The sequence below is a fragment of the Miscanthus floridulus genome, chromosome 9 (assembly GCF_019320115.1).
Source record: "Miscanthus floridulus cultivar M001 chromosome 9, ASM1932011v1, whole genome shotgun sequence".
Taxonomy (NCBI): domain Eukaryota; kingdom Viridiplantae; phylum Streptophyta; class Magnoliopsida; order Poales; family Poaceae; genus Miscanthus; species Miscanthus floridulus.
Genome location: NC_089588.1, coordinates 72,801,092 through 72,873,180, shown reverse-complemented (window position 1 = coordinate 72,873,180; position 72,089 = coordinate 72,801,092). Strand labels below are relative to the sequence as shown.

Below are 72,089 nucleotides of genomic sequence, written 5' to 3'. Positions count from 1 at the left end.
CAGAAAACATTATGGTTAATCCTAACTAATTCATTTATATTCATTTATTAATTTCCTTAGATAATAAGGTGATTTACAGAGTAAATATTTGTAGTGCTCAATAAATTCTGAGAAAATTACAGTAGGCTACACATGACCCTAATTGTCTACTATGTTAATTTCATGCCATTGGGACAAGTTTAGCTACCTCTACAAAAATGATAAGTTACATATGCTTATTTTATGAAAAATAGTTTATCATAGTGAAAAGTGTCAAGCAATAGATTTAATATTTTTTTACTTTCCTTCTAGCATGAGAATACTGTGTAAAAAATTGTATGATCATATGTTATGTATTTTTATCCCCAATTAATTTCACTAGAATATAGCAATTAATTAAGATTAAATAAGAAGACCATATTACAAGTATGCTTATAGTAGGTTTAGTATTTTTCCTAGCTATAGAATGTCAACATAAGACCAGCAAAATTAGAATCACAATTTTATCTCTTTCCTAGCTCAAGTTATGAATTTTACAAGATATAAACTACTTTAAAAGCACTTATCTTGCTCAATTTAATTCTCCTAGAAAAATACCCTAAGCAGTAGATTTAATATTTTTATCAAATAGTACACTTCATGATGAATCTAACAAAATTTGGTTCACTCCATTTGGATACTCCTAGCTCCAGATATAAAATTTTGAAGCATGTAACAAAATCTATGAAAAATAAATAAAGAAAATTAAATTTCCAACCAGGCGCTACAACTAGGTGCACCCGGTCTATACACCCATGGTGGCTGATAGCGGGGGCCCATAGGACAACCTCGCCCCATGCGCCAGTGAGACTAAGGCAGAGGCAGCGATTGACCGATGAAAAGTTCACCGATGGTGAGGTCGCTGGCGATAGCGTCACCCCCGATGTGTTTCCCAACCCATTCCACATCTACGGGTACCCTTGGTTGGCTTAGCGGCTTGGTGGAGCTAGCTCGATGGCAGCCATGGAGGGCGATGGCGCTGCACTTTGGTGGCTCATCGTCTCTCGCGACGGCAAGCCAAGGCGAGCACTGCTGTGGCTTCAGGGCTACCTAGTGAAGTCCTAGGGTTAGGTGAGGGCGACGGTGGAGCAGCGGTGAAGCTTGGCCGCATGCATGGCATGGCAGCGGCGAGAGCACGACGATGAGTAGCCATGTTCTGGCACTGGTGTGGTGGTGTTGGCTCGACAGCCTGTGGCGTGAGCTAGACATGACCCTAGGATAACCCTAATGAGAGAAAAGCATGAGCGAGATGGCTCGATGGAGCACGGCCACAACGAGCGTGAGCTCAGTGGTGCTCCAGTGAGGGCGCGGCTACAGCGAACTCACCCTTAGATGTTTACCTTGGCTCGAGTTAAGGCAATGGGTGGTCGACGAGGTAGAGGAGGTGATGGCCGAGTGGTGCACGCAAGCAATCAGACAATGGCATGATGGCGGCAGCGAGAGAGCTCGGTGGAGGTGTGGCGGTGGCGGCGGTGCTACGGTACCACTTCGGCGAGCGCAAGAGTGAGAGAGAGGAAGAGAGTGGGGGTGCAAGTGAGTGGAAATGGGAAGCCGCTGGCTCACTCTCCCTCTTGACACGACGACACATGGGTAGGCGAGCGGCGACATGTGGCGCATGGCGTATGAGCCGGTTGGCAGTGACCGGCGCACGTCCGGCCGGTTTGAAAAGGCCAACAGGGCTACTGAAATGGCCCTGTTCACTAACCTTTATCTCCTAATCCATGGCGAATCAACAAAAATAGTATTAGTGAAAGTTGTAGAGCTATGTGAGATCTCCAACTTTGCTTTAGGGAGTAACATCTAATTTGTCATGTTTTTCAAAATGCAAAGCTCCAAAGTAGGTCACATTGAAACTGAAATCAGCTTGTTACCGCAAATTTTTCTAAGTTTGAAAACAGCAATTCATTGCTACTTGTGGGCTCTATTTGACCATGTTAGGCACGGAATTAGCTCATGACCCTTAAATAAAGTTTGTTACCCATGATGTGAACTACAACTTTTATTGAGGTCACATAGCCATGCAAACACTCTAAGCTACTGTTCAACTTCGGTCAAACTAGTATCATGAAAATGGCATTTCAAATGAAACTAACACTTAGAAGCAAATTTAGTCTATGTCATGAATATAAAAGTTGTTCCATTTACCATCCTAGATGTATCTAAGGTGTTTTCATGACCTCACAACCATTTCATACATTGGTCATACATGATTACAAGCATATGCATATATATAATCCACATCACATGTGATAATGTATAAAGAATGAAATGAAATTTCATATGCTCATGCTCATGAATGAATGGATGGTGCTTGTGCTCATGAAATGCAAGTGTTAAATGCAATGCTTAACACTGGGGTGTTATAGGGGAGACTCTGCTCCTCTACACCGCCGCCACGCTACACACTTTCAGCGCAGTTCTGATGGTAGAATGCGAGGAGGAGGGCCACATCCTCAAGTTCCAACGATCGGTGTACTTCATCAGCGAGGTCCTCTCCGACTCAAAGGCCCGGTACCCGAGGATCCAAAAGCTCCTTATTGGTATAAATTAATGCACACAGAGTAATCTACAAGCACATAGATATTATACCAATGTAGCACTTCACCGGGAGTACCTAGTTTTATATCAAACTCGAGGAAATGTGTGTGAGAATAACAAAATCTAACTTATCCCAACTTCATAATCAAGGCTAGATAATAGGAGCATAGAGGAGACTGCTAAGGTCTTCTATTTCTAACTTCGGTAAGCTTTGTCTTCTATTGTTCAATTCTAGGGATATTACTACAGAAAACACAGGTAGAGTATGTTTCCTATAGTAACAATGTCTTGCTAGGCCTACTAACGGGAGATGGACTACAAAGGATTCAACAAGGCTATAAGAGTTACTGATGTGCACACGCCTATGCAACGCGTGTAGCAAGTTTTGTGGCCCGATCTTCTCGTAGGATCCATGAACTTGATAACTTGTCGCTGCGTGACCTGGTGAAGAGGCAGTGCACCACGAGGCTGTCCACGCGACAAACTACCGAGATAATCACCCTTCCACGTACCGACGAAACAGCCCACACAATCACGCCCTATAGACGTGAAGGCACAAACTGGGTGAACCGCAGTTCGGCGTTCTACAACTCCCTCAGGAATCGAAAGAACAAGTTTGCAAGCCTCTCAAGACTCACGCATAAACAAAACTCCACAAGTTTGTGTATTCTGAATTCAGCTAATCAAGGTCTGACCTTTCATTGTCTAGTACAAGATATATATAGGGATAGGGATGTTCAGCTTGGAGTAAATGGCAGCATGCGCATGCACTAGTGGATTTCGTGGCTGGTTCGCGCGTCTTTCAGCTTCTGATAGCAGTTACTAAAATGAGCATAACTCTTTATTGGGAAGTCCAAATAATGAGCCGTTTGATGGGCTGGAAAGTAGACTTGAAGACGCTTCCATCCACATATAGAACACCATCTAACTCCTTGTATTCTGTCCACGGTGATGCTTGGAATTCGTACCATGTATCAGTCATCTAGCTTCTGGTTGCATTTCCATGTAAAGGTGATGAACCACCATTTTATTCTTGCACACCATAGGCTTCTTGGTTCAAATGTCCAGAGGCTTGAATCCATCTTCATCCCATGCTGGTTCATACACTCCATCATTCCTAAGGGCATTGGAACAAGAACTCAAAAGCATAGGCTCATTCAACATAAACTGATTATTAGACATAAGGTTAGCGTTCACCTGAGAATGAATTTCCTTCTCCAATTGTTTAGCTCTACTTCTTGTAATTGGACCAGCTTTATCAAGTGGAGTTTCATTTGAAGATGAGTGAATGCTAGGAATGTCCTCATTAGCCTCCCCCTCTTGAGAAGGAGTCATCCTCGACTTAGGCTCACCAACAAATGGAAGCAAGTCTTTGACATTGAATGTTGTACTCACATTGGAATATTCAGATGGCAGCTCAATTTTGTAAGCATTATCATTTATCTTGTGTAAAACCTTGAATGGACCATCACCCCTAGGAGATAATTTACTCTTGCGCTGTTGGGGAAATCGATCCTTGCGTAGATGCAACCACACGAGGTCTCCGGGCTGGAATGTAACCTTCTTCTTACCTTTGTTCGCTTGCTTTGCATATTGTGCTGATTTCTTCTCGATATTCCTTCTTGTCTTATCATGTAGCTTCTTGAGAAAATCTAATCTCTTTGCTGCATCCAAGTTAACTTGTTCCTGTAATGGTAAAGGCAAAAGATCCATGGGAGTATGCGGTTTAAACCCATAAATAATTTCAAATGGACAAAAGTTTGTTGTGGAATGGACTGCCCTGTTATAAGCAAATTCAACATGTGGAAGGCAGTCTTCCCACTGCTTCAAATTCTTTTTCAACATAGCATGCAACATGGTGGACAAGGTATGGTTGACAACTTCAGTTTGCCCATCGGTTTGCGGATGACAAGTGGTGGAAAATAACAACTTTGTACCAAGTTTAGCCCATAACGTCTTCCAAAAATAGCTTAGAAATTTTGTATCCTGATCTAAAACAATAGTCCTTGGTACTCCATGTAAACGAACGATCTCCCTAAAAAACAAATCAGCAACGTGTGAAGCATCGTCGTTCTTATGACATGGAATAAAATGTGCCATTTTAGAGAATCGGTCAACAACAACAAAGATAGAATCCCTCCCCCTTTGAGACTGAGGTAACCCCAAAATAAAATCCATGGATATATCTTCCCAAGGTACATTCGGAACTGGTAATGGAGTATAAAGACCATGGGGATTAAGGCAGGACTTAGCTTTCAAGCAGATTATGCAGCGTGCAACATGTCGCTGGACATCACATCGCATATGTGGCCAAAAGAAATGATTGGAGAGCATGTCCAATGTCTTTTTGATGCCAAAATGACCAGCTAAGCCACCAGCATGTGCTTCCTGCAAAAGAAACGGACGAATCAAGCAGGCTGGAATGCATAGTTTGTTAGTGCAAAATAAAAAACCATCATGCACATAATACTTGTCCCAGCCTTTTCCAGCAATGCAATGAGAGAAAGGTTCTTTAAAATCAGAATCAGCTGCATAGAGTGTTTTAATGGATTCCAAACCAAGCACTTTTGTATCTAATTGTGTAACCAAACCACATCTCCGTGATAAGGCATCGGCAACAATGTTATCTTTTCCACGCTTATGTTTTACAACATAGGGAAATGTTTCAATGAACTCAATCCATTTAGCATGTCTATGGTTCAGTTTGCCTTGACTTTTTAGATATTTCAAAGCTTCATGATCAGAATGGATGACAAATTCTTTAGGTAACAAATAATGTTGCCAAACTTCCAAAACTCGAACTAAGGCATAAAGCTCTTTATCATAGACAGAATAATTCAGATGTGGACCATTCAACTTTTTAGAAAAGTAGGCAACAGGTTTACCTTCTTGAAGTAGTACACCTCCTATGCCAATACCACTTGCATCACATTCGATCTCAAATGTCTTACCAAAATCAGGAAGTTGTAGCAGTGGTGCTTCACAAAGCTTTGTTTTCAGCTCATTGAAGGCTTGGTCTTGTTCATCACCCCACTTGAATGGAACATCCTTCTTTGTCAAATTGTTGAGGGGTGCAGCGATGGTGCTGAAATCTTTAACAAAACGCCTGTAAAAACCTGCAAGACCATGAAAACTTCAAACTTGACTCACATTTGTAGGTGTAGGCCAATCCTGTATTGCTTTAACCTTCTCTTCATCAACCTGAATACCATCTGCGGAAACAACAAAGCCAAGGAAAACAACATGGTCTGTGCAAAAGGTGCACTTAGCAATGTTGCCATACAATTTCTCTTCCCTCAAAATAGCAAGTACTTGACGGATATGATCAAGATGTTCATCAAATGATTTGCTATAGATCAGAATATCATCAAAATAAACAACTACAAACTTGCCAATGAAAGCTCATAAAACATGGTTCATTAAGCGCATAAAAGTTGAAGGAGCATTTGTCAAGCCAAATGGCATCACAAGCCATTCATAGAGACCAATTTTAGTTTTAAACGCTATTTTCCATTCATCACCAAGTTTCATGCGGATTTGATGATAGCCACTACGCAAATCAATCTTTGTGAAAATGATGGAACCACTCAATTCATCTAACATGTCATCAAGTCATGGAATGGGATGGCGATATCGAACAGTTATAGCATTGATAGCACGACAATCAACACACATGCGCCAAGAGCCATCTTTCTTTGGAACTAAAAGAATGGGAACAGCACATGGTGATAAGGATTCACGAACATACCCTTTGTCCAAAAGCTCTTTTACCTGCCGCTGAATTTCCTTTGTCTCTGTGGGATTGGTGCGGTAGGCTGGACGATTTGGAAGAGAAGCACCTGGTACCAAATCAATTTGATGCTCAATTCCATGGAGTGGAGGAAGTCCAGCTAGTATCTCATCGGGGAAAACATCTTCGAAGTCCTGTAAGAGATCAAGAACAACACTAGGCAGCGATGAAGGTAAATCATTAGTTGAAAGTAGGACCTCCTTGTGCAAGAGCACAAAGAATGGGGCTGTGGTGTTTCTCACTTCTCTCATATCACTCTTGCTCACAAAGAGGCACTCAGTGTGGTGTGGCTGTTTAGGATTGGCATGAGTCTTTATGTGGCTCCCTTCGAAACGAGTCGTCCTCGACTCGTGCTCATAGCATCAAAATTGGACAAACATTATTGGAAACTTGACTCAAGAAAGAACAAAAAAAAAACAAGACTTGACGACGCAAGATAACTACAAACTCGAGCGCAAACTAAGAACAACTCCATATAGTGAGAACCAAACCATCGAATTGACCCGACGCAATGAGAGGAAACCAATGTATAAATCTCTCAAGGCACCCTATCAGCAATCTGACTTGACTCAACACTATCTAGGAATTGAATACCAATCTGCGAAGGAAGCTTGTAAGGATAATCAGCTCACACCATGACAACCAAGGCTCTGATACCAAAGAATGATGTGGACAAGGATAACTCAACCTCAACTATGATTCAACAGTTTGTTACAGCTATACCTACAAAACTGGGCTACGTTTCTGCATCCTTATTCCATATCAATAGAAAGATATTGAAGTCTAGTTTCCAACGCAACAAACGGTGCATCTTTTGGACTTTCGAGCTAAAGGTTATGATCGTTTTAGTGGAAGGTGCACATGCAGCCCAGCACCTACGCGAGAATTGAAGAGATTGCTTGAGTTCCCACTTCAGTTAGCCAAAAGTAAAGAGGACCCTTGGAATGGTGGTTAGCACCCAGATTAAGTGTCAACTTTTTGCATACTTTTCATCATTGTATAAATACCCATGTAATCCTTCTATGTAAGAGTCTCTCTTTTGGTTAAAATACAGCCACCTTGTGTGTGTTTTTCTCCTCTCATGGAGAGAATATTTGGAATCTTTGGTAAGGCATGAGTGCTTTGCAACATTTGTTCTTTCGACTCCTGAGGGGGTTGTAGAACACCAAACTTTGGTTCACCCAGTTCGTGCCTTCATGTCTATATGGCATGATTGCGTGGACTGGTTTTGTCGGCACATGGAAGGGTGGATGTCTCGGCAGTTCGCCGCGGGTGCAAGATCTTGTGGTGCGCTACCTCTCCATCAGGTCATGCAACGATAGTTATCAAGTTTACTTATGCTCTACTATGAAGATCAGGCCATACAAGTTGCAGTCGTGTGTTCTCTACACGTACTCACATTAGTTACCCTCGTGAGCTACCACCGATCCAGAAAATAGGGTACATTCATGAGTAACCGAGTCTAAGCACCATGCTTACACTATGAATACTACTTTAACCCAGGAGCTACAAGGATTAAAGTACTCAAAAGAGAGTTGTAAACCTAAAGAACAATATGAGCAAGATGCTAACTTGAATTTGAAGTCGATTACCAGAGAAATCTCAGAAGCAAGCTCAAGAAGAACTTGATTCTGCTAGGGTACAAGACGTAGAGAGAGCGCTGACAGGATGGGACTCCTCCAAACTCTTCCCTCTCACTCTATCTCACTATCTCTAGAATAAGACGACATCCTATCGAGGACTAATCTTCTCTTGATTGCTAGCTATGATCCTAGTGGACATATGAATTAGGGTTTCTAGCTTCTTTGCTCTTAGGATCAAATGAGGCATGCCCTGAAGGGGGGGTGCAGGTAGATATATATAGCTTGGAGAGTTCAACATGAGCCCTTGGATCAAACCGACTTAAAGAATGGTAGTGATGTAATCCTTAAGGCGGTGGAGAACCGATATAACAATGAGGCTAATAGGTGGGACCCACAGGGGCCGGGTGTTCCCATTTGTCAGAGACATGTGTCCCGCTTCGGTGATTCACCTTCTAGAGTCTTCCCACATTGTTTATGCGGTGGAATTCTATGATTTCCTTTGATGAATAGGTCCTCCTTGGTAGTTTTCTGATTAAATCCTGTTGAAAACATAGAGTCACCAAAACTCATGGAATTTGTAAGTTTAAACCCCTAAGTCTACATTAGTGATCCATTTTAGCCATTTATTCATGTTATATTGATGGCTTATGATGAATGTTAACTACCATCAACAAACTCCCACACACTTAGGCTTTTACTTGTCCTCAATAAAAGGATGGATTACTTAAGACATAACCTTAGGACAAGTCATCAACATAAAACAATTCCTAGTCATGCATGCACTATAGGATTCAAAGTGTCTACCATGAAACTTTGGGCGGATGAGGAATGGAACAGCTTGAAATAGATCACCATCTTTGTAGCACCCGGTTTTAAGAACAAAACCAGATACGCATCATATGTGAGCCTAGGAAGTCAAATCTCACATATAGTTACAAATAAGTTTAATATCAATAGACAATGCTCAATATATAACATACTTAGTATAAAGAATATAACCTTAGATAGCAAATAGCAGAAAGACAACTCCGATCTTTAGGTGAAGACTACAATTCCACAGGGACAACTGACTGGCTGATCACAAGCCCAATTCCTCCAAACTCTAGCCATCTGGTACCCATCTAGGATTTTTCCAAAGATTTAAAAAGTAAAGCAAGCATAAGTACATATCGTACTCAACAAATATAATATGGGGTTCATGAGGCTCAAAAGGCTAATACTGGTTTAACTGCGATTAGCTTTTAATGAGTCATCTTTTAGCAATTGGGTGGCAACAAGTTTATTCACAAGCCCATATAAACACATGATCAGGTAAATATGAATAATGAATAGCATAAACAATTAACCATTAATGAGCATCTTTATTGTCAGTATCATCAGTGTTCATCATCTATTTCGTAAGCGTCTAAGGCCGCTCGTGTCCGTGAGCAAGGCTGAATACAAGTTTTACACTCTGTAGAGGTTGTACACTTTCACTATGAGGCATGATTTACCCTTTCGCCTGAGGTAGCTAATCTCTTGACCCACTTCCAAGGAAGGTCGATAGGATTCACTATGAAGCCTGTTGAAGGTTTGTCTAATAAGTTAGGGCCATTAGATTCACTCAGCAAATAGATGTAGACCCCCCTTCTGATGGCATAATGACGCGCAGTCTATACACAAGGGGACAGAGGCCGCACTATACCTGATTCGTCAAGCCATTCTTACACCAATAAAGGTAACCACTAACAAACTAGAAAAGGTCCTCATACTGAGCTAAAGCTAGAGCCATGTAGCCCTCATAGTTGTACTATAAGTCCCGGATATTCGCTTACAGGTAAGTCCTTAGGGAGAGGAATCTAGAGCACCATAATAATAGCCCAATGCTCTAGCCCCCTGATTCCATGCTGCTAAAAATCATCTTTTAGTGTTTATTGTATATTCCATTAGTCAAGTTACAAGATCATGGCTTTAGTTGAGCACTAGCATCATACTACCCAATGCAATAACCCAAGGTGTCAAGGAATCCAGGATATCATGTAGCTAGGAAAACTACTACGGTTGCCAAGGTAGACACATGCAGCATGAATTAAATGATAAAGGTGTATAGGACAACAAGGAAAATCCCATGCTATACTTGCCTTAAAACTCAGGTCCTACTGAATTATAACCTCCAAAAGACTTCTTCTAGATCACCAACTTCTTCTATTTCATCAACGTACTTCTCATCAACTGGACATGATCATAACGCACCACAAGCTCCATGCAATCATAGATGAAGCAAACAATAGAACTAAATTAGAACAGTATACCAAACATGTGAAATAGAAAGTGAAAAAGTTTTAAAGACGTTCTACACACACAGGCGTGAAAAGCACACTAATCGGAGCTACGGTTTGATAGAAACGGCTACTGAAAGATCTACTCATAAGAGAAAATATAAAACTATAAGCTTCATTTGTTTTAACTATATAAAAGCATATATAAATTTAATTAAGTTAAATTTAGATTTGAATTATAAAACTAAAGTAAAACAAATCATATTTTATTTATAAAATCTAGTTGCATAATTATTATTCAAGTTAGAGTTCAATCCATGAAATTCTAGAAATAGTGACATGATAAACATTGTTACTAACATGTAGATCTCGTTGTAATGAATGTAACACAACTTGAACGGGTCAAATCGGAGCTAAAACGTAGAAGATATGAATTAAACAAGATTTCCTTTAATAAAATAATAGATTAAATCTAACCTCAAATTTTAAAAGTTGAAAACATATCTAATAGTAGGATGAACATGTATATTATGGAATTACGAACCTAACGCAAGTTGAATGGATCAAAACAGAGTTAAAATGAAAAAGTTATGGCCTAAAGGAAATAGTGGCAATTTTGTAATTAACTAGATCTTGATTAAAATAAATAAAAGCAAATTTTAAATCCGGATCAGGGATCACAGGTTCTAAATTGGAAAAACATAGGGGCTCTTTAGCAAAACAACAGGGACGGCAGGTTATATACTTAAAAACTTGGAGGACTCTTTAACAAATTTGCCAAGCCGAAAGGGTATCTTCTAATTGAGCCGTTGATCACGGATCGAGCGGCTGCGGTGACTTTGAGGTGGATTGCGGGTTTTAAAATGTGGAACTATAGGGGCCTTTCTACAAAAGTTGAGAGGCCGGCCGAAATAGTGCCTCTGGCACGGGTTTTGCCATCGCCGGCGGTGAAGGAGCTCACCGGCGTGAATGAAATCGGCCTTAGAGGCCATGGTTCGGCTCGGGATTGGCACAGGAAGGAAAGAGTGGGCAATGATGAACTCAGCTAGGGGGTCAAGGATGGCTGTGAAGGCACGGTGGTGATTGCAGGCTCGAGATGGCGGCTTCGGTCACCAGCATTGCTCCGGCAAGCCTGTGAAGACGAAACAGAGCGAGTGGGAGAGCAAGAGAGGTACCTATGAGTTCCTTTACCTTAGGCAAAGCTCAGGAGGGGCTCACATAGATGGCAAAATAGCAAAGCGACTAGTCAAAGGGGGGCGGTGGCTTAGGGTTGCAGTGGGATCCTGAGCGGGCGACGGTGCTGGAAGCTTGGCGAGGCGACTGCTCTTGGGTTGGATGCGGGTTGATGAGTACAGGCCCGATCTTCCGAGAGGTAGCTGGTAAGTTTGATTTGTGGAGATCTCGACGTTGGCGATCCGGCTTCAAATCAGACACAATTCGAACCCTGCAACCATTACACCACCGCTCCGTTGGTTATCAACCAAGCACAACTTGATTGACCTCGCCAAGAAGGCTTTTCCTGCAAGCAAGAAGGTAAAACACGCAATCTGAAATTGCAAATATGAATGACGCGAATATCAATAGAGGGTTCAAGAACTCGGTTCCAAAGGACTAATCGACACAGTGGAGGAGATCAAGAACGGGGGCCCTGGATCACTGTAAAAGGATTTGTCACCACAGTTACAATGAACGATTCAGTTTCTCGAGGGAAAACTAAACTCTAAACAAAACCCAATTGTGTAGCAGCGGCGGCGGCTGTGTTTATAGTCTAAGACTTGACCTAGGGTTGGGGACGGCCAGGGGTTGGGCGCCCACAACTTGGGCTTAAGGCCCGACACGATACATGGCCAAGTTGGCCCAAATAGGTGACGTAGCACCTTGCCGTGGTCACACAGAATGATCCACGGACCTTCTGGAGCTGAGACCAGATCCAAAATGACGGCATCGTCGTCCCCTTTCCAACGCATCCAAGAACGGCCCATTTCGATGTCGTATGAGGAAGTTATGACCGAAACAGTAACGACGTGTCTGCTGAATCCGAGGACGACGTGGCAGCTGAGTTGGAAACGAATTGCAACTTGGGGAAGACCATGGCGTCGGTGTGTCCAGCGTGGCGATGTCCTCATCATCCTCCCCTTCTCGAATTGGAGTCGTCCTCGACTCCATCTTGGCGATGTCCTCATTATCCCCTCCTTGTAGAATTGGAGTCGTCCTCGACTCCATCCCATCATCAGCGAACTCCTGCAAAAGGTTAGTGATAGCAGGCAATGCACCAGACATAAAAGGTTGACAAAACATAGTATAACATGGTGCATCAGGATTATCACATAACTCAGCAGTAGCAGGAGTTGTAGCAAGAAAAGCACCTCCTTTTAACTTAATCCCATTATTTTTAGCAATGTCTGTTGGAGGTTTATTTTTGATCTCATTAGCATGTTTAATAATATCCGTAGGAGACAAAGGCAGCAATGTAATTTTCTTGTCCTTATGTATGATAGTGTATGTATTAGTTCTACCATGGTGTAAAGCATCATTATCAAATTCCCATGGGCGACCTAACAAAATGGAATAAGCTTGCATAGGGACAACATCAAAATCAGCAGTATCATGATAAGAGCCTGTGAAAAAGCTAATGCGTGCTGATTTAGTTACCTTAGTCTTACCACTATTATTGAACCATTGAAGTTTATATGGATACGAATGTTGTCGTGTGGTCAAGCCAAGCTTGTCAACCAAATCTGAACTCACCAAGTTGTTGCAACTCCCGCTATCAATGATAGTGAGAACACGACAACCCTGCACAATGAGATACATGTGGAACAAATTGTGGCGTTGGATCTTCCTCTCTTCTTCATGACCCACACATGTACTGAACACACGCTGCACAAGAAGGCTAGGGTAGTCTGTGGCAGCAGCCACAGAGTCAATGGTGATGGCCTCCTTGTCATGATCGCCCTCGATGGGATCTGCATCAATGTTAGCAGCAAGGGCTAAATCATCTTCAACATCACTAGCACTTACATATCCATCCTCGGTAGCAATGAAAGCGCGATGACTGGGGCATTCCTTCATGACATGTCCCATGCCTTTGCATTGGTGGCAAATGATTTTAGAGCTGGACGAGGAGGAGCTAGTAGAAGCACCCGGAGTGCCACCTTTCTTCAGCTGTGGAAACTGCACATTAGACAATTTACTTACCCCAGAAGAAAATGGAGGTGTAGATGGCTGTGGTGCAACAGGAAGGTTGGGCGTCTCTGGCTCGGAACGCTGCTGAAAATTCCTCCCATTGTTAGACCTGAGAGGCTGGTGTTGTTTGCGTCCCTGTACTTCTCGTTCGGCCTTAATAGCAAGATGATACAATTGGGAAAAATTGCGCCATTCTTTGTAATCAAGTATGTTCTGTATATCATGGTTTAAACCACCAAAAAATCTAGCACTAGCATCATCATCATCTTCATTTATACCACAACGTGCTAAACCAATAAGCAATTCTTGATAGTATGCTTCTTCTCCTTTATCACCTTGTTTTAAAGTTTGTAGTTTCAAACGTAAATCACGTTGGTAATAAGGAGGAACAAAACGAGATTTCATACGTTGCTTTAAAACATTCCAAGTTTGAGGCACAGCAGCAGCATTATTGGCATTGCAAAGATCACTCCACCAGAACAAAGCAAAATTAGTAAACTCACTAGTAGCAAGTCTAACTCTATGCTCAGCAGGAACATTATGAGAATCAAATTTTTGTTGAACAGCAAGCTCCCAATCTAAATATGCCTCTGGATCAACATTACCAGCAAAAGGTGGTAGACTAAATTTAATTTTAGCAAAAGGATCATTATTACCATGATTATTACCTGCCATACCGCGACGATTGAAGTTGAGGCGGCGACGAGCACCACCGTCAGCATACGCATCTTCATCACCAGCATCTTCATCATCAGCACGATAAGGTGGAGGGCGTTGCTCAAGCTGTTCAATGCGGGTGACCAGATTGTTCACGTTGCGCGTTAGCTCGGTCATAAGATTGCGTTGTTCAGTCATGAACGTTGCAAGCTTGCCCTTGGACACGCACTCATTGAAGTCCGTCGGAGTTCCTGCCATGGGTAGAAGATAGAAAAAGACAACACCAAAGTATTATCCCTATCAACTAAAAGGAAACAAGTGGTGGTGGTGAAAGTGGAATGCAAAATCACAAGCGGCTTACCACCGTCTTGCCTGTATTCTTACCAACGCCAAACAGGAGCAAAACCAAAGTGGCGAAGCAATCTGTTGTTGAGCGTGGGTAACAGTTGCAAGATGAACCTGTGCTGACAGAAGAATATGTGGAGCTATGGGTAGGCACACAATATGACAGCAAGGATTAGCAATTAACGAGTGCAGAGTAGCGATTGTTCAATCTGGATCCAAAGTACAAATCACAGGTGCTGGCTAAGACGTGTCGAGACGTAGCACAATAAGGTGAAAACAAAGGACGATCGAAAGAACTCACAGAACAAGCAAATAACCCGGATTTCTCCTTTTTCCTGAATTTTTCCCGGATTTTTCCAAAAGGCACTAGTAGGAAACAAACTTTTTTTTTACTATTTTTTTTATACTTTTCTCTGAACAAGGATCACAAAAGATGCAACCACAAAAATTGGCACCTACAACTGAGGTGGGATGTGGTCTACAGAAATTCAGCACGTTCTCTGAAAAGCGTGCAAAAACTTTGACAATTTTTTTTCTATATTTTCCTGAATTTTTTTGGTAATTCTGATGAAACCAAACAGGGCGAAGCCGAGTTTGGGTCGGGTCCAAATGGTGTCAAGAAGCTGTACAAAAAATTTCAAATTTTTCTGATAAACGAGCGAAAAGTTATGCCTGTTTTACCGAAGGTATCTCAAGGTATGTTTTCCGAGAGGCACAACACGGCGGCGGCAGTTAGGGCAAAGCGTCCCTAAACTCTAACACCGATCACAGCAGTAGGTATTCGCCTGATGATGTAAGGAGGGCTGCGATGCAGGCAAAATAAGAGTGGCTGGCAACCTATCTGGGGTTTGCGCGGCGGCGAGAAGTTACACAAGGCGGCTAGCGGGGCAAGTCGAGTAATGTGGTGGCTTCAACTTGTTGTTTGGGAACGGTGGATGGGATAGCGGCGGAAAACAAAATCACAGCAACGGGCGATTGAACTACGACCACGAACACAATCCTAAACCAGCAACAAGACTCGACCACGGACACAAACTCAACAACACGAATCTGAAACGAAATTGCAAAGGCACAAAGGGCGATAGGACAACGGAAATTGAAATATTTTTGGGCTTTTTGTGGACTCTAGGTAATGAACAAATATGAATCTAAGGCAAACGAGATTATACCTCACGGTAAACCTGAAATATCTGATACCAATTGATGAGTACAGGCCCGATCTTCCGAGAGGTAGCCGGTAAGTTGGATTTGTGGAGATCTCGACGTTGGCGATCCGGCTTCAAATCAGACATGATTCGAACCCTGCAACTGTTACACCACCACTCCGTTGGTTATCAACCAAGCACAACTTGATTGACCTCGCCAAGAAGGCTTTTCCTGCAAGCGAATCGAAGAGCACAAGCAAGAAGGTAAAACACGCAATCTGAAATTGCAAATATGAATGACGCGAATATCAATAGAGGGTTTAAGAACTCGGTTCCAAAGGACTAATCGACACAGTGGAGGAGATCAAGAACGGGGGCCCTGGATCACTGTAAAAGGATTTGTCACCACAGTTACAATGAACAATTCAGTTTCTCGAGGGAAAACTAAACTCTAAACAAAACCCAATTGTGTAGCAGCGGTGGCGGCTGTGTTTATAGTCTAAGACTCGACCTAGGGTTGGGGACGGCCAGGGGTTGGGCGCCCACAACTTGGGCTTAAGGCCCGACATGATACATGGCCAAGTTGGCCCAAATAGGTGACGCAGCACCTTGCCGTGGTCACACAGAATGATCCATGGACCTTCTGGAGCTGGGACCAGATCCAAAATGACGGCATCGTCGTCCCCTTTCCAACGCATCCAAGAACGGCCCATTTTGATGTCGTATGAGGAAGTTATGACCGAAACAGTAACGACGTGTCTGCTGAATCCGAGGACGACGTGGCAGCTGAGTTGGAAACGAATTGCAACTTGGGGAAGACCATGGCGTCGGTGTGTCCAGCGTGGCGATGTCCTCATCATCCTCCCCTTCTCGAATTGGAGTCGTCCTCGACTCCATCTTGGCGATGTCCTCATTACGGGTGGCATGACACGGCACACTATTTATGGGGGGAACGGCGTGGGTAGCATGCCAAGCAAAGTAGGGTAGAGGCAGACTCGGTGGTGGTAGAGTCTAGCGTGGCGACAGGAAGAGGAAGACACGGCTAATGTGTGGGCCTAGGGTGTCAGCGGCTGGCGGTAGAGCTGGCGTGCGGGGCACGACTGCTAGCCGATGCACGCGGAGAGGAGGCGCTGCTGCACCTCGGCTATAGAGCTAGGCCGCTTGCTAGGTTGAGGCCTCATGGGCCGTGGTGGGGAGAGGGAAAGGGGAAGGCCAAGCTGGGCTCTCCAGCCTAGGCCAATAGGGAGGGGGAAGTAGGCCGGTCTAGGCCTATAGGCCGAAAAGGGGAAAGGGAAAGGGTTTCCCTTTTTATTTTTCACAGTTTTCAAAACTATTTTAAAACTCAGTATAAAACATTTTAAATTTTGAACAAAACCACTCAACTCAATAAATCAAATGCACCAGCATGTATGCGCACCCATGTTGCTACTCCTTATGATGAATTTTAATATAATGAAAATATCCTTTTCCTATATTTCATGAGCACAAAAATTCATAAATTAACCATTTTAAACCCATTTTGAAAATTGAAATTTTTAGGGTGTTACAATACTACCCCCTTAAGATCAATCTCATCCCCGAGATTCAGACGATTGTGATCAAAGAGATGTAGATTCTTCGCCTTTGGATTCTTCTTTACTTCCTCGCGCAGTTCCATCGTCTTGATAAGGATCCCACTTTACTTTGCATACCTGTTGACCTTACTCCAAGTAACTTGCCCAATCGATTCCAAGATTTTGACAGATACTCCAAACAATACTCAGGTAACTCCAATCACTAGGTCATTTTTTTCTTTTTAGTCCATACTTATTAGACCTCTTTCTTCACATGTTCACCTTCTACGGAGCCTAATGAATCTCTTGGTCAGAAAGAGAATCTACCACCAATCTTCAAAACATTAATGATTCTGGTTAAATTCCTCGAACTTGGAATACAATTCTTAGTCCTTGGTGTCACCCGAACCTTCTTAGCACAATTCTCTGTTGCTAAGGGCATTAGCCATGACTTTGCTCTATGACGTGATAGCACTTTTCCAAGTCATAATCAATTTCATTCCAACGAGGATATCACAAGCTCAAGACCAACTTAGTGAAGATGTACTGTAGATTCTTGTGATCCTCCTTGTTGTCACTTGTTATGCCCAAGTAGATAGTACCTCGTGGTCCACAATGGATAACTCCAGATCATACATTAGATGTTCCATCTCATGTTTTCTTGCATAAGCCTTTACTTTTTCTTCTTGCATAAGGACACATCCCACACCTTGATAGGGTACATCCTAGTGGATATAAAGCTCTTGTCTGGATCTGGCAAAGCTAATACTTAGGTTTTACTTCAACCTCTCTTTTTTTACTCCTTTAAAAACTTAGCTGAGGTCTCTTGATCCAAACTTAAACCTTCTCCAGTAACACTATCAATATCTAGATGGTCTTGGATAAACATCCTTAAACCTCTAACCAAACCTCATTATTAAAAACTCTGAGTTTCTCTCACATCTTTGAGTGGGTTCCAATTAACTCTCTTCAATCCAAACCTTCTTGTCATGCTTAGTATTTTGTTGGGATTTCCTGAGACTCCATAGAACCAACTTTAGTGGTTATATATCTCATTCCTATGTCATCAATGCCCACTTGTCTTGGGTATGTTGAAGATTGGACTCCCAACTGAGGATAGCTCGAACTGCAGAGCCATATTGTTGAAAGCATCCATTCCTCGTAGATGATCCAATAACTTATCAACCAAGCAAAGGATACTACTCCGGATGATGAAACCCTTAAGTGGTATACTTCCTCTGAGTATACACCTTCTAATAGGTCATTCTCATATTCCTCAGGTGCACGTTTAATACCATCATACTCAATTCTTTCTCCAAATGGTGTTGTTAGAAGCACCGAACGTTGGGCATCCTTAATCACTCCTTTGCACGCAGACAACCACCAGTCTTGTGCTACGCCTTGGAGTTGACCAGACGCAACAAGCACCTTCTCATGGTAGGAACCATCACAAAGATAATCGATGCTTTCAAATGAATAACTAGGACGTATGAAACTTCATCTTGCAACTTCTTCAACTTGGCTACCCCCTTAAGAAAAATAAAACTAGGGGACACAAAAATGGTAGCTTGCACCTTCTTTCAGATGAGCTAACTAGTATCAAAACATTCTTACATCCCAATGAGACTCTTGTGTATGGGCAAGGACAAGAAATCTGAAATTCCTCGCATGATGAAAAACAGCAGCCCAGTAAAACAGCCGTAACTCTCATTCTGTTAATCCAATAAAGTTGTAACTTATACTGTTGGAAAGGTTATCGAATCCTCCACAACTTTCTTATAGAACACTTTTCCAAATTCTGAAGTTCATGTAGTCGAAAACAGTGCACAACACAAACTGCTCCAGCTTTTAAACAGCATATGTGTATCGTCTTGTGATTTTCATATCTCCATACGAAAAATAGTTATCAGGGTGATTCTTGTGGTCGGAGAAAGATATTAAAGTCTACTATTGTCCGGAATTTTTTTATGACTTTTGGTCCTAAAAACAGAGATATAAGCCAAAGACTGCAGGCTGCTCCAAAAAGATAGGATAGAGGAAACAGAAGAAAACCATAACCCAACTATTTATTGCATTAATCCTTATACCTTAGGCCTATAAACTAAATGAAATTGTGGGAACACCCAACAAGATCATTGCAATCATTACAAAGATTCAAAACAAGCATAAGCATAATGACAAATCAACAAAGCAATAAAGGTGCACAACTCAATCATTAACTCAACTTGCGATACTATGGTTTCTATTATATAAAGTGGCACAAACTCCTATTCCGTAACCAAGGTGTGGCTGCGAGGGCATCTAGGGTAGCATCCCTTGCATGACAGTGAGGGCATCACATCTTCCACTTTGTTGATCTTAGATAATCCGTCATGACTCCTTCATTCGTCATCCTCATCAAATGCTTCTTTCGGGTTGGGCATCACTAACACTTACTGGTGGCAACCCTGTACTGATCTGACTCTAGCCACTTCCATGGTGTATTTGTTGATTCTTCTATGGGCAAAATTTAGCATAATGTCCTTCTTGTTGGCAACGATAACACATGATCTTAGCTGGATCTTTTGTGATGTCATACTCTATAGAATTATTGCTTAGTGTGTGTCAGCTTGCTGACTCTGAAGGTTCATCTTTGTTTGACTAGACTGCTTTCTAGCTTGCTTAATCTTTTAGGGTTGAAACTCCTTATAGGTGATTGTCCACCCATCTATGCATACCTCATGTGAAATAGTCTTAGCTTGAGAAGCCTCTAACTCTTTAAAGTCTGAATTTATCTGACCAGGGATTAGAGCTCGATGTGACAATGCAGTAGAACTCAGATGTTGGTCACTTCCCAATACTAGCTCCAGTGAGTTTGCCTTCCTCTTCTTATCCACATTGGCCTCACAACTCGAGTTCACCTTGACTTCCTTCTTAGTTGGCTTGTTTCGAAGACAAGGAAAACCATAATGTTCACAACAATGACATTGATACTGACTTCCGAGCGTATTACTACTAGCACCTTCATTGGACTTCATTTTCTTCCAAGCTTCTACCACTTGTCTCTTCACTAGTCCCTTTGGTATGTTGATTTGACCCTATGGCAAGCACTATTGAGAACTCCCATGTTGAGTCATTCCTTCTAATACTTGTTGTTGTATAGCTAAAACCTTCTCCTTGTCGAATGCAATCAAGGACAACATAGCCTGGTCCTCCTGACCTTTGATGCCGGTGGTCTCCTCATTACGACCCATCTATTTAGACAAAGAGAGAGGATTCATAATAGAGACAAGGTTTTCATATAGAACATAGGCCAAAGTGAGCATAACTTTTAGCAAATAACAAGGTTAGGGGGAAAAACAGGAAGTAAGCCTAGATGAAAGCATAATAGAATGTCCTGTTTTAACTAGGCTTGTGTCCTACAGTTAGCATTGCTCTGATACAACTTTGTAGCACCAGTTTTAAGAACAAAACCAGATACGCACCATATGTGAGCCCAGAAAGTCAAATCTCACATATAGCTATAAATAAGGGTAATATCAATAGACAATGCTCAATATATAACCTACTTAGTATAAAGAATATAACCTTACATAGCAAATAGCGGAAAGACAACTCCGATCTTCGGGTGAAGACTCTAATTCCACAGGGACAATTGACTGGTTGATCACAAGCCTAATTCCTGCAAACTCTAGCCATCTGGTACCCATCCAGGATTTTTCCAAAGATTTAAAAAGTAAAGCAAGCATAAGTACATGTCGTACTCAACAAATATAACATGGGGTTCATGAGGCTCAAAAGGCTAACACTGGTTTAACTGCGATTAGCTTTTAATGAGTCATCTTTTAGCAATTGAGTGGCAACAAGTTTATTCACAAGCCCATATAAACACATGATCAGGTAAATATGAATAATGAATAGCATAAATAATTAACCATTAATGAGCATATTTATCATTAGTATCATCAGTGTTCATCATCTATTCATAAGGGTCCAAGGCCGCTCATGTCCGTGAGCACGACTGATATACCAGGTTTACACTCTGCAGAGGTTGTACACTTTCGCTGTGAGTCATGATTTACCCTTTCGCCTAAGGTAGCTAATCTCTTGACCCAATTCCAAGGAAGGTCAGCAGGGTTCACTATGAAGCCTTTCAAAGGTTCATCTAACAAGTTAGGGCCATTAGATTCACTCAGCAAACAGATGTAGAGCCCCCCTTCCCGATGGCAAAATGACGCGCAACCTATACACAAGGGGACAGAGGCCGCACTATACCCGATTCGTCAAGCCATTCTTACGGCAATAAAGGTAACCACTAACAAGCTAGAAAAGGTCCTCATACTAAGCTAAAGCCAGAGCCATGTAGCCCTCACAGTTGTACTATAAGTCCCAGATGTTCGCTTATAGATAAGTTCTTAGGGAGAGGAATCTAGAGCACCATAAAAATAGCCCAATGCTCTAGCCCCCTGATTCCATGTTGCTAAAAAGCAACTTTTAGTGTTTATTGTATATTCCATTAGTCAAGTTATGAGATCATGGCGTTAGTTGAGCACTAGCATCATACTACCCAATGCAATAACCCGAAGGTGTCAAGGAATCCAGGATATCAATTAGCTAGGAAAACTACTATGTTTGCCAAGGTAGACACATGCAGCATGAATTAAATGATAAAGGTGTATAGGACAACAAGGAAGATCCCATGCTATACTTGCCTTAAAACTCAAGTCCTTGTTCTACTGAATTATAACCTCCAAAAGACTTCTTCTGGATCACCAACTTCTTCTATTTCATCAACATACTTCTCACCGACTGGACATGATCATAACACACCACACAAGCATCCATGCAATCATAGATGACACAAACAATAGAACTAAATTTGAACAATACACCAAACATGTGAAATAGCAAGTGAAAAGGTTTTAAAGATGTTCTACACACACAGGCATGAAAAGCACACTAATCGGAGCTACAGTTTGAAAGAAACGGCTACCGAAAGATCTACTCATAAGAGAAAATATAAAACTATAAGCTTCATGTGTTTTAACTATATAAAAGCATATATAAATTGAATTAAGTCAAAAGGGTATCTTCTAATCTGAGCCGTTGATCACAGATCGGGCGGCTACGGTGACTTTGAGGCAGACTGTGGGTTTTAAAACATGGAACTACAGGGGCCTTTCTACAAAAGTTGAGAGGCCGGCCGGAACAGTGCCTCTAGCACGGGGTTTGCCATCCCCGGTGGTGAAGGAGGTCGCCAGCATGAACAAAATCGGCCTTAGAGGCCATGGTTCGGCTTAGGATTGGCACAGGAAGGAAAGAGTGGGCGACGGTGAACTCAGCTAGGGGGTTAAGGACGGTCGTGAAGGCATGGTGGTGAGTGCTTGCTTGAGATGGTGGCTTGAGTCGCCGGCATTGCTCCGATGAACCTGTGAAGACGAAATAGAGTGAGAGGGAGAGCAAGAGAGGTACCTATGGGTTCCTTGACCTCAGGCAAAGCTCAGGAGGGGCTCACATAGACGGCGAAACAACGGAGTGACCGGTCGAAGCGTGGCGGTGGCTTAGGGTTGTGGTGGGATCCTGAGCGGGCGGTAGTGCTAGAAGCTCGACGAGGCGGATGCTCTTGGGTTGGATGCGGGTGGCGTGACACATCACACTATTTATTGGGTGGACGATGTGGGCAACATGCCAAGCGTGGCATGGCGGAGGTAGACTCGGCGATGGCAGAGTCTGGTGCAGCGATGGGAGGAGGAAGACACGGCTAACGCGTAGGTCCATGGTGTTAGCGACTGGCGGTAGAGCTGATGTGCGGGGCCTGGCTGCTAGCCGCTATGCGCGGAGAGGAGGCGCTGTTGCGCCTTGGCCGTAGAGCTGGGCCGCTTGCTGGGCTGAGGCCTCATGGGCTACTGCAGGGAGAGGGAAAGGGGAAGGCCGAGCTAGGCTCGCCAGCCTAGGCCAGAAGGGAGGGGGGAAGCAGGCGGTCTAGGCCTATAGGCCAAAAAGAGGAAAGGGAAAGGGTTTCCCTTATCTTTTTATTTTTCACCGTTTTCAAAACCATTTTCAAACTCAGTTTGAAACATTTTGAATTTTGAACAAAACCACTCAACTCAATAAATCAGATGCACCAGCATGTATGCGCACCCATGTTGCTACTCCTTATGATGAATTTTAATATAATGAAAAATATCCTTTTTCCTATATTTCATGAGCACAAAAATTCATAAATTAATCATTTTAAACCCATTTTGAAAATTAAAATTTTTAGGGTGTTACAATCTTCCTTTGGTCAAGTCAATTAGAGAAACATTTTAAGATTTTTGAAAACAAAACATAGCTTACCTTCTCCTTTTGTAGTACTCTCAAATCACTCTATATATGTGGTATTTTTTAATCCTCACCAAGGCATTGATGACTTTGCCTTCTTTTTGTCTACTTCTAAAAGCTTATATGGAGCTTAGGTATGGATAAATATGAAAACATACTTGCATTGCATATATTGTAAAGTTAAAACAAGGATCCAAGGAGAAAGAAGTCATACTCTTAGATCAAGATGTGCATGTGTGTGGATATGTATATGGTGTCTAACCTAATTCTACTATGCTTCTTGAAACATATCTCTCTTGATTGAAACTTGAAAAACTTTTGCAAGAAAACATGGGCTATCTTATTCATCTCTCTCTTTTTTTAGGTGGGCATTTGAGTACCCATTGTTTTCAATATCTTGGACACTTGTCCATTTTTTCAATATTTTTCTTTTTTTACTTGAATTACTTTTGCATAGCCCATGCCTCTCTTTCCACAACTGAAACTTTTCAAGAGAGACATTTACAAGAACTTGGAGCATTTATCCTATCAAACATATTTTTGTGTCTATTGCCAATATAGGAATAGAACATTTTTAGATGGATGGAAAACATGTTGTTGCATACTCCCAGTGCAAGAGCAGCTGATATATGTGGAGTGTACGTGGTCTTGATCTTGAGAGCATGATAAGTTTCTCAACAATGGTCATAAGGTTTCACCAAACTCAATACCATGATAAGTAGTATATGTAGAAGGTTTTCCTAGTCTATATTTGGCTCTGGTAGGACATTGCTTACCACAAAGGGGAGGTGTAGCTATTCTTTTTACTTTTTGAAATAAAATTTTCCAATAACAAGACATCAAGAATCTAGTTCTCATTATTCTACTATATCTCATTCCACAACAACTTAAGTAACATGGGGACCCTAATAATAAGTTCCTAACAGTAGCAAGACTTTAGGACAAGTATTATGCGAGTCTATCCTTCAGTCATGACTGAAATAATCTTTCCTTAGGTTTTAAAGTTGTTTATCAATGGATTCTTAATTTGGTTTGAAACAGAAAGCGAAACATATAAAAATAGAGTGTATTGGGCTCAAACCTAACCGTGGACGAAGCGCGAGGCGAGGCGGAGAAGGGATGGGCCGGCCGACCCATAGAGCAGGTCAGGTGGCCCACTCTTGAGCCTGTTTTGGTCCAACTTTGGTGAGCGTGGTTCTTGGTCCATTGCTTTCTGAATTTTGTGATTTTCATGATCGAATCTCGTCTTGTTGTTGCGGTGTGCTTCCCCTGCACTTGTTTCCCTGTATAGCTTTATGCACAACATGTGGAGACAAAACACATATCCAAAAGAAATAGAGAGCAGATAGTAATAAGACTCTATTAATATATAAAAGGCACTTTATTACACAAGTACATACTAAACATAGACTTTTGATGACCTAACACAACTTCAATATTCTAATGATCTGAGCTAGGCGAGTAACCTAAATGTACTATCTTTAAACACATGACCTAACCACTCATGCCTTATTATTGACTATCTAATTCTCACTTCTTCATCTTAACAACAAAGTGATTTAAAGCGTTAAGATCGCGTTGTAGGCTCTTATGATAAACGTGTTCCTCATCGATCCTTTGCTCTAGGGTATAGATTAGATCAGAGAGGTCTTCAACCTTCTTCTCTAGGAGGGCCATAGTCATCCTTGGATGCTTCTTAGCCTCTTGGATAGGTGTTAATGGCGCCTTGCTCTTCTTCTCCTTCGACGGAACAACCTTGATCTGATCTGGCATAGCGCGAACTCCATCAATGGTGGTATGAGGGGTGATCGACTTGTATTTTGCACATGTAACGTCTCCAAATTTGTTGGTCTTGACTCTAGTTAGCACCTCATATCCCTTTGGAGGAAGGAGGTTGATCTCCTTCGTCACCTTGATCAGCTTCTAGAGGTCTAGATAAGGCTCTTGTTGATGTGGCTTGTCTTCAAGAAGTGGACGCGGCGGTGGCAAAACAAGGACCGAACGATGGATGGCTTGGGCAAAGAAAGATTGGCTTGAGCAAATGGGGGTAACTTCAGGAGGAACGACGATCAGCGCAAGCGCGTTGGGCTTCTTGCTAGGATCAAAACCATAGGGGACGATCTCTTTGTTGGCCATGGGAACTAGAAAGGTGGAGAGCTTTGCTGCTATTGGAGAGAGAAGGCTTTGATGGGATGGCTATGGAGGAGGCAGAGGCTCGCTTATATAGGGGGACAAAACTTGCAGTAGGGGTCAAGATCTATCCACATGGGGTCTCATAACTAGGAAAAACTGTAGGATTACGGAGAGGAAGAATCTAGAAGACACGAAAAAGTTGACCGGGCATGAGGAGACTGACAAGTGGGTCGGTCAGCCTCTAGGTGGGGCCGGCTGGCTCCACATTTCAGGGTCTCGGGGTCATCTTCTACACTATGACTTCTATTGCTTATCTAATTCTAAAAAGTATATTTTCACATTACGAAACGTAAGTGGGATGGCAGAGGTGTAAATCTATGGCAAAATCAAGAAATCTACCTCATCCAAATCCTCAGGTGTTTTTTAGGTTATAGAAAGATCTTAAGAGGGTGGCCATTTCCCCTGAATAATGTACCTTCATCATTTTAAAGTGTTATCGCTCCATGCGACGAAGTGCTTATCACCTTGAATGGTCCTTCCCACTTGCTCCAAAGTTTTCCATGTCCGAAAATTTTAACCCAGAAATTAAAAAGTAATACCTTATTTCCTGGGGCCAACTCCTTCTTCTTGATCCTCTTGTCATGCCATCTTTTCATTCTCTCCTTGTAAATCTTGGAGTTGTGATATGCTATTTCACACCATTCATCAAGCTCAGAGAGTTGCATCTTCCACTTAGTTCCTGCGGCTTCAAAGTCCGTGTTCCATCGCTTGATGGCCTAGTGAGCTTTAAATTCTAGCTCAACAAGTAGATGACATGTCTTCCCATAGACCAATTGATATGGTGACATTCCAGGTGGTGTTTTATAGGATGTTTTATAAGCCTATAGTGCATCAGGTAGTCGATCTTTCCATGTAGTCCCTATCTCATTGACCATCTTTTGTAGAATGTTCTTGATTTGTTTATTTGATGTTTCTGCTTGGCCACATGTTTGAGGGTGGTATGGAGTAGTGACATTGTGATGGATCCCATGCTTTGACAAGTAATTATGAAATTACTTGTCAGTGAAGTGAGTGCCTCCATCACTAATCACCATCCTTGGAACTCCAAATCTTGGAAATATTGTTTCTTCAAACATTTTCTTAGAGTTCTTAGCATTAGCTGCTTTGCATGGCATGACTTCAACCCACTTGAAGACATTATCAACTGCCACCAAGATGTATTCATAGTTCTTTGATTTTGAAAACGGTCCCATGTTGTCGATTCCCCAGACATCGAAGAGCTCAATCTAGAGGTTGGTGGTGAGTGGCATGGCATCTCTTGAACTGATATTCCCGTGCCTCTGACACGCTCCACACCTCCTGATGAAGTCTTTCGTGTCTTCATACATGGTTGGCCAAAAGAATCCACTTTACCAGATTTTTGAATGAGTGCGGAATGCACCATAATGTCCTCCATATGGTGATGAGTGGCATCACTTGATGATCTTAATGCCTTCTTCCACTGGTCACATCTTCTGAGCAGGCCATCAGAGTAGACTCTGAAGAGGTACAGTTCATTCCATATGTGGAGACAACTTTCGTAGATAAGCTTCCTTTTGTTCTCCCCTGGTGGTACATAACTTGCAACCATAAAATTAATAATATTTGCATACCAGGGTCAGATTTTGTGACGTTGAAGAGCATGTCGTCCCGCAACGAATCATTGATGGGTAGTTCCTATGAATTTTCAAACTGCATCATAGACAAATGATTGGCAATAGAATTTTGTACTCCCTTTTTATCTTTTATTTCTAAGTCAAATTCTTGAGTAACAAAATTCATCTTATTAATCTAGGTTTAGCATCTTTCTTAGTGAGTAGGTATTTTAAAGCAGCATGATCAGTAAAAACAACCACCTTTGCTCCTACTAAGTAAGATCCAAACTTATCAATAGCAAAAACAACAACTAGGAGTTCTTTTTTAGTTGTTGCATAATTAAGTTGAGGTCCTATCAGAGTTTTGCTAGCATAAGTAATTGCATGATGCTTTTTATCTTTAGTTTATCCCAAAACTGCCCCACAACATAATCACTAGCATCACACATAATTTTAAAAGGTAGCATCCAATTAGGGGGTTGAATGATTGGTGTGGAGATGAGTGCTTTCTTAAGAATGTTAAAATATTTCAAACATGCATCATGAAATTTAAAGGGAACATCCTTAGCCAAAACATTTGTAAGTGGTTTAGCAATATGTGAAAAATCTTTTATAAAGCGGCGATAAAAACTAGCATGACCAAGGAAACTACGGATCCCTCTGATATTTATAGGAGGAGGTAATTGTTCAATTACTTCAATTTTATCTCTATCTACCTCAATCCCTCTTTTGGACACCAAATGTCCAAGCACTATGCCTTCTCTAACCATGAAATGACATTTTCCCAATTAAGGACTAGGTGCTTTTCTTCATATCTTTGCAAAACCTTGTCTAAATTTTTAAGGCAATCATCAAAAGTTTTTCCATAAACAGAAAAGTCATCCATGAAAACTTCCAAGATTTCTTCAATCATATCAGAAAATATAGACATCATGCATCTTTAAAAAGAAGCTGAAGCATTACATAGCCCAAAAGACATTCTATGGTAAGCATAAGTTCCATATAGACATGTAAAGGTGGTTTTGCGTTGGTCATCTAGATGGATCAATATCTAGAGATAACCTAAACACCCATCAAGGAAACAGAAGAAAGAGTGATTCACAAGTCGCTCAAACATTTCATCAACAAAGAGCAATGAAAAGTGATCTTTCTTTGTTGCGTTGTTAAGTTTTCGGTAATCAATACACATCCACCATCTAGTGACGGTTCTTTGGGAGATTATTCCATTCTTTTCATTTTTAACAACAGTCATGCCTCCCTTTTAGGCACAACTTGAACAGGGCTAACTCACTCACTATGTGGCACAGGATAGATAATCCCAGCGTGCAAGAGTTTCAAAACCTCTTTCTTAACAACCTCTCTCATCACATTATTAAGCCTACGTTGGGGCTCCCTAAAAGGTATAGAGTTAGGATTTATAGGGATGTGATTGGTGCAAAGAGCAGGGCTAATAACCTTGAGGTCATGGAGTGAATAGCCAAAGGCAGAACGATGCTTTTCTAAGACAGTTAGCAAGCATAGGGATTCTTCTTGAGAGAGTTTATTACTTATGATCATAGGAGAATCCTAATCATTATTGAGAACAACATATCTAAGACCAGAAGGCAGGGGTTTAAGCTCAATGGTGGGCTTAGGTGGATCTAGCAATTCATCTAGAGGTTCAGGCTCTATGGGATTTTCATCTTCCTCCTCGATGAAGAACTGGCCATCATCTTCAAGGTTAGGTTTGATCAAATAGTCAAGAGATGCAACCTTAACCTCTTCCAATGAGTCTTCCTTGGGAATTGGCTCACTCTCAGCATTTAGAAAATGAGTAATGGGTATAGAAAGCTTAAAGTTTTTCCTGAGTCTTATATTCAACTTCCCCGTTTGTACTTCTTGGATAAGTCTTTCAATTGGTTGTCCTGTCAACAGGTCGAAATCCATAATATCAAAGATATAGAAGCTCAAATGAACTTTGGTTCCTTTTACCTGGATAGGGAGGACATACAAAATTCTCAAACTTGGGAGAATGTGTCCTAAAATACTTTTCAATAACTTTGTTGTTGGGGTCAATGGCATGTGTTTCAATAAATCAAGAGCAAAAGATGCAGACATGATATTAAAACCAACAACTAGATTGTAAAGAGCATCGAAAAGAGCTTTGTCAATTTAGCAACGAATGGATATAGAACGTGAATCTAAATGAATCACATCAGAGGAAAGCTCTGATTCTTCTAACCATTCATTGCTTATAATAGACACTAGCTCTTTAGTAGTCCTTTTAAGGAAATCTTCATCAGAAGGATCTAGAGGTTCTTCATGAAATGATTTTCAAGACTTTTGGGATCTCCTCATGGTATGGTAATTCGAGGTATTTCTATATTCATCGAAAAGTTTATCATCGAATTTAAGTATAAAATCCAAAATTGGAGTTTCCTGCTTTTCTGGTGGTTCATGATTTGGGATAGCTGAAGTTAGTGATAGGTTTGGTAAAGATTTGGGTTCAGCTATCGAGGATTCTTCTCTAATGGTTTCTCTTCTACTTCCTCAGGGATGTTCTCTAAGATTTTCATAAGAATGCTTCTCCCTGCATTGGCGGAGACATGCAAGAATGAGCCTCCTAAGGACGTATTGAGAAGCTTCAAGTTTTTTCTATCATGACCCTTTAGAAGTGTTAAAGAAAAATAGGGTCTTGAATGGCAAGGTCAGGGCCAGTATTAATAAGAGTATTAAAGCGTTCCCATGTCGTGCCTAGAGATTCTTTTTTCTTTTGTTTAAAAGATAGAACATCTAAATGAAGTTTGACTACCCTAGAGACGGGAAATAATTGTAAGCAAAAGCCAGAGCACAGGGCTTCCCAATCTCCTTGTCTACTCCCTATGGTGAGATTGTACCAACGTTTAGCTTTTCCCGTTAAAGAGAAGGGAAAAAGCTTCCATTATAAGGTTTCGTCTAACATGGCCGCAATGCACAAGCATGCATAGGTTTGCTCAAACTCATTTAGGTGGGAATAGGGGGTTTTCATCATCTTTGCCTAAAAAGGGTTTATCCTGAACCATATTAATTAAACATGGGCGCAACTCATAGCCAGGTGCTAGGATAGGCTTTGAAGACTCTTTTGGTTGTAGGCTTGCGATCATAGGTGTACCATATTGGTAGATAGGGGTGGATTCTAGATCCATGATAAAAAGGAATAGATAAAATATATAAAAAAAATAAAAGAATAATGATACAAGGATAACCTAGGTTCAAAGTTAACTCAGCAACTGTTTCCCCAGCAACGGCGCTAGAAATGCTTGTTGGTATAAATTAATGCACACAGAGTAATCTGCAAGTGCACAGATATTATACTAATGTAGCACTTCACCAAGAGTACCTAGGTTTATATCGAACTCAAGGAAACGTGTGTGAGAATAGCCAAATCTTACTTATCCCAACTTCACAATCAAGGCTAGATAATAGGAGCGTAGAGGAGACGGCTCATGTCTTCTAGTTCTAACTTCGGTAAGCTTTGTCTTCTATTGTTCAATTCTAGGGATATTACTAGAGAAAACATAGGCAGAGTATATTTCCTATAGTAACAATATCCTACTAGGTCTACTAACAGGAGGTGGACTAAAGGATTCAACGAGGTTATAAGAGTCACCCTCGCGAGCTACCACCGATCCAAAAAATAAGGTACATTCATGAGTAACCGAGTCTAAGCACCATGCTTATACTACGAATACTACTTTAACCTAGGAGCTATAAGGATTAAAGTACTCAAAAGAGAGTCGCAAACCTGATGAACAATATGAACAAGATGCTTACTTTAATTAGAAGTCTATTATGAGAGAAATCTCAGAAGTAAGCTCAAGAAGAACTTGATTCCACCAGGGTACAAGCCATAGAGAGAGCACCGATAGCCTGAGATTCCTCCAAACTATTCCCTCTCACTCTATCTCACTATCTTTAGAACAAGACTATATCCTATCGAGCACTAATCTTCTCTTGATTGCTAGCTATAATCCTGGTGGATATAAATTAGGGTTTCTGGCTTCTTGGCTCTCAAGATCAAATGAGGCATATCCTAGAGGGGGGGTGTAGGTAGATATATAACCCGAAGCATCCAATGTGAGCCCTTGGATCAAACCAACTTAAAGAATGGCGGAGATGCAATCCTTAAGGCGGTAGAGAACTAACATAACAATGAGGCTGACAGGTGGGACCTATAGGGGCCAGGTGGCCCATAGGAGGGGCCAGGCGGCCCCACATGTTAGTGACATGTGTCCCACTTTGGTGATTCACCTTTTGGAGTCTTCTAGAGTCTTCCCACGCTGTTTACACGGCGGAATTCCATGATTTCCTTCGACGAATAGGTCCTCCTTGGCGGTTTTCTTATTAAATCCTATTGAAAACACAGATTCACCAAAACTTATGGAATTTATCAGTTTAAAACCCTAAGTCTACATTGGTGATCCATTTTAGCCATTTATTCAAGTTATATTGATGGGTTAGGATGAATGTATACCGTCAACACTCCTCTACGCCGTGCTCATCGCCAAGCGCAAGCTCCGACACTACTTCGACGCCCACCCTATGGTGGTCGTGTCTTCTAGCGACTTGGGGGACATCATCAAGTGGGGCTGAGCTCATAGGCTTCGACATCACCTACGCCCCTTGCACCGCGATCAAGTCCTAAGCCCTCATTGACTTCATCATGGAGTGGACCGAAGAGCAAGCCTCGATCGCCCCATCAAGATAGAGTACTAGACCATGTACTTCGACGGCTCCCTCACCCTTGAGGGGGCAACTGTGGGGTTCTCCTCGTATCCCCCAGCAGTGACAAACTAAGGTACACCCTTCAACTCATCTTTTGGGCCACTGACAATGTTGTAGAGTATGAAGCACTCCTCCATGACATCTGGGTGGCCATCGAGCTCAGTCCTCGGTGCCTCTTCGTATGAGGAGAATTCAAGCTAGTTATCAACCAAGTCATGAAGGAGTCGACTTGCCACGACATGAAGATGGAGGCCTACTATGCGGAGGTCCAAAAGGTGGAGGACAAGTTCGATGGCATTGAGCTCCATCACGTCCTTCGATGGGACAACGAGGAGGCTGACTCCTTAGTGAGGCTGGCATCCTTCCAGAAGCCCCCACCATCAAGAGTCTTCCTTGACATCCTAGACACCCCTTGATCCACCTCAGGGGGGGGGGCAAGGCACCAGCCCTGGCCAGGCGCCACCTCAACCTCGACCTACGCCATCGAAGGAGCACCAGTCTCCCACGAGTGCATGCTCGTGATCACCACGCGCAGCTGGTGTGGCACCGAGCCACTAACTAATGCCCTTACTGACCCACTGGTGCACCCCATGAAACACAAAAGATAAGGGCTAGCTACCCCCCTTAGGGTAGATGATAGCTTGCCTGCTGAGGCCCACGAGGCAACCCTAGGGCAGGTCACCGATGCCCCTCCTGCGGACTCAGAGTCGGTCCACCGAGACATCATGAGCCTCTCGAACGAAGCTTGCAACCAGCCCCCAAGACACCAGAATACTGGAGGGCACCATTCCTCGAGTGGGAGGTCCTCCCCGATGATGTCGCAGATGCCCATAGGCTGGTCCAGCAAGCCAAGAGCAACCGGGTCCTCCATGGACAGCTCTATCGCTAGAGAACCTTTGAGGCGCTCCTGTAGTGTGTCACACCAGAGGAGGGGAGGGAATTACTCCTCGACATTCGTGGCAGCACCTACACCCACCACGTGAGGCCATGCACCCTTGTGGGGAAGGCTTTTAGACATGGCTTCTACTAGCTGACTGCCCTCGTCGACGCTTGAGACCACATCAAGACGTGCAAGGGGTGCCAGTACTATGCCAAGAAAAGTCAATTGCTAGCCAGGCGCTCTAGACTATTCCCATCACCTAGGTCATTCACGATCTGGTGCCTCGACATGGTCGGGGAGTTCAAGAAGGCGCCCAGGGGCTTCGATCACCTCCTAGTCGCCATCAACAGATTCACCAAGTGGATCGAAGTTTGGCCCATTACCAACCTCAAGTCGAAGTGGGCGGCCGAATTCATCTAAGACATCATCCACAGGTTTAGAGTCCCTAATCGCATTATTACAAATAATGGCACTCAGTTCACAAGTCGAAAGTTCCTAGACTTCTGCGACTCCTAGAGAATCTGAATGGATTAGGCTTCGGTCTATCACCCCAAGTCCAATGGCCAAGTTGAGCGCGCCAATGGGTTGATCCTCTAGGGGATCAAAACCTGCATCTACAACATGCTCAAGGTCCACGTCGGATGATGGGTGGATGAACTCCCCTCCCTACTTTGGAGCCTGTGGACGAGCATGAACTGCTCGACGGGTGCACCCCCTTCTTCCTCATCTATGGGGCTAAGGCAGTCATCTTCCTCTTCCACTGCGTCCACTTCTACGACAAGCAGCGAGCAAAGGAACAACGCTAGGCAGACATCAACATGCTTGAAGAAGAGCAGAACACCATCGTGGTGTGGTTTGTCGGCTACCAGCAAGGATTTCATCGCTATCACGCCAAACGGGTACGCGAGTGTTCCTTTGTTGTAGGTGATCTTGTCCTTCGGAGAGCCACCCCATCCGAAAAGGGCCACAAGCTGTCTTCACCCTAGGAAGGACCCTTCCACATCTCACAGGTGATCTGATCGGGTGCCTACAAGATCAGCACCATAACAGGGCACGAGTACAACAACACCTAGAACATCAAACAACTACGTCGATTCTATCCATAGCTCGTTCCTTCTTGTCTTTCATTTATTGTACCTCTAACCCATGGTAGAAGCTCCCCCTTAGTGAGGTGGAAGTGACATCCCCCCAGAATGGGGTGCTACGCGGGGTTCAAGGTCACCCTAGGAAGGATTCTGATGTGCGAGAGACGCTCGGGAGATGAGCCCACGCGGCTGTAGCCGAGACGCTCAGAAGCGTCCCGACCGTCAAACGAGTGATGTTCAAGTATTGGCCTCAAGCCGCTCGTGGTCACCCAACGAGGGAGGCAGCAAGCCCCCAAGTGTCGATAAACAGGCTCACAAACTATACAAGTGGCTCAGTCGAGAAGTCAAGAATCTCCCCCTAGGGGACATGACCAAGGCATGGAATGACCATAAACTTAGGATTCTCATGGGCTTACCCGCTAGTAGCATAGGTGCGGCAATCTTGTCCAACAAGGCTATTGTCATGGTAGCCCAACGCATCGAAGGAACATCAGCCCTGAGCTAAACTCTCGATAGAGCCCATGAAGGCTTCGAGGTCACCATGGCATTGGGGGTTGCACCGGCTCCATAGATGGAGTAGCCCGACCCTCCATTCAATGGGCGCTTGGGTGGCACATCCCCCCAAAACCAACCAACTCCCCGGAGTTGGGTTGGGAGCCGCCGAGTAGTGGGCTTAACAAGGGCTTCCATTCGAGCCTCGGTGCGCTCCCACTTCCCCAATCTATGGTTGTAGAGGGTCAGCCCTAGAAGGTAGGCTTGAGAGGATTGGGACTTGTTATCGTAGCCCTCAGAAGGGCATGGAGCTCTGGATGATCAGATGGCCCTGAGTAAGAGCCTAGCGCTCTTGATCACCTAACCCACAGCAGGCTCTAGTCAGAAAGGAGGGCGCACCTGGAACCTATAGTCGGCGACTCCTAGATGAGTTTGTTGAACTCTCACTTAAGTCGAAGACCCATGTGACATGGACTCATGAAGGGATCAACATCATCTTCGCTCAGCCTCGATAGCCGAGCACCATCCATCACATTGGAGAAGAAGGCCTCAAGCAGGGCACAACACTCTCACCAGTGGAAGCCATCCCTGCCAAGGAGGGTTCGGTCACCAGAGATCAAATTTAGCCCTTTATTACCATCATGCTAGGTGGGGCCACAAAGGGCTCGGGGCTCCTGACAAGATCCTAATATACAGGTATGTTAAGCCTTAGGTCCTAATGGTTCCCGAACGAAGAAGACCCCCAACCGACCCCTTCAGGATCGCCCGGGGGCTCGGGGCTACGCCCATCGGGCACGCTCATGTGCACCCTCTCGGCAAAGAGACCCGGCTAAGCCTGACTCGACCATAGCTTTAGCCTAGGGCTTGGGGCTTCCCTGAGCCTCGGGCTCCCAATCTATGGCACCTCCGGGCCTAGCCCTTGGCTCTTGCCTAGGTAACGATGCCAGCCAAGGCCTGATCACAAGAAGACGAGCCCTTGGCTACCGATGCTCAAGGGCTCCCTAGCACTGCTCCCTAGGCGTGCCCCTACCAAATGCTCCTCCGATAGGGTCACATCCGGGGCATGACACAAGAAGACAAAGCTTCTCGTGGCCTTTGGGGGATCGAGGGCTTCTAAGCCCGTGCGTCAGCCCCCTAAGCCAACCTCCTTCGCCACCAAGAAGACTCTAGAAGGTCTCACCCGTGGGAGGCTGGTCCAAGACAACACCGTCTAGCATGCAGAGTGTTAGAACAGAGCAGCCGGACGACGCCTAGGTTTCTTCGTCTCCAAGACAACTCAACGGTCCATAGTGCACCACTACAAGCCCCTCCTAGATTCCGACGCATGTAGACCATAGACTAGAACCCCCAAACCGCCTTGTACCTAACCTATCTCATTATATAAGGGATAAGGTCCGACCTAGAGGTGAGAGGATCCCGATTCGATCACCAAACACTCCATTCCATTCCATCCGCCTCCACTTTGCTTCGAGAGCAAGGCAACCCTAGAGAAGGGCACTGAGAGCCCCTCCTCCACCGTATCCTGCCATCTCCTTCCTCTCCAACAAGGGGGAGATTCCACCAGTGGCGAGGCAACCTTAGGATTAGCACCGAGCTAACCCCCCTACCAAAATCTCTTCCTTTACACTCTGTTGTAACCCCCATATTTTAGGTGCCTTTGAGTATAAGGATCATTAGCTCTTCGATGCAGGGACCAAATTGGCTCGAACCAGGATAAACCATTGAGTCTTCTCTGCGTGATTCTTGTGTTCCTGAGTCCACCCGAACCACCAGAGACCCCGTACTCTAACACTGACTCAAACAACATGCTTGTCATGGTTTTGACCCCACGACACCACACATAGTCCTTGAGGTGCTCTAGGACTTACTTCCAATGGTTGTATGTGATATCCACCTTCTCCTTGACTACCACACCACATGTGTTGCTGAATGTGTTCGAGGTTTCTAGTTGGCTCCAAGGGCTCTCCCTCTCCACCTGGTGTATCGCATGCACCTCTTTTTGCACCACATACCTGCTATGCTGGCCCCGTCTCTTCTTCTCTCGACAAGATGTCCTTGTGGTCAAAGAAGTCCCCATGGAGGCAACTGGGTTGTTCTTTCCTTATTTCATCCTCATGGAACTCCAAAAGAAGTGGCACCACAACCTATCAAGGACAAGAACTCACATTATATACTAGCAGGATGTCCTCGAATGTTCTCTTAATTAACGTGCACTATTGTACCTCGAGCCAGTGTTGTTCAGTATCATCATTCAGATCCTCTCGTAGCTCTCCATGTATAGTCCTTGTACTTCAAGCTCTACCCTCGGATTGTAGTCTGGATCATCATCTTCCTCTCCATGAGGTCTCTTCTGCGGCCTTGGTGTTAGCTCCTTACTCTCGTACGAGATGCTTTCACCTGAGCCATGGTCACTAGGACCAGGGCTTGGTGTGCACCATTATTTGATAGACAAGTTGTTCTGCGGTTCGCTCGTCATTGGAAGCTATGATTAAGAGAGTTAGGGAGATATACAGTTTGGTTATATGGACATGAGCTCCAATTAGCAAACATGAATTAGAAACTCAATGTAATCCTTATATTCATCTCCAATCTCCAATTACATATGCTTTTCAATTACATTGGGACTTGGGATAAAAAATAGAAGAAAAGTACAAGGTTATGGTATAGGGTACAAACTGGTTGCTTGTATAGGATACAAGCCATCCTAGTTTAGCAGCTTATTACAAGTACAAGGGCATTTGATCATCATAGCCAATGCCTCCAAGGAGATGCACGCCGCCATCAGCGTCGTCGTTGCCTGACCAGAAGGTCACCGTTTTTACACCTAGGAAGAATGCACCTTGCAAGAAGAGGAGGCCAATCGATGGATGCTTCCAAGGAAAAAATGGCATCCGAAGGCGTCGCCGTCATCAGCCCAAAAAGGGCATGGCTTTCACCAGGGCCGCAACCCCCCTTCACGTGGCACCTCGCGGCCATTACTAGGTGTTGCCTTATCACTTATCATTGCCGTCGTGTCACGCTGCTCCTCCCTAGAGCGTAGAGGGTGCACCTCACCGCCTGCGGCGCCGCCGTCACGTAGCCATCCACGTTGCCTTTGCGTGGCCGGCAACCGCCGACAGCTCCTCCGAGCCACGCCGCCCTGCTGCACCATTGTCATACTACCCGCCGTGCAGCCATCTACGCTTCCTTCGCGCACCCTTGGAGACATGCCTGTGTGGCCCCGGCGATGCGCCTGCTGTACCCAACCGCGCAGATCTGGGTGGGAGAGCAGAGAGCACCCGTTCCGCGCAGATCGGGTGGTAGAGCGCCTGATCTGCCCACATCAGGGGCAGATTCATGCTGCAACCCTTTGCAGATCACACCACGAGCTTGGGAGCCACCACTAGGAGAGAGAGAGAGAGAGAGAGTAAGCACCTGATGTGCCCACATCGAGGGCCAGATTCGTGCCGTAGCCCTGTGCAGATCACACCACGAGCTTGGGAGCCACCACTAAGAGAGAGAGAGAGAGAGAGAGAGAGAGAGAGGGAAGATCTCTGCCATCACCGTCACCATCCTTGTCCTCTGTCAGATCTCCGACATCGAGCTCCGGCGGTGGCAGTGCTGAGGATGCTCGATGAGGCCCCGACGGTGGGGTAAGTTGGGAGGCCACCCTGTCCGCTCCGAAGGAGAGCGACACAGGGGCTGAGTAGGAGAGAGCGGACTTCTGCCAGTGTTTACTATGCTGTCATCACGCTTCTTTTCATGCTAGCTACAACTGTTAGTCTCGCCCGCACCTGCCTCTCTCGCACGGACAGAGAATATTTTCTTGGGTCTTGGGGAAAGATCCAAATATCCCCTATAAGTCAAGTGTGTTTTCACTTTCTTCACTACAACTTAAGTTCAAAACTCACGCAAGTCAATTTCTCTTCTAACTTTCCTCCTATCCTATTTTTGTTGATTTCTTCTCATTGTTTAAGTTTCTTATTTTAATTTGTCATTACCTCATATTCCTTCGTGGTTGGTCTTTGGAAACCCCCTTTCCTCGCTAGCTACATACTAACTTTCCCAAATCCCACACGAGCGAGGTAATGATGGCAAAACAGGATAGCTCAACTTGCTAAGTTGTTCACCAGCTATAATTTCTACGATACCAACCTTTCGAGGTGACATGAATTCCTATTGTCCCACGATGCTGGAGGCCCATGGGTCACTACAAATTGAAATAACTAGGTAAACTAGATCAAAATAGGGTATTGGGGGCAACTTAAAACATAAATTGACTTAAAGGGGGGTTTATGTATTAAATTGAGTTGTAGGCAGGGGGGCGGGGGGGTTAAAAACACTGGTGCGTTGTAGGGGTATTTAGATGTTCTCCTATTTTCTTCGTTTTGAAAGTCAATGTTTTCAATGAAACATGCTATCGACTCTCAGAGTGTGTTCGGTTTTAGCATCGCATTGGAACTCCTCTTAAACGGAGGAACAGGCAGAAATAAATATAGCTTTCAATTAATGAGAATGGACATAACAGGAATGGACATAACATTTCTTATATTTGATGGAACCAGCTTTGGGTTAATGACAAAGGTAAATTAAATATGTAAAGGCTACTTTGGTCAAGTAGCTGGATCAATAGGCCAGATATGATGTAAATATAATTCATAATTAGCATTACTATATATACGGAAAATTTTATTTTCATTCATACCCCTGCATAGTTCAGTTAGCTCACTGCTGCACCGATATATGTCCATTTCCTGTAGCGAAGATGGCATGCCTTCCTCCGGTAGGTTATACGTGGACAATGCCGGATCTTCAATGTTTTCAACAATGGAAAAGTGACGAATCTCTGAGGGCAATGACTCCAGATGCTCAAAGCCAGACAAGATCAGCTCCTCCAAAGATGCAAGCATTAGCAGTGCGGCCTTGTGATTGTCGGTCAAGATGTCTATTCTATCGGACGGTGTATGAAGAACTCCACAAATGGTTAGGTCCTGCAGAGATGTTAGCTGCCTGCATATTGGCATTGAGAGAAACTCGTTGTCATCGATGTCCAGATGTTTCAATGGCATTGTGAATTCATGACCCTCTTCCTCGATTTGTTGTGCTGCTGATTGCCAAGATGGTACAAATCCTGGGGAATTGAGAACTTCCAAGGACAAGATACCAGTGAGGGATCTGAAACCCTTCCAAGATGCCAGTGCAGGGCAGTCTCTGATGCTGAGCTTCTCCAATGCATGGCAAGAATGCAGTTCAACGGATGCTAAAACTGGATTTTTGTATATACTCACTTCTTTCACGGATGCAAGGGAATGTGAACCATCCAGTGTACACAATGAATCACAACCCTCGACAAGTCAAAGTCTTCAATGATGTGCACGCGTCCAGTTGTAGTGATGCTAGTCTTGGGCAAGTTACTATCTTCAATTTAGCAAAGGAGGTGGGGATCTGTAAACCTCTGATTGTTTGCAACATGTAGCAATCTTCAATGTTGAGCTGTTGTACTGCTGTGCAAGAACGCACATCTAGATATTCCAGAAGTGGACTTCGGAAAATATGTAATTCAGCTAGGGAAGAGAGCTTTGACCATGGCAAAAGCCTATCAACCATGTCACTGATGTTAAGCTTTAAAATGGATGGTGGTAGGAGGCTACAACAATTTGATACCACAGATTCTGCTTCTGAGACCATGGAAGATAGAAGCATAGGGCATTTCCTCGTATCAATTTCCTTAAGGGAGCTGAAACCTCCAAGGCCATTCTTGGTACGAAAAATGATGTCTGAAAAAGATATCTGTAACTTCTCCAGAGTCACCAAACCACTTGGAGGGATGTGCCACAAACTTTCCTCCGTTGAGCAGTACTGTTCACCAGCAAACATTCCGACGGCTAACGATGTTATGTTTTTGCAGTAATGTACCTTCAGAATTTCAAGCAACGGCAGGTTTAACATCAGTTCGGAGAGCTGTTTCCCCGTAATATCGCATCGATCAAACTCCATCTCTTGAACTGAAGATGGCAGACAGAGTTTCGGGCAGTTTGAAAATAGAATAGTGCAATCTTCCACTTTAAATCTTTTCAATGATGTCATTTTCCGGAGTTCCTCCCATGCCAGGTATTTCACACATGGATAGCATCTAATTTCTAGTTCTTGCAAGTCCTTCAGTTTGCTGAATCTCAATATTTTTTCATCTATGGCTTGCAAACTGTTAGATTTCTCTCCCTCCATCTCCAAGCATAGCCTACTTCCATCTGTGAGGCTAAGTCGAAATAATATATAGTAGTCTGAATATGCATTCCATATATCTATATCAGTTAAAGTATCCGCTAGGGGAAAAGGAGGCAAATTATAGTAGCTATGACAGTCACGTATCTGAACCCTTTGAAGGCGAGGGAATAGGTGCTCAGTCAGTGTGCCAGGAGTGCTCAGCTGAAACAGCAAATCCATTAGATGATAGCATTCTTGCAATTCAACGACTTCTAGGTTCTTGTACGGCTGGTCTCTTTCCGTCTCGACAAATCGTCGCAGTCTCGGCATGTTACGCAGTTCTAGAATCTTCAAACGACCAATTGGTATGCTGGTGATGTGAGGCATGTTAATCAGGTGCAGTTCTTGGAGTTCCTGCAACTGCTGGAGAGGTGGAAGTTCAGACCAGTACTTGCATTTTTCAAGATGTAAAGACTGCAAGGAAGTAAGATAGAAGCTGTTACTCAGCCATGATAGAGGCCCACCAGGACGTGCTCAGCACTCCGGGGCCGGGTGCTTGGGACCTGAGGATTGAACGCCCGGTTGCGCTAGTAGGTGACTCGGCAGGAGGAGGGACTCTCCATCCTTGAGAACACCCGCCTCGGTACGTACCCTTTCTGTTTTTGGTGTCTTGGTTTTTTCCTTTAGCCTGCTTCTGAGCTTGTCATCCTTCTTCCAGAGTTGGGCGGAAAGGTTGGGTCGCTAGGAGCAGGACCTGGAGACAGCCAGGGCGACGATTGGCCGGAATGCGGAGGCACTGGCCATGTCCCTTGAAGAGCGACGTGCTCTTGAGGGGGAGCTCGACCAGCATCGCAACATCGCCCAGGTCGTCGTCTCGGAGGTCTTCGGGTTAGCGCCAAGCACCAGCACTCCCGCCGTCCGACTGTTGGAGGGTGCCTGCGGTGACACGGGGACCGGTGCACGCTAGGTTGGGCCCACCCATTCGCCCACAAAGCGCCTCGATTTCTGGCGGGGGCATTGATGGCGCGTCGGCCCGCATAGCTCTCGTGCCGGCGGCCTCGCCAGTTTCCAAGGAGGACCGTTTATCTCCCTGCGGTGGCAGTGGTGACGGAGGGGCCATCTCGCCTCCTGTGCTGGAGGCCACGGTGGGTTCCGAGGAGGACCCATCCTCTCCCTGTAGCGGATGGGATGACGGACATACCTCCTCGTCTCGGGACTCACTTCCTGGTGACATTATGACTGGTCGCGGGAATATACTTGGAAGCCCCCTCGCCTCCTGTGCTGGTGGTCACTGCGGGTTCCGAGGAGGTTCGTGCCTCTCCCTGCGGCGGTAGGGATGACGGACGGAACTCCTCCCCTCCTATGCTGGCAGATGCGGCGAACGAGACCAAAGGGCAGCCCGAGGTCACCATGAGCCCCGAGGAGCTGTCAATGGAAAACTCATCTCGTGACCCGCCCCCTGAAGTCAATGTGGCAGCTGCGGATGTAAGCTGGGAGGCCAGACTAGTCCCACCCGGGGCTGATGGATTGGAGGCCCAAACATGTGACGCCTGGTTGAGGAACAGGAGGCCCAATTTTGTGCAGCCAGGGCCAGCCCTCTGCTGGAGTCTGTCAAGTTTCCAGAGGCGCAATTTCCAAGTTCAGCAACTGCCCTATCCTATGAAGCTACAACAAGCCCTAGCAATTGTACCAGGCGAGCCATGCGCTCGAAGGCCCAACCTCGAGGGAAGGCCTACTGCTGTTCCGCGGCCATCGGGGCGACACGATACCCGAGATCCACATCTACTCCCTGTCGACGGCCATGCCCTGATTCCCCGGCGACCATGGCACAGAAAGCTTTTATTGACAAGCTCTCCAAGAACACAGAGGGCCTAATTCCCCAGCCACCCGCAGTACCGAAGAGACGTTCGAGGGCTTCTCCCCCACCTCTGTTCCTCATAGAAGCAGGAGGACAGCGGGGTTGGAAGCGGAGATCCCTGGTATTTTGGATGCCGGCTCTCGCAAGACTGTCATGCGTTCCCTTGTCTTTGAGTTGGAACATGAGCATGTCAATCAGAAGACAACTGGTCGACTACGTCAAACTTTTCAGCTGGTCCCCTCTCGGCGTCTCATGTTCAGGCCCTCGCTGCAGCTCTTTGGCTGGTCACCTCCTGAAAGGTATAAGTGCCCTGGAGTGCTGATGTCTACCTCCTAAGCAGCATCCTGGTCATCCTGTCTTTCACTGGTTACATGGATCCTTCAAAGATTCTTGTTTGGAACATACGGGGTTTGAATTCCTTAGCTCGTGAAGACTCTGTTCAAATGTTGGTCCAGTCCATTAGAGCTGACATAGTCTGCCTTCAAGAAACTAAGATGGAAGGCATATCTCAGTGGTTTGTTCTGTCTACTCTAGGTCCGGGTTTCTGTCATTTTGTATTCGTACCATCAGTGGGTGCTAGTGGAGGGATACTTGTTGCATGGAAGCAAGCTCTTGGCACCGCTGGGAATTTTCGGGTGGACAATCATTGTGCTTCTGTCCAATTTCTACCCACTGACAGCGAACCATGGTGGCTCACCTGTGTGTATGGGCCACAAGGGAATGAGGAGAAGATCAATTTCTTACAGGAACTCCGCTTGATCCGCACTCACTGTCATGGCCCATGGATGGTAGCCAGGGATTTCAACCTCATCTATAGGGAGGAAGATAAGAACAATGCCAATCTCAACCGTGATATGATGGGGCGTTTCCGTCGGGCCCTGGATGACTTGGCTCTCAAGGAACTTCCCCTAATTGGGCGCAAATTCACATGGAGTGGTTGCGGTAATTCGCCCAATCTCAGCAGGCTGGACCGGGTTTTCTCTACCATGGAATGGGAAAATTTATTTCCAAGTTGTCTGTTGCAAAGTACAGCCTCCATGGACTAAGATCATTGACCTCTAATTATAGGGCTGAATGACATGCTGCCTGGAAAGAGCAGATTCCACTTTGCATCTTTTTGGCCTAAACTGGAGGGATACCATGAAGTGGTTGGTCAGGCCTGGGGTTCAGTAGAAGCAAGGGCTTGTCCTCGGAGACTCTGTCACTGAAGTTTAAATAGTCTCACCCGAGCTTTACAAAGCTGGAGTCAGAAATGCATAGAAAACATTGGTGCTCAACTTGGTATTGCCAGAGAAATTATCTATCAACTTGAAATTGCTCAGGACAGTAGACAACTATCAGAAGGAGAGCTTTGGTTGCTGCACTCTTTGAAAAAACATTCTCTAGCTTTGAGTCTATGCAAAGAACAATTGCTCGGGTCAGGTCAAGGATTAACTGATGGGGATGCTAATGCAACGTTGTTTCATGCTCATGTTCGTCATAGGAAGCGCAAAAATTTTATCTCACAAATAATAGTAGATGATCAGGTGCTGACTAGCCATGAGGATAAGGCTGCAGCAATTTTTGATTTCTATGATCAGTTGTTGGGCACAAGTAGCCAGCGGGATCTGGCCATCAACCTTGAAGAGCTGAACTTAAGCCAAATTGATTTGGTCGACCTAGGAACTGCCTTTTTCGGAGGATGAGGTGTGGAACACCACCAAGCATTTGCCTCCAGATAAGGCCCCAGGCCCGGATGGATACATAGGGCGTTTCTACAAGATATGCTGGCCAGTTATCAAATCTGATTTAATGGCTGCTATATCAAGCGTTGCAAGCGTGGGAATTTTAGGAACATGCAGCTTCTTAACTCAACACTGCTAACTCTCTTGCCCAAAAAAGATGATGCTTCCTCAGTTAAAGACTTTTGGCAAACCGCTTGGCAGGAAGACTTAGTGAGTTGGTGTCATCCAATAAAAGTGCTTTTGTGAAAGGGCATTGTATTCATGATAATTTCATACTTGTCCAGCAGACGGCCTAGGTTCTTACATCAACAAAAGCAACCACGCATTCTATTGAAGCTGGACATCTCTAAAGCCTTCGACTCGGTTGCCTGGCCATTTCTTTTGGAGGTTCTTCAGAGAAGGGGTTTTGGGCAGTAAATGGCAGGATATGATCAGTGGCTTGCTTGGCTCGTCATCAACTAGGGTGCTACTCAATGGGGTCCCCGGTGAGGTTTTATATCACCGGCGTGGACTTCGGCAAGGTGACCCACTCTCTCCTATGCTTTTTATCCTTGTCATGGATGTCCTGAATAGATTGATTGAAAAGGCGAGCATTGAAGGGCTGCTGCAGCCAATTTCCACTAGGAATATTCATCATCGTGTATCCCTTTATGTCGATGATGTGGTACTATTTCTTCGCCCAGTCGCCACAGATTTGCATGTGGTGGATGCACTGTTACGACTATTTGGCACATCTTCAGGACTAGGAACAAATATTCAGAAAATGCAGTGTCTCTCCTATTCAATGTTCAAATGAAGACTTGGATGTGGTTCAGACTCATTTTCCATGTGTAGTTTAGGAGTTTCCCTGCAAATATCTTGGCCTTCCTCTTTCCATCAAGAAGCTTGTCTAAGACACACTTACAACCTTTGATTGAGAAGGTGGCTGACTATCTGCCAGGTTGGAAATCTAAGTTGATGAATCGAGTTGGTCGTGCTACATATGTGCAATCAGTTCTCACCTCAGTTCTAATCTATTTCGTCACTGCCTTGGAGCTTCCTCCATGGTGCCTAAAGGCGGTGGATATGATCCATCGTAATTTCTTGTGGCGCGACAGGAAGGAGGCAAAAGGAGGTCACTGTTTATTAGCTTGGCCCAAGGTGAGCCGTCCAAAGGAGCTTGGTGGCTTGGGCATATTAGACGTTCAAAGATTTGGTTGGGCACTCAGGGTCCATTGGTTGTGGTTGAGTAAAACTGAACCTGATAAGCCATGGGCTGCCTTCCCGGTCACAGTTCATGGGAATGCACAGGCCCTATTTGATGCTGCTGTAACTACGGAAGTCGGCAATGGGGCGAACACCAAGTTCTGGACTGATCGGTGGTTACAATGGTCCTCTATTCAGCTATTAGCTCCCAATTTATTTGCAACCATACCCAAGAGGCGGGTTAAGAAACGTACAGTTTAGGAAGCACTAATGGACAATCAGTGGGTACATGATATCCAGGGGCACCACTCAGTGGAGGTCCTATCAGAATTCTTGGACATTTGGGACTTGGTTCAGGAAACATTACTCCTGCCAGAGGTTGAGGATGTTCATAAGTGGAAATTGGACATTTCAGGTCAATTCTCAACTAAGACAGCATATGAGGCTTTGTTCCTTGGAGCAGTCCAGTTTGCAGCCAAGCACTCTAATTTGGAAGAATTGGGGTCCCTGGAAGTGCAAATTCTTCCTTTGGTTAGTTGCACATAATCGATGTTGGACAACTGATAGACTTGCTGGAAGACGTCTTCCTCATCCTGAGCACTGCCCCTTCTACGACCAAGAGGATGAAACCATTCAGCACCTCCTCTGTTCCTGTGTCTTCTCTCGGCAATTCTGGTTTCAATTACTTCGCACCTTTGCACTCCCGGATATTGCACCTCAACCATCTACCACTGGGTTCTTTGACTGGTGGCAACAAGCCGGTAGCACTCTTGACAAAAGAACCAAGAGAGGATTCAATTCATTGGTCATGCTAGGAGCCTGGATGCTTTGGAAGGAGAGAAATGATATTGTGTTCAATGGTGCCTCGCCTAGGATGGAGCAGGTGCTTCTCCTTGCACAAGAAGAAGCCGCTCTCTGGAGGTTGGCAGGCGCTAAAGGCATTAGTGAACTGGTCGCTGCTCGACCTAGGGTCTAGCAGCGCCTGTTGAGGGAGGTCGACTTTTTACTTTTTTAACAGGCAGCGTATGTAACCTAGAGATGGTGTGTAAAGTTGGTGTGTGTGCTGTTGTATGGCTATATAAGCCTTTTATCCCCTTTCTTAATGCAATGATACACAGCTCTCCTGTGTATTCCAGAATTAATGCATGTGGGAGGTTCAAGGCCCTCTATTATGTTAAGACTGCTCAAGGATTTCGGCATATCAAACCATGACAACCGCAAGCTATTTAGCTGTAGTTTGGAACGTAGCCTAGCCTTGCTGTCCTCTTCTTGGCTTTCCAAACTCTGAAGATTGTAGATGCTAATTGATCCTCTAATTCCATTCAAATTTTCCAGTTGCGCGATGCTAAAATCACTCTCTTTCCTGACATCAAATGCCATAAGCTCTTGAAGGAAAATCAATCTTCCTACTCTGGCTATCTGTGCATGCAGCTCCTCTCTGGCCATAAAATGTCGCAGGTTGACAAGTTTGTTCAGGCCTTTTGGTAGAATTGTGGTGGCATTGAAGCTACTTATATCTAGGACATGTAACTGGTAAAGTTTACATATAGCCTCCGGCAGTTGCAGTTTAAGGCCTCTGTAGAAGGAGCTAAGCTCGAGATAGCGAAGATTGATAAATCCTGAGATATTGGGTATCAAGATATTCAGATCAGGATACACCACTTCCATCTTCACCACTCGGACCACTCTCATCTCAATGAGTTGGTGATGGAATGTATTAGCAAAGCTCAAATCATGTGCACCAAATAGCATCAACGTACTTATGTTCTTTTGTGGTAATGTGCAGAAGGTCTTGGCAAACTCTTGCATGAAGTTCTCGTTAGGTTCGACGGTGCCATCAAACTGCCCATAGTATGCCGACTTGGTGATTACTGATTATACTGACATGACGAATAAGCTGGAAATCACCTGCAGGCTTGAAGTCCTCTATGGTGAAGGATTCATGAGATGAAACTATCTGTGCTAAATCATGAACAAGATCATGCATGAGTAACGATGATCTTGGAGGTTCACTAAGGAAAAATCCCACTAGTAAAAAAAGGGCTTCTATTCCCGGCTGCCAACCACCTTTATTCCCGGTTACGCAGCCGGGAATAGGAGTTCGGGAATAAAGGGTTAGTAGCCGGGAATAGAAGTGGACCTTTAGTCCCGGTTGGTGATACCAACCGAGACTAAAAAGGTAGCCACGCTAGCGCCTGGGCTGGCCCCTTTATTCCCGGTTCGGTATTACCAACCAGGGACTAAAGGGTCTTTTTTTTTTCTTTTCCTGCTTATTTCAATTGATGATTCTTTTTTGTTTTAATTTGGTTTTCGAATACGCATTATTCACTGCAAAGTAATATACGTATACGCGCGTGTACTGTAAAGTTTTCGCTCGATCAATGCACGCAAGCAACACAAGTAAAAGTAAACTAAAACATAATATTACATTTCATCGTCACATGTAAAGTTTGCATTAATTGTACATTTCATCATCACATGTTCTTTGGATCAATATGAAATTTGGCTTTCATCATCACATATTTGGGTCATAGTAAAACTCGCCGCCGGGAGTTAAGACCTTATCATTAAGAAATCCACCTATTGTCTCTTGGATTGCTTTGAGATGGTGTGTATCCAGGGTTTTTCCCTCAACCAACGAGTCTTCAATTTGAGATATGAGATAAAGAAAAAGTATATTAGTATATATATATATATATATGTATCAAGAATAATGATAAATAAATTGTATCTATCACGAATATATATATATATAATATATATGTATGAAGAATATATATATATATATATATATATATATATATATATATATATGTGTGTGTGTGTGTGTGTACACTTACCCTTTTTTGCTCTAGACTAGTTCTTTTTTAGCACACTCTCATGAACTCGCAAACATAGTATCCACAGAGATTGGTCCCCTGGGGCTGCAGCAAAACCCACTTTACGAGAAAAAGATTCGTCATCATCCGAGCATAGGGAAATTGAACTAAGGTAGGTATATAGTACTTACTTTGTATAGCACTACTTTCAGTGGCACTTTGCGTTTCATATGGTGTTCCTGACAGACCTTTTCCCAACAACTACCAAATAACATAAAAAATATTTGGACCATTAATTTGCATACAGAGAGACTGGAATAGTTTTGCTAGTGAGACTGCAATTACCTCTGAATAATATCTATCAGGTACAGTGAACATATATATATGGATACACGATCGTCGACATTATGAACACTTACCTGAAGTTGTAGGGGAACAGTATACATTTCTTGTCACGTTGCTTCTCTAAGAACATCTTGATATTGGCCTCTATTTCTGCTTTCCATATTGGTTGGGGTTTAGGTTTTTTGAATACGATATATGGATCAATGAAACCAATATCAGTACACCCTCTCTTTTTGCACTCTCCCATCTCAAACCTGCATCATATATATAGAGTGAGGATAATAAACACAGACATGTACGTACGTAGCGACTTATTATTAATTAGTAGAAAGAATCACTTACAGACAATAGCAGCTGATGAGAGTCTTGTCGAGAGAGTTCCGGTGGACTAGTTGGTGTAATTCAGCAAACTCAATGTACATAACGTCATCGCCACGGAACCAATGGTTGTCTTTGATTCTGACAGAAATGTAGAACTCTTTCCGGTGACACGCGTCGAGGTACAAGGTGTTTAGCTTGAACAATTGTGTACCCAGTTCATTGATGGTCTTAGGATTCCATAGACTCCTACCATGCTCATATTTCTGCCATTCATCCGCTACCTGGCGCACTTTCGAAGACGGAAATCACCAAGGTCGATACCTCTCATAGCAAAAAAGTTAGCAAGTTCCGCCATATCCACTTCTTTATCAGCAGGTATTTCCATCATATCCAGCATATCTATGTTTGAACCATATTCATTAGCAATAACTAGAGGAGGGACTGATTGCAATTCTTGTTCTCCGAGTTGTGCAACAGTTTCCCCTGCTTTAGCAGCTTTCTTGATTATCTTGCTAAGAGTGCGGTCAAAGTCTGATGGTGGCGAGGGCGGTTTAGAATTAATGGAGTGTTGGCGACGGGCAGTGGTGGACAGCGGCGCTGGATCGAGGCACGGGGGCTCCTGGCCGGGCGCGGCGTCATCGGGGCTACTCCGGCGAGGTGTGGGTGGGCGTCGGGATGCCCTCCGGTGAGGAAGAAGGCGCGGCGTCGGGCCAGGGTGGCCCAGGAAAGCGAAATCGGCGGTGGCATGGCGTGCGCGCAGCGTCGGGGGCAGCCAGGGGCTCCTCATTGAGGGGCGCGGCGTCGGGGCTACTCCGACGAGGTGGGCGGGCGTTGGGGTGCCCTCCTATGAGGAAGGCGGCGTTGGGGGTGGCCGAGAAGGCGAAATCGGTGGTGGCGTGGCGCGCGCGCGGCATCGGGGGCGGCCGAGGGCTCATCGGTGAGGGGCGCGGCGTCGGGGCTACTTCGGCGAGGTGGGCGAGCCTCGGGGTGCCCTCCGGTGAGGAAGGCGGCGTCGGGGGTGGCCGGGGAGGCGAATCGGCGACGGCGGAGCTCTGGGGACGCGCTGAAGATGAAGACGATCGATGAGGAGGAAGAGAGAAGGGAGGCGGCAGTATATAGGAGAGGGACCTTTAGTCCTGGCTCTATCCACCGCCCGGGACTAAAGCACATTTAGTCCCCGCTCCTGCCACCGGCCGGGACTAAAGGGGGGACCTTTAGTCCGGGCTATTGGAAGGAGCCGGGACTAAAGGATTTTTTGGCGTGCCACCAAATGCAGCCCACCTTTAGTCTCAGCTGGTGGCAGGAGCTGGAACTAAAGGTGGGCTACATTTTCATTTCCCGCCAACTTTTAAGCAGACCAGTTTATTTTATATATGTTTTGTATTTAAATGTTTAAGTCTTATTATTTGCGCAGTAAATTCAATACTAGGCATAATTTTTTTTAGAAAAAGTAATAAACTTTATTTTCATTTACTGCACACAAAAAAATATGTGACCTAAACTATTGTGTTTTTTATTATAAATGTTGAACATAATGCAACTAATACTCACTATTTTCGTTAATGCAAAAATGTAGACTTTAATTGAAATTATTAAATTTATTGGTTTTCGACAGGAAATTAGTTTTCACGTAATTGTAACGTAAATCTTTAGGTTCTTCATTAATCATTGTATAATTAATCGGTGAGTTCGGGCGGAAATTCAATTAAAGTTAAAAAAGTACCAAACCACCTCAGAAAAATCTCAAACTTGGTGGTGGCTACACACAGGGCATTTGTAGTCTTGAGAAAAAGTTTGAGACCAATCCAGCACTAGAAAGCAAATGGACTTCAGAGTCCCAGAGAACCTAGGTGTATAGATAGGGTTCGATGAAAGGTTCTATATATTTCTGTGAAGCACGTCGACTCCGCCTATGTCGAAATGGCTTGAAAATTTTTTGGCAGTCATTTACACCCAAAATATGGCCCCACACAAGATCTTAGATTTTTCTGATAATTATTTTTATTATTACATTTTTCTTTGTGCCGCGTGAGACGAAATACGGTGAATTACATATTGAAAACAATATAATTTTGCATCAACCTCCACAAATATTTGTCTCCTAGGGCACAATAGACCATTTGGCAAAGTTTGGCATCATTCCGGATCATTTAGGGGGTGGACCCAGTTCAATGTATAATTAATCGGTGAATTCGCGAGAAAATTCAATTAAAGTGAAAAAAATACCAAACCACCTCAGAAAAATCTCAAACTTGGTGGTGGCTACACATAAGGCATTTGAAGTCTCGAGAAAAAGTTTCAGCCCAATCCGGCACTAGAAAGCACATGGACCTCAGAATCCCAGAGAACCTAGGTGTATAGATAGGGTTCGACGAAAGGTTCTATATACCTCTGTGAAGCACGTCGACTCCGCCTATGTCGAAATGGCTTAAAATTTTTTTGGCAGTCATTTACACCCAAAATACGTCCCCACACAAGATCTTAGGTTTTTCTGATAATTATTTTTATTATTACATTTTTCTTTGTGCCGCGTGAGACGAAATACGGCGAATTACATATTCAAAACAATATAATTTTGCATCAACCTCCACAAATATTTGTCTCCTAGGGCACAAGAGACCATTTGGCAAAGTTTGGCACCATTCCAGATCTTTTCGGGGGTGGACTCAGTTCAACGTATAATTAATGGGTGAAGTCGCGTAGAAATTCAATTAAAGTGAAAAAATTACCAAACCAATTCAGAAAAATCTCAAACTTGGTGGTGGCTTCACACTGGGCATTTGAAACCCTGAAAAAAATAATGAGATCAATCAGACACTAGAAAGCACATGGACCAGAAAATTCAAAGTATAGTTAACAAAAGAATATAATCAATTAAAGGGTCTTTTCTCTTATTAAATAAATGTTTGGGTGCTTTCTTGTCGAGAAAGTGACTTAGTTCAGATGGCTATCTAGTGCGCTGCGGTTTGGACCTTGGCTATAAGGTCGTGGGTTCAATGCCTGGCTGCCCCATTTTTTTGTCCAGCGCGACTATATTATTTTATCAAGAAAGATTTTATCCCAGTTATAGCCCAGAGCCAGGACTAAAGGTCATCCTTTAGTCCCGGCTGGAGCCTCAAGCCGGGAGATCCCGGTTATAGCCCAGAGCCGGGACTAAAGGTCATCCTTTAGTCCCAGCTGGAGCCTCAAGCCGGGAGTAAAGATTTATTCCCGGTTGGAAGGTCCAGCCGGGACTAAAGGATAACCTTTAGTCCTGGCTCTGGGCTATAACCGGGACTAATTGTTGCCTGCCGTCGCCACACACTTGGGGCAGGAACTTTGTATCCTTGTTTGAGGATACAACCAGGACTAATAGTCCATTTAGTCCCGAACACAAAAATACCGGGACTAAAGGCAAAAATAGAGGCGAGATGAAATGTTCTAGCAATCAATCAAGTCTGCTAGATACTTGCTTCCAATTTCCTCTGCTCGTGTGCACTGGTCAGTGAAAGGTACAAAACCTTGGGCAATCCAGATATGAACTAACCGCTTTTCATCATAACGATGGTTCTTTGGAAATACAGAACAGTAAGAAAGCATCGCTGGAGATGTTTTGGTATATAATTGTAACTGATCTTCAGTGCTGGTATGATATCATTATCATCTTTTTGGTTCTTCCATTCAGTGTTATCCAAAACTCTATTCCAGTGTTCATCATCAAGTTTCCTCTTTAGTAGTTTTCCCACACTTTTTGCTGCCAAAGGATAACCCTTCAGCTTCACAGTTATCTTTCGCCCAATTTTCTGCAATTTCCGGTGCCCTATATGGTTTTCATCCCCAAAGGCGCATTCCTTGAACAGACACCAAAAATCTTCAGGCTCTAAACCGTCAAGATTAATGTCATGAGTTGCTCCTGTCATTCTGGCTACAGACGATTTTCGTGTTGTTACTATAATCATGTTTCCATTTACACCATTGGTGATTAGAGGAGTTAGGAACTCATCCCATTTCTCCTTCTTGTTGTCCTCCCACATATCATCCATAACAAGAAGCACCCGCTTCGGCTTCATCTCATATCCAAGGATGTTTAGGAGCTCATTAAAATCAGTGACATTTTCATATCTATCACCATGCAATAGCTCCAACAGCTCACATGCAATTTTGACTTCATCCTGGAACGTTGTTTGACGTGTTCACTTATCTCACATGATATATTATCCTTCTCTGTTATTTCAAGGTGAGGTACCAAACGAGTATTAGTAGCTTGGATCATTGTGCCGGCAATGTGTGGAAGAGTCTGCAGAACAAAACCAAAAGAAGAATGTTAATTTGGTGCTAAAAAAGGAAGTATCCATTGCATATTGTGTGGAAAATAAAGAAACAAGTTTTGGACAGCATTGTTATTGGCAAAATGCACAAATTAAACACACCTTGTTGTGTTTAGACAAAAATGATAATGGATATATGCAAAGCTGACTCTCTGCAGTTTAATCTTAAAAAAAATGCAAAGCTGTTATGCAATAGAATAAACATCGAATTAATCAAACTAAAATCAGAATATTATAAAAAGAAGCAACGAAACTACCTAGAGCTATATGTATTTAAGGCCTCCATATATGATAAATGGACTATATTGCAATCTGGATTCATAAAAGTAAAAAAAAAACTATAATATAATAAAAGAGATCTTTTGCCATCTTTAACAGTAACTTTGGATTTCCATCAGGCAGGAAGAAATTTACTTCAATTAACCTAGTGCCATCTCAAATTCTCAATCATATAAAACGAGCTAGAATAGTTTAGAATTAACAGCAATAATTGTGTCTGAGTTGATGTACCACTAAAATCAGCTATAACACTATTTTTTACAAACTAAAATGCAATTTCTATTTTACGGGATTGTATTTCAATTTTGAAAATTTGAAAAATCATCTAAGAAAGAATTGAACATAGGTGTATTTAAAACATACGTAAGGGGGTGTTTGGTAAGGCTCCTCCAGAGGAGCAAGCCGTCTTGGACTCCAAAACAATTTCAGGTCATCTGTTTTTCAGTGAAAAACGGCTCCTACAAAACGTTGGTAAGGCTCCTTTGGAGGAGCAGGAGCGGGAGCCGGAGCCGATGAGGAGCCCTAACAAACATGCCCTAAATTTAGGCAAAGGAGGAATATATATTCCATTTATCTTATGAAATATATATTATTTGTATTTTATAAATATTTTTGTTGTCTAACTGTATTTTATTTTACTCTAAGCAATATTAAGATAAAATTTAAGGGACTATTGCGATCTTACTCATGTTTCTGGGTGCAATGGTGATTTTACACCTACATTTTAGACTTTGCAATTTTGCCTCACTATTTCAAACCGAATAATCCGTTTACCCTTGTTTGGATGCCCGTTTGATGATCCCACGTTAAGTGAGTTAAAAAAAATAAAAAATTGAGGAATTAAAAAAAATAAAAAATTGAATAAGAAAATATGAAAAATACTCTTCTACCCCCACCTATTCATCCAAATACACCGACGACTGTCCATCCCCTCAACCATCGACTTCCTGACGCCCTCCCGAACCCAGCGGTGGTGCGTGGCGGAGCGAGCGGCTCTGTGGCGGAAGCCATGCGCGGGCGCGGGCGGAGCAGGCCAGAGAGGGGCACTTCACCTCTGCTAATCCATTCCGCTACGCTGGCCTGGGGCGGCAGGCCCTGCAGTAGGGGGAGGGGTGGCACGGACGGACGTGGAGGCCAGTTGGGTGCTGCTTGCTGCCGCTCAATCTCAGGAACAAGTGGATGCACTGTCTACTCCAGGATGGATCAGGAACAAGTGGAGATTTGTAGCCACCGGTGATATTGTTTTCACTTTTTTTTCTCCCCTTAATCTGGATGGATCTGGATAGAGTTTGTGGCCAGCGATTAATTAGTAGGCTAACGAATTCTGATGGTTAGTTCCTGGAACTGATTTGGTTACTGTTGGGAATGTATATATGGAGCATAGAATGATCCTTACCAGGGGGCACTAGGGGTAAATATTGGGCATTCATGTTTTTTTACCAGAGTTAAGACCGTTAAGATGATTTAACATAACAGGGGCAGACCTGAGCTTCATTTTAAAAAAGTGAGGGTAAAATTACAAAATCTGAAAAAAAGCTGTAAAATCACAATTGCAATTTGTTTTGCGCATAACAATTGCAATTTTGAGAATAGACGAAAAAACATGAATGCCCCAAAATTTAAAGTAAATTTAGGAATTAGCGGGTTTGAGTTTGTGGTTCGGTACCGGTACGGTGCTAGCTCTTTTCCAGCCAAGTATATATGTTGATACCTTTTAATGGCGAGTTATTTTTATACAAGAAATGAAGAGGAATGATTTTATATTGTAACTGAGAACAGTGACAGGCCTTCATCTAGAAGAAAAAACCATGACACACTATTTTGGTAAAGCGGCAAAAGAAAAAAACAACCCAAGTCTTGCAGTCATCCAAAATTTGATCATAAATACAAAAAATGGCTATAAGGCACATCTGATGCTATGTCCTGGCGGGGCGGAGCCAGCGTGTACTACGTGGAGATGTCAGGGAGGAGAGGAGGAAAATAGGAAGAGGAAGAAAGAACAGGGGACCGAAGAAGAAAGAAGAAGATTGACCACACTGTCTCCGTGTAAGTGCGAGTGTATGTCACTGCCCCGTAAACTCTGCTCTATAAATTGTACCATAGAGCAGCTCCAAAAAAAACCTAGAATTTGTAGAGCACCTCTTTAGGTGCTCCCACAACTCTACCATTTTTTCTCGAACAGAGTGCGTAGAGCTAAAACTGTTTAGAGTAAGGCTAATAATATAGCCGGCTACTGGTTGTATAAAAACTTACAACCAATCTATCAATGTACTCATATAATAGTTAGTCAGCTTACAGTCCACTCGTCTGTCTCACAGAAATTCTTTGTTTTTGTGCATAAGCTGGCTGTAAGGTTACAGTTTGCTTCTCTTCTCTCTCATTTCCTCTCTTCTCCACGTCAACATACAGTCTACTTAGAGCCCATTGTTATATTTGCTCTTAGCTAAAAAATGTGGGGTGGAACTAAAAAATATGGAACGGATTAGTCCAAACACTGAAGCAACTTGACCAAGAAATAGGCAGCATCCAAATGCAAGTTGAAGAGGGCATCCAACTAGGCATAGGCATCAAACCAAATGCAAGTTGAAGAGGGCATCCAACTAGGCATAGGCATCAAAGCTAGGTGGCCAACAGGTATAAATGTTCATGCAGCCCAAGGCCCCGCGGCCTGACATGAAGCCCACAAATTTGGCCCGGCCCAATCACGGCCCGGCCCGGTGGTGTGTGGGCCCGGGCTGGCACGACCCAGTAGAGCAGGCCGTGCGGCGTGCCAGCCCAGCACGGCCTAGCCTTTAGTCTTTGGCCCGGGAGCGGCCCGGCCTCCCCACCTCTCAACGGACCACTGGCCCAGTAGGCTCCTTGCCTCCGGCCTCCCCCCACATATATAATCGAGCGGATGTGGCGCCCTCCCCCTCACCCTAGTCCATTTCGGTCCACTCCACCTGCCGCGCCGCTCTCTCGTCTCGCCTCTCCGACTCCTCTGCTAGCGACTAACGTCTGTCCTCCCTGACTCCGGTGACCTCGATCCGCCTATCGCCGGCGAGCCGCTCCCTTCTTCTCCTCCATCTCTGCCTCTCCAGTCTCCCTCTCCCTCTCCCCTATAGATCTCTATGATTATGTGAGGTCATGTCACTGTTTGAACATCCTCCGCTGCTCGCCGTCCTTGCTAACCGGTGTGTCGTCTTCTCTGGGTGGCCCTTGTCTTCTCCGGCACCGGGCTCTGGTTGCGTAGGTGTAACACCCTAAAATTTGCATGATTTTGAAATAGGTGAATTTGATTTAATTATGCATTTTGTGAGCATTTAAATTTAGAAAAATGATAACTTATTTAAAATTTAAAATCAAATATAAGGTTTAGCAACATTTTGGTGCATTCATGCCATTGCATTTTGTTTATTGTGATGAGTGGTTTGATCCAAAATTCAAATTTATTTAAAATGTTTTTGAAAATGGATTTAAAAATAGAATTCAGAAAAAAAAGGAAATTACCTCTCTCTTCCTGCATCTCTCACTTCTGGTCCGCTCAGCCTCACTCGCACAATTGGGCCGCTTCCATTCTTTCCCCGTGGCCCGCTTCTCTTTTCCTCCCCGCAATGGAGCGCCTTGGGCCGGCTCAGCAAGGCCAGTAGAGCCGCAGCGCCCCTTTTTCTTCGTGGCCCACCAAGCTCAACCGCTCCCCTTGTTTCCTCGCACGGCCCAGGAAAAGCAAGCTGCAGCCCAGCCTAGCCACTCTTCTTCCTCTGTCTCTGGCAGCCGGGCCTGCGTCTCCTATCCCGCCGATAGCCCGGGCCCGCATGTCAGGTCCTCCCCCTTCCTCTGGCTCGTGTCCGAACTGGACACTTCCCTGCCGCTGGAGTCCGCAGCTGCCCCGTTCTCTCCCCAATTGGCGTGCCACGCAAGCTGCTCCTCCCCTTAAATAGTTACGAACGCTGCTAGCACAGAAAAATCGTAGTAATCTTCTTTGTATGCCACACGGACGGTACCTAGGACACCAGGTTTATCGTGCCGTACGTGTCTCCAACTCTCCATCTATACATAGCAAGCTGCTGCCCTAGTTCCTTTCTTTTTCCACGAGCAAACTATCGCCCGTGCCCTAGTCAGATGGCGTTAGCACCGTCTCTCGTCTCATCCTGAGCGGAGCCATGGCACCGCCGCCAGCGATCTGCGGTGTGCCACACCCCTGATGCCATTGGAGGCAGCGGCGGATCCAGGAAATATTTTAGGGGGGACTAAACAACACTGCTGCTCAATCTTAAGTCTCAGCCCCCCCTATACTATAGAACTTTGCCTAAAAATTCATAGGGGCTCTACAGTAATCTGCACTGATTCGGTTTGGGTAGGGGGGGCTTGAGCCCCCCCGCCCCACCGCTAGATCCGCCCCTGATTGGAGGGAATCATCACCATCTCAAACCTCTGTGCGCCGTCGGCGTGGTTGTCGTCTGCGTATCATTGGAGCGCCACGTATTCGGAAGTCCAAGTCGGCTGTCGTCTGTAGTCTCCGTCACGGTTCTATGTTCACTGCACCGGCCATCTTCTATCATGTGTGGATGCGAGAAGATGGCGTGCCTGGATAGTAGGCAGCAAACGTCTATGAGCCGGAGTAGAAGCCGTCCTGGGAATTCAAAGATGTCTTTCAGGATCGTGCAAACTACCTGCATGCTCTCCAAGGATTTACATACAGGTCTTTGTTTCCTCTCTCTGAATGCTAATTCATGTATCGTTGCATCTTCCATGTTTCCCATTAAATCTCTGCAGTTATGGGCCCCGTTCAGCTTACCTTATAATCCGCACTATCCAGCTTATTTTTTCAGCCGGAACAATATTTTTCTCTCACAACAATTCAGCCAGAACAGTGTTTTTCAGCTAATTCAGCCAAGTTTCAGCAAGCCGAACGGGGCCATGGTCATACCTTTTATCATTTTTCTCTTATTTGAATCAGCTTTAGTTTATTGTTTTTGCTCGAGTATATATGTGACGATGTAATCTAGCAATGGCGGTTATCATATCAAATATCACTAAATCTTATAATTAAAATACTAGTTTGATTAATATGCATGTAATTAGTTTTCCAATTTTGAAGCAATGTAAGTGTTAAACTTCAACATTTTATACATAAATATTAATATTAATTAATATAAATGTATTTCCAAATTATGATTTACTTTGTTTAAACACGTGTCCTAAATAATTAGAGTAGATGCTGTCACACGTTTATTTATTTTTGCCAAATAAAGTTTAAATGAATTAAATAATATGAGACATGTTTATTTATAAATAAATATGACTAGTTCTAACTCGATTTTGAATTAAAATATGATGTGACTAATCTGAATTAATGATGGTTTGTATTAATTAAAACCCACTAAGCACGTAGTTCTTTCTTTTGTAATATTAATCTTTCGGTAATCGTTTCCTTTTTAACAGTAGTTCTGTTATTGTGTTTCTTGTGATCTCATGACCGTAGTACCAGCTTTCTTTTAGTACGTCGTTTTATCTTGTGTGGTGTACTGTTCTTAGTTGGTTTTATCTATTGCTTGTATGTTTGCCTATGCATAGTGTTTGCTATGAGTAGAATGAGAACCGCTTGTGAGCGCTGAAGATCAGAAGGTGATGACCAGAAGCAAAGCATGAGGAAAATATGAGCAAGAGTAAAAGGCAAGTATAGCATGGGATCTTTCTTTTGTCCTATACACATTTAATCATTTAATTCATACTGCATGTGTCTACCTTGATTACCACTAAGAATTTTCTAGTACTTTATACCTTGTGCTTTGATACATTTGGGTTATTGCATTGGGTAGTATGATGCTAGTGCTCAACTACAACCATGATCTTATAACTTGACTAATGGTATATGCAATAAACACTAAAAGATGCTTTCTTGCAACATGGAATCAGGGGGTTAGAGCATTGGGTTATTTTTATGGTGCTCTAGATTCCTCTCCCTAAGGACTTATCTGTAAGTGATCATTCGATACTTATAGTACAACTGTGAGGGTTATATGGCTCTGGCTTTAGCTTAGTATGAGGACCTTTTTCTAGCTTGTTAGTGGTTACCTTTATTTATGTAAGAATGGCTTGATGAATCGGGTATAGTGCGGCCTCTGTCCCCTTGTGTATAGGCTGCGCGTTATTATGCCATCGGAAAAGGGGGCTCTACATCTATTTACTGAGTGAATCTAATAGCCCTAATTTTATAGACGAACCTTTGAAAGGCTTCATAGTGAATCCTGCCAACCTTCCTTGTAAGTGGGTCAAGAGATTAGCTACCTCAGGCGAAAGGGTAAATCACGACTCACAGTGAAAGTGTACAACCTCTGCAGAGTGTAAAACTGGTATATCAGCCGTGCTCACGGTCATGAGCAGCCTTGGAACCCTTACAAAATAGATGATGAACACTGATGATACTGATGATGAAGATGCTCACTAATGATTACTGTTTATGCTATTCATTATTATTGTTTACCTGATCATGTGTTTGTATGGGTTTGTGAATAAACTTGTTGCCACCTTATTGCTAAAATCATGACTCATTAAAAGCTAATCGTAGTTAAACCAATGTCAGCCTTTTGAGCCTCATGAACCTCATGTTGTATTTATTGAGTACGACATGTACTTATGCTTGCTTTACTTTTTAAATCTTTGGAAAAATCCTGGATGGGTACCAGATTGCTAGAGTTTGGAGGAAATAGGCTTGTGCAACCAGTCAATTGTCTCTATGGATTTGGAGTCTTTGCCTGAAGATCGGAGTTGTCTTTCTGCTGTCTATACTCTAAGGTTATATTATTTAGACTAATACACTATGTATTTAAGCATTGTCTATTGATATTACCCTTATTGATAGCTATATATGAGATTTGACTTCCTAGGCTCATATATGGTGTGTATCTGGTTTTGTTCTTAAAATCGTGAGCTACAAAGTGGTATCAGAGCAATGCTGACCGTTAGATGCAAGCCTAGTAGAAACTGGTAGTTCTTAGGTTTAGAAGTTGCTACAAAAACCCTTGCTCTATGAACCTTGATATTTTCTTCTCTACTATACCTCTACCCTTGCTATTCATCTCTACCTTGATGCTTATTTTAAAGTCTTTGTTCTCATCTTCATTCCTTGATTTGATATACTTTTAGAACTATTCCTCACCACCTTCTTGCATAATCTAAAGATGAGTCTTAGGATTATTACCCCTAGTACAATGAGGATGATAGTATCGCAAGTTGAGTCAATGATTGAATTGTGCACCTTTAGTGCTTTATTGAATTGTCATTATGCTTCTGCATGTTTTGAATCTTTGTAATGATTGCAATGATCTTGTAGGGTGTTCCCATAATTTCATTTAGTTCATAGGCCTAAGGTATAAGGATTAATGAAATAAATAGTCGGGTTTTGGTTGTCTTCTGTTTTCTCTATTCTGTTTTTTCGAAGCAGCCTGCCCTCTTCGGCTTATATCATTGATTTTGGATGATCTGAAATCATGAGAAAATTATGGACAATAGTAGACTTCGATATATTTTTGTGACCACAAGAATCACCTTGATAGCTATTATGGTTATTGATTTATGAAAATCACAAGATGATGCATCTATGCTGTTTGAAACTGGGAGCAGTTTCTGTTGTGTGCTAGTTTCGACTACCTAAACTGCAGAATCTGGAAACGTGTTCTATAAGGAAGTTGTGGAGGATTTGATAAGCTTTCCAATGGTATAATCTATAACTTCATTGGATTAATGTAATTAGAGTTACAACTGTTTTACTGTGCTATTGTTCTTCTACTCGTAAGGAATTTCAGATTTCTTGTTCTTATCCATATACAAGAGTATCATTGTGATGTCAGAATGTATTGATACTAATTAGTTCATCTGGAAGGAGATGCAAGTGATACTTTGGTGTCCCCTACTTATCTTTTCTTAAGGGGGTAGCCTAGTTGAAGAATTTGCAAGATGAAGTATCATATGTTCTAGTTTGCGCAGCGGAAGCATGGTGGGCCCATAACCCATAGGTCCTAGGATTGAAACCTTTAGAGGAACAAACACATTTGGAGGAGATCAATAAGATAGACAATCATGCCTATGCAAACTATCCAAATAAGAAGGGTTCGAATGCTCAAGGTGCCATATGAAGTTCAGTTATGCTCTCTAGCTCTCACTTGGAAGAATTGGTTAATCTGATGAGAAAGGTGGTACTCAAGGATGTGAGAGAGAAACTCAGAGTTTTCAATAATGAGGTTTGGTTAGAGGTTAAAGGGAAGTTTATTCAAGATCATCAAGATATTGATAGTGCTACTTGAGAAGGTTTTAAGTTTGGATCAAGAGACCTCAGCTAATTTTTTGAAGGAGTAAAAAAAGAGAGGTTGAAGTAAAACCTAAGTATTAGCTTTGTCAGATCTGGACAAGAGCTTGATATCCACTAGGATGCACCTTGTCAAGGTGTGGGATGTGTTCTTATACAAGAAGAAATGTAGTGGCTTGTTCATTAAGTCAACTAAGGAAGCGTGAGATGAACTACCTAACTTGTTATCTGGAGTTATCCATTGTGAAGCATGGAAGTACTATCTTTTTAGGAGTAAAAGTGACATCTAGGAGGATCACAAGAATCTACAGGACATCTTTACTAAGATGGTATTGAGCTTGTGATATCCTTGTTGGAATGAAATTGATTATGACTTGGAAAAGTGCTATCACTTCGAGGAGCAAAGTCATGGCCGATGATGCCCTTAGCAACGGAGAATTATGCTAAGAAGGTTCGGATGACACCAAGGACTATGAATTGTATTCAAGGTTCGAGCAACTTAACCAGAATCTTTGATGTTTTGAAGATTGAAAGTAGAATCTTCTTCTGACCAAGAGATTTGTTAGGCTCCGTTGGAAGGTGAATATTTTAAGAAAGAGAATTGATATTCTGGACTAAAAAGAAAAAGTGGCCTAGTGATTGGAGTTACCTGAGTATTGTTTGGATTATCTGTCAGAATCTTGGAATCAGTTCGACAAGTTACTTGGAGTAAGATTAAGAGGTATGCAAAGTAAAGTGGAATCCTTATCAAGACGATGGAGCTACATGAGGAAGTAAAGAGGAATCCAAAGACGAAGTATCCCTATCTCCTAGTCGACGTGTTCTGAATCTCGAGGACGAGATTCATCTTAAGGGGATTGAATTGTAACACCCTAAAATTTGCATGATTTTGAAATAGGTGAATTTGATTTAATTATGTATTTTGTGAGCATTTAAATTTAGAAAAATGATAACTTATTTAAAATTTAAAATCAAATATAAGGTTTAGCAACATTTTTATGCATTCATGCCATTGCATTTTGTTTATTGTGATGAGTGGTTTGATCCAAAATTCAAATTTATTTAAAATGTTTTTGAAAATGGATTTGAAAATAGAATTCAGAAAAAAAAAGAAAAGGAAATTACCTCTCTCTTCCTCCCTCTCTCAGTTCTGGCCCGCTTGGTCTCACTCGCACCACTGGGCCGCTTCCATTCTTTCCCCACAGCACGCCTCTCTTTTCCTCCTCGCATGGAGCGCCTTGGGCCGGCTCAGCAAGGCCAGCAGAGCCGCAGTGCCCCTTTTTCTTGGCGGCCCACCAAGCTCAACCACTCCCCTTGTTTCCTCGCGCGGCCCAGCAAAGCAAGGCGCAGCCCAGCTGAGCCGCTCCTCTTCCTCTGTCTCTGGTAGCCAGCCCCACGTCTCCTATCCCACCGACAGCCTAGTCCCGCATGTCAGGACCTCCCCCTTCCTCCGGCTCGTGTCCGAGCCGGACACTTCCCCGCCACTGGAGTCCATAGCCGCCCAGTTCTCTCCCCAATTGGCGTGCCACGCAAGCTGCTCCTCCCCTTAAATAGCTACCAACGCTGCTAGCACAGAAAAATCATATTAATCTTCTTTGTATGCCACACGGATAGTACCCAGGACACTAGTTTTATCATGCCGTACGTGTCTCCAACTCTCCATCTATACATAGCGAGCTGTTGCCCTAGTTCCTTTCTTTTTCCATGAGCAAACTATCGCCCGTGCCCTAGTCAGTTGGCGTTAGCACCGTCTCTCGTCTCATCCTGAGCGGAGCCATGGCACTGCCGCCGGCGATCTATGCACTACTGGAATCTCAATTTTTTCTGACGGTGCGAAAACCCACGGAAAAATTCGAATACCGTCAGAAAAATATTTTTCTGACGGTGTACCCTCAGAAAAATACCCACAGAAATATAATGACAGAAAAATCCAATTTTTCTGTGGGTTCACCGTCAGAAACAATTTTTCTGTGGGTCTTGCACGCACAGAAAAATTATGTTCGCCCAGATTAAAACTAATTTTTCTGTGTGTTAATACACACAGAAAAAAGAAATAAACGCACAGAAAAACACATGTTTTTTTTCTGTCGGTCTAGGTGAACTCACAGAAAAATTCATTTCGCCCAGATTAAAAAAATATAATAGATAGCATACATATAAAGATCCAAATGTTCAACACATTCATTAATGACATCCGGGCTACATATAGATGATGTTCAAATGATCTGGCATCAATACATTCAAAAGCATTACCATCTCATCTCAAAGTTCAAGTCTCAGTCAAGATGAGTAAAGTACCAGCATGCATCATTGAGTCATATTATACCTAAAACTAAAGCTAACAGATTAGAGCCTATCAAGGGCCTCGAGGTACTTCTGCTTGCGGATGTCAAAGAAGATCTTCATGGAGTAGCGGTTGTCCTCCAGCATGGTGAAGCCGCTGAGGTACCTCTCCACCTCGTCCCACTCGCCGCCCTGCACGAGGTCCTCGAAGTGCTTCATGTTGAAGTAGAAGCCCGACTCCTGCTCCAGCCTGCACGGGCAACCGCAAAAAGCATCAGAAATCCCAGCTCACCCAGCAAAGAAAGGCTCCAAAAACCCCATTCATGATCATGGCGAGTACTGTCTTGTGCACCATCTCCTTGAACTTCTCCTCATCGAGGAACTGCAGGATGAGGAAAACCAGCTCCCTGCTAAGAGACGACATGGCTCCCCTGATCACAGTCGGAGCCTCCAGCTCTCAAAAACCCGCCTAAACCTCGGGCCGCCACCCATGCAGACATTGAAGGTTGCTACTGCTACCTCACTTATAGTGCCACAATACTTTTCTAAAAGTACCACAAACTAATAAACTAGTGAATTCTACATTTTCACAACCACAATTGAACATAGTTTTGCAATTCAGTTAGCCAAATCAACATGGATCATGATTCCTGGCTGACCAAACCATGCTTTAAAATGTCCCATGGGGAGAAGAAGTCCAGCACTCCTGAGGCATCAAATAAAAATGACCCATGGGGCAAATCAAAAAATACATGGGACAAAAGAAAAGGAAATGGAGGTGATGGTGCCTGGGAGAAGAAGTCTGATGATGGCCATGGCAATTGGGAGCATCCCAGCAACTGGAAATGCCAGGGGCAAAAAGAAGGCAGATGGTAACTGGAAATGCTGGAGATGGAATTAGAAGACCAAATGCCAAGTCTAATGTAGGATCCAGTTGGGGTGAGAAAGATAAGATGGAGTCTGATGAGTATCTGAAAGTCCCAAAAGAATTAGACACATGGAATACAGGGAAATCAAATGAAAGTCCATAGGATAACACTGATGCACTACAGGATTCCTGGGTTAACAGTATTTCACCTGGAGCAAAAGAACAAGAGCAAAAGAACTCGAGAAATGGCTCAGATTTACCCATTATCAGCATGACAATTGCAACTTAATTTCACCTGGAGCTTAATTTAATTCTCTCTCTCTAATGGGAATTGAACTGGCCACAGAACTGGTTGCTTGTACTGGTACAAGCCATCCTAGTTAAGCAGCAAACAGAACAAAATATCCCAAGTACCAGCTCATAAGGTGCTAAAGTGCAGAAGTTCTCTAATGGAAACTTGATTCATCATAGCCACTCGAGAGTAGTACAAAACAAAAAAAGTCACAAGGTACGCGAATGGTGGAGGCAGGCAAGCGCTGCTCCAACATGCAGGGGTGTGACCTCAAGGACGCATCCCTCCCAGACCCTACGGCCTGAACCCAACATCCATGCGCTGGAAAAATAGCAAAGTGCAGATAAACAGTGAGCAAGGAAAGAAACAGTGAGTGAAGCTTCCGCTGACTCTTAGTTTTGTTATATGTGCACAAGAAAAAATTGTGTCAAGGAAAACATCACTGCATGTCTACACGACTAGAGAAAGTACTGTGATCCACACATCCATGATTTTTTCTTTTCTAAAATACAAACACATGCCAGGAGCTTATGCCAGGTATGCATGCATTTTCGTGAGCATTTAATGGTTGAATAAGCAATAACCAGTGGAGGCACTACTATCAATTTGTCCCTAGATCAGTAAATCTTTTCCACGTAAGCTTACTAATCAGTTTCAAGAAAACTTTCTAGCTAGCAAAATCCAATATGAATGTCATTGATTACTGATAACTTCAGGCTTCATTTTTTTACAATAATTTTGCAAACGAACATACTCCCAATCCAAGCTAAAGATAAATTGGATGTGTTCAAACTAAAGCACCTACACATTAGAACTTGACATAGCTTAGCAAGTTTTGGTGCTTAACCAAAGTACTTTCAACAGCAGCACCTAAACAATTATCATTGAAATATAATGCATATGCAGAAGTCACATTTCATCGTCAATATTTATGTGTCTGTGCTGCATATGAAACTACTTATATATCTTTTTCAAAGAAAGCATAACAGGGATATTACTCAAAAGAAATAACGCAGATACGTGTACCAAATTTGGTATATGGCATACTAACCTCATTTGGCTGCAACTTTAACAGTAGCTGGTTGTCCAAGCTGGATTCTGCACAGAAGGGTAACTTTAGCATCAGCTACCTTGCATGTCAAATATCTCAAGTAATTGTATACCATCATATTTATCAAAGTTAAGTATCATTCAATATATTCATTTATCAAATAAGTATCTTACTCTTCTTATTCTCATCCATAAGACATGCCCTCTTGTTACTTGTAACTCCACTAAAAATTGGAGCAAAGACCTAACATGGTTCTATTTGCCAAATCAGAGTAAAGAACTAAAGAAACTAGAAAGGGTGAGCAAAAGTTAGGCAAGTTGAATCAGATGCAACCTCTTGGGTAAAAAACACACGGAAGGTATCAAAGGGTGAGCCTTCAATCAAGTTGTGCAGGTTTGTCAACCAAGCATGTTTTAATATTAATGGTTAAGTCAGCAGTTTTGACTGCAGCAACACCACAGGGACATTTATTCCCCACCCAAGGACTTCTGGGGATTGGTAGATCTTGCCTTGTTTAGGATCAGTGTCTATTCTAGTTTGATTGGGTTAATTAGATATTCTGAGGTGTTGTATAATACTTAAGTTGGAGAGCAAAATATTCAGAAAGGCAGCTCATGGGAAAATGGCACAGCAATGAACTCAAGTTGGGAACAAAATGCTAGTGCTGCACATACATAGCATTTCAGTACAACAGAGAATTAAGTAATGTGAAACGCTAACCCAAGATAGATTGAGAAATAACTGTTACTAGACAATAATTGTCAAAGGGAGAACAAAGGGGTGGGCGCATACCTGGTGAGAAATAACTCCCAGCTCCTCTATATCACTGCAAAGCGTCAAAAGATTAGAGTTTTACCTTATTGGCAAGGATCCCAGTATCACACCACTGCAGTTGAGCACAGCAGTAGCACTTTCAGCCTGGAAATTAAGAAACAAATGGATCTTATTGAGATGGGGGTTTATTTCTTGAAAAAAGAGGAGAAACAACAATTACTCCTATGTTACAACAAAAGCACCATCTAAAGGACCCAGCTTTTACAAATATATTGAATTAAGCATTGCCTTCAACAAATAATCAGCACAAGAAGGCTCGAGAAAGTAAGGCAGTGCAAAGGAACAGATCAGTTATATACTAGCACAGAGTAGTGATGATATCTCAAAATAATAATAAGAAGAAAAAAAACAGGTCACGAGCGCTGAACAAAACATGATGACAAGGCGCAGGTATTAACAGTTCTACTAGAGTTAGGACCCACTTATAGTACTCAAAGTCTCAGTCTTAAACAGTCAGCGTAGATTAGCACGCAAAATTACACATTTGAACAGCAGACCTTAACTCGGAGGCACTGACCAATCAAATCACTCAAACCAATCAAATTACCTTTGTGATGACAAAAGGGAAGGTCAACTAAATGCTCCTGATGGTGGCAATGAAACAACACATATAAAGATTTTGATGGCAAATTAACCTCAGGACCATTGGCGAGAGAGTGTACAAGGATGTCAATGCTACCAAAATCATTCTTTACAGTCTCAGCATATTCCTACCAGATTTTAAATACATAGGAATCAAGCACGGCACTGATGCTGATTGATGGGTGCAAAGGCACATTGCATTTGCAACTAACCTTAACGGTCCAGTTTGAAGCTCCAGCATATCTTTTGTTTACTTTAACCTGCAACAGGGACAAAAGGTTCATAAAGCATGGAAGAAAAATGATAACGGAAACATCATAAATGATGAGCATTACATCTTCAGGAACATCCTAGGGGGTGTCATAAACTGCGCCCAGCTCTACCAAATGAACCAAACACAACCAAAATGCAACCACAACCATTACTGAAACTGAAAGTAGCATCACTGATATATAACATAATAAAGTATACGACAAGCCTTGTCGAACATTATTAGTCACTCAAGATACTGAACATGGAAGTAGTCACTCAAGATACCTGAGCATGGATGACAATCTTCCCTCAGACAGCATATTCACATTTTAATAATATAGTTATCTGTGTTGAGCTAGGCATGAGAAGACGCATTCTTCTTACCCAGACAAGCACATCCATAACAAATCGAATAAAATAATGACATGATGCAGGATCAGGATGTGAGAACACTTCACGCATATCCAAACCATTATTCACACTGCTTTTAAGTCAACCAAGGTAACATACGTGGGACACAAGCTTGCCAAATCACTAAATTCCTTGAAAGTTCAGACTTCATAACAGATCAAATTAGCAAATTGTTTAACAGATTTAGAGCCATACATTATAGTACTGAACACAGTTTAATTTTCTTTGTGTCGTGCATATCTATGGAATCCATTGCCACAGCCACACATGTATTCAACACAGATCCAAAGGGACGTTCCTCCCAACAGTGGTGGGCAAACTGAAAAGGAAGCCCGAAGCAAGGCAATACTTCAGATGGAGGGAGAGCTACGAAGGAATCGAAGACATACCTGCTTGCTTCTCACCAGGCATGGGCAGAGCTTGAGAGGTGACGTGATTCTCGGGCACGCCGATGTAGTTGAGGCTCCTGGCGGCGAAGGAGCTCACGTCGGTGCCTCCGACGGCCACTCCGCCGCAGCTACTAGGGATGCCTCCATGGATGAGCAGGCTTCCGGTGGCTCCAGTCTCTGCCAGTCGTAGCCGGCATGGGTGAGGGAGGGGACCGTCATGGTCCTTGCGACTCCACCTCATGCGCGGCCTCTTGATCTAACCACGGCCACCATGGATCTGCACCGAGGTAAGGGAGGAGGCGGCTCTGGCTAGATCTGGAGGAGGGAAGTGGTGCCACAGCCAGATCTAGAGGGAGGCGAAACCCTAATGAATCAGGCATCGACGCGGAGCTGCAGGCGACACGAGTGGCGTCGGCGTCATGGAGCGCACCGGCGGTGACCAGGGCAGGGCAACGTAGGTCGAGGGCAGGGGAGAACTATTCGCTTGAGGAGAGAGATGCAGGGGAGAAGCGAGGTGGAGAGAGAGAGAGAGAGACGGACGCGAGACCAAGGGAGGTGACGGGCTCGATTCCGGACTCAAGTTGTCGATCAGCTGAAATCAATCATTTTTTCGGGTCCGTTAGACGCGGCTCCCATTTACGCGTTACTGCTATCTTCCCACCGGAGGAGACAAGTCTGGACCGTAAATCAGCGACTTGTGTTTTTTTTTCCTATATATAGTTTTTCTGTGCGTGTATATAGTTTTTCTGTGAGTTTTGAAGAGACCGACAGAATAATGTTAATTTTTCTGTGTGTATTGACACGCACAGAAAAATCGCGCAATTTTTCTGTGGGTTTTCGAATATTTCTGTCGGGATTTTTGAAACACACAGAAAAATTACTAATTTTTCTGTGTGTATAGAGAAAAACGCACAGAAAAATTTATCACCCACAGAAATATTCGAGTTTCCAGTAGTGATGGTGCGCCACACCCCTAATGCCATTGGAGGGAATCATCACCATCTCAAACCTCTGTGCGCCGCCGGCGTGGTTGTCGTCTATGTATCGTTGGAGGCTGTCGTCTATAGTCTCCATCACGGTTCTATGTTCGCTGCACCGGCCATCATCTATCACGTGTGGATTCGAGAAGATGGCGTGCCTGGATAGTAGGCAGCAAACGTCTATGAGCCAGAGCAGAAGCCGTCCTGGGAATTCAAAGATGTTGTCTTTTAGGATCGTGCAAACTACCTGCATGCTCTCCAAGGATTTACATATAGGTCTTTGTATACTCGCTCTGAATGCTTATTCATGGATCGTTGCATCTTCCATGTTTCCCATTAAATCTCTACAGTTATGGTCATGCCGTTTATCATTTTTCTTTTATTTGAGTCAGCTTTAGTCTATTCTTTTTGCTCGAGTATATATCTGACGATGTAATCTAGCAACGACGGTTATCATATCAAATATCACAAAATCTTATAATTAAAATACTAGTTTGATTAATATGCATGTAATTAGTTTTCCAATTTTAAAGCAATGTAAGTATTAAACTTCTGAGACTTCTCTGGTAATCAACTTCTGATTCAAGTAAGCATCTTGTTTATATTGTTCATTAGGATAGCTACTCTTTTGAGTGCTTTATTCTCTTCCTAGGGGGAGTAAAGTATTAATCGTAAGTGTAAGTGTGGTGCTTAGACTTAGGTTAATTGTGGATGCACCCAGCATTTTGGACCGCTGGTAGATTGTGAGGGTGACTTTATAGCTATTGGTGCTTCTTAGCGTAAACAAAAAAGTCCGCAAGCGCATAGAAGTACCGTTGTAGCACTTCACCCGGACGTATTTAGGGTATCATATTTTCCCAAAGGAATGGAGGTGTAAGTAGTCTCTTGGCTAGTTTACCTAGGAGAACAAGATGAAGGGTAACTTGGGTAGTGAGGTTCTTCCTAGGGCAGAAACCTTAAACGAAGATAACTTTGCTACTATAGACTCACTTAAGACACAGAATCGCACTTGGTCTGCCAAGTGATGCTGACCTGTAGGTCTATGCCGTATCCAAACTTGGGGGATTATGAAGGACAGATAGGGCTATCAACACCTACCGCCTACCCCTCAACCGGGGGATACGAGGCATACGAAGGTAATGTGTAGTTTAGACACCACATCTACACTAACCGCTACTACTCTAGCATTGCCCAGGAACTTCTGTCTTTATCAAGAGTCCTCTACTAGAGCACCCACCACGAGGATGGACAACGAACCCGTAGCAAAAAAGATAACTAAATTTAAGGGATAAAAACCAAAAGATGAACACAAATGTCTTACTCCAAGTAGCATGATGTTTGTAGAGGTACAAGTGTAGAGGGGAGCCAACAAGTCCGGCACTCCGTCCACCCGATGTACAAGGCTTGCCGAGTACAAGAAGTTGAGGGTAGTGCTACACCGCTATTCCTCTAACTTTTTCCCTCTCTCACTCCCAAACTAGTCTAGCTAGAAGCTAATGAGACATGTGTAGCCCTTCTTCTTCTTCTCCAAATGTGTATGATGATCATGAATGTGGAGAGGGAGTCCTCTTATATAGGCTTGGTAGAGGTCGGTTTGCTGGTATTTTAGGAAAGCACCACATGTAACCGCCTCCCCCAACATTGAATGCATCGCCAGAGCAAGGTGAGGCCGGGCGGAGCTAGGGGCGGTGCGCCCGCACCATGGGTGCGGCCACACCCTGGGCCAACCTAGTTGCCACCGCCTTGCTCTGGTGGGTTGCTAGGTGGGCTTGGATGGTTCCCACGCTGGTGTTCTGGTCCGAAGTTAGAATTTGGTTGGGCATTTGCATATGGTTTGCTTGAATACGCCTTCTTGATTGCACATTATGGTGAATTTTCATGCTTGTGCCTGCAAAACATGTATATACCAAAACTCATGGAAAATATGAGTTGTAAACCCTAATTCTAAGTTTTGGCTTTCATATTTGTTTTATTTTGTTTCAATGTTGGCGGTAGAAATATGAGTTAAGGACCTCCAACAAGCTCCCCCACACTTAGTCCTTTTCTCGTCCTCAAGTAAACTTCTAAGGACTAAGCGGGTTCATCTCCTTGATTTGAAAATCTACATACAGGTTATTCCGAGCTTCACCTAAACCTGTGAACTTCCAAGTGTCTACCAAAATATCTTGGGCAATAAAAAAATGGAATAGTTTGGATTCAAATCTTCTCACTCTATCCCTGCTCAGAAACTTACTTTTTTTGTATGATTTTGAAAACAAAAAGATAGCTTTTTGTTCCTTGAATGATTCTCTCGGGTCACTCAAATTTTGTAAGTGGTTCCTCACTAAGGCATATTTGAAAGTTTTGCCTTCTCTTTTGATCATCCTACTTCTAAGAAGCTTATATAGAGCTTTGGGTAGGGATGAATATTTTGAGGCACACTTACCTTGCATATGTTGTAAAGTCAAATCTCGGACCGCACCAGAGAGAAGCGTCATACTGTCAGATCAAAACAAT

At 43.5% G+C, this 72,089-nt stretch overlaps 1 long non-coding RNA gene and 1 pseudogene across 2 annotated transcripts; both read right to left on the bottom strand.

The window, feature by feature from the left end:
- Positions 1 to 28,709: 28,709 nt before the first annotated feature.
- Positions 28,710 to 62,881, bottom strand: LOC136480072 (putative disease resistance protein RGA3; annotated as a pseudogene).
- A 1,402-nt stretch (positions 62,882 to 64,283) lies between these two features.
- Positions 64,284 to 69,180, bottom strand: LOC136482136 (uncharacterized). Of its 2 annotated transcripts, none has more exons than XR_010764975.1 (5): positions 68,614 to 69,180; positions 67,774 to 67,821; positions 66,319 to 67,063; positions 66,146 to 66,192; positions 64,284 to 65,415 (listed from the first exon to the last, which is right to left on the bottom strand). It is a non-coding gene; the product is annotated as an uncharacterized lncRNA (long non-coding RNA). The 2 variants fall into 2 exon arrangements; XR_010764976.1 differs by having other exon boundaries at positions 64,284 to 64,640.
- Positions 69,181 to 72,089: the final 2,909 nt, after the last annotated feature.